The sequence below is a fragment of the Tinamus guttatus genome, unplaced genomic scaffold (assembly GCF_059628265.1).
Source record: "Tinamus guttatus ecotype Peru unplaced genomic scaffold, ASM5962826v1 Tinamus_guttatus_pri_ptg000035l, whole genome shotgun sequence".
NCBI classification, from domain to species: Eukaryota; Metazoa; Chordata; class Aves; order Tinamiformes; family Tinamidae; genus Tinamus; species Tinamus guttatus.
In genome coordinates, this window is record NW_028288569.1 from 4,698,461 (window position 1) to 4,762,218 (window position 63,758).

At 39.2% G+C, this 63,758-nt stretch overlaps 1 protein-coding gene and 1 non-coding gene across 2 annotated transcripts; one reads left to right on the top strand and one right to left on the bottom strand.

Annotated features, from left to right (window-relative positions):
- Positions 1 to 16,801: 16,801 nt before the first annotated feature.
- Positions 16,802 to 51,443, top strand: GUCA1C (guanylate cyclase activator 1C). Its single transcript, XM_010223908.2, has 4 exons — positions 16,802 to 17,057; positions 45,256 to 45,405; positions 48,174 to 48,261; positions 50,619 to 51,443. The coding sequence occupies exons 1-4, from the start codon at positions 16,854 to 16,856 to the stop codon at positions 50,747 to 50,749; spliced, it is 573 nt and encodes a 190-aa protein (XP_010222210.2). The 5' UTR covers positions 16,802 to 16,853; the 3' UTR covers positions 50,750 to 51,443.
- TRNAD-GUC (transfer RNA aspartic acid (anticodon GUC)) lies at positions 40,508 to 40,579 on the bottom strand. Its single transcript has one exon. It is a non-coding gene; the product is annotated as a tRNA-Asp (tRNA).
- Positions 51,444 to 63,758: the final 12,315 nt, after the last annotated feature.

Below are 63,758 nucleotides of genomic sequence, written 5' to 3' on the forward strand. Positions count from 1 at the left end.
CAAAGTTTCTTGCAAATCATGGTGAAACTGTTTTCATGTGGCAGGAAAAGCAGCATGGTTGGGCTTAGCTAGGGATGGGCTCTTCAGCCAGTAATACTCTTAAGTGGGTGACTGAGCTCTCTAAATCTCTGACTAGGGATATCACTCGTCTTAATTACTTGTGGATTATCTGTTTCAAAACGCTGCCTTATTCCTGAAAAGGTCGCATTGCTGATACAGCGAAAGTCAACTTGCTAGATGGGTTCAATTAATGCTTTCTTATGTTTAGTTACACAAACATAATTAACTGTGAGCAATACCAAACCCTGTAAAAAGCAGATTTATCAGCTCAGGGAATTTTTTTTTCCCCCCCATCTCTCTTCATTTCACTCCCTGAAGACAAGAGAAAAGGAAAAAAAAAAGAAGAGGAAGAAGAAGAAGAAAAAAGAAAGAAAATCCAGTCTGGTAGTATATAGAAGGTGGAGACATTTATTATTTATTAGCTTTCAGAAATGGAAATTTGATAGCTGGAAGTAATTACCAAAATTATAAGGAATTATGGGAAAAGTCATTTCCTAAAAATAGTGTGATTTCAACCCCCCAGAATCAGGAGGGTAAAGCACAAGCAGAAAATAAATCAGGAAGGGTTTAGAAGGTATTAGTACATTATTTAATATGAGTTTGTTGCCATTCTTTGCTGCAGTGCAGAATGGAATTTTAGAATACAAAGAGTACAGCACAAATTTATTAATGCTATTTGTAAATGAACAAAAGAAATCTACACCAATTTATGACACTCTTTGTGGAAAAAGAAAAGAACTTTAAGGAGTAATTTTAATAATTGTAAAAGGGATAGATTGCAGGCTTGCATTAGGAATTAGCAGTCAATCTAAGAGCAGAAAACTCCTGAATTGATTGAAAGCAAAATAATTTCCTTCCATTACACTCAATGTCAGTAAACTTTTGAGTGCTTATAGTGCATGATTGTTTCTCACAGCAGAGAGGAGGTATAACATAAAGCAAGTGATTATTATGTGTGTCATTTATCAGCAGAGGGTGAAACATATCTGTTTTGGGGTGGCACTGCAAGAAACAGTTTAGGTAGGAATCTCCTGGTCAAGATGAGCCATAGGTGTGCTGCTTTTATTGATGCTGAGTTTCATGTTTTTCCTGCAAATAAATTTCTGGCTATATGCAACTCGTGTTGTTTTTAGGCGGCAGCATATATGACAGAACTGCAATATGTTTAGGATCACCTGGTCTGACTTTCCAGGTTTCAAACGGAAGAGCTGTTTCCTAGCTGTAATAGAGAGGCCATGCTGCTATAGTGCAGAGAAAAGTTGAGCTCATATTTACTACATAATATTGTAAAGTCATGAATATATTTGGTGAGCATGCTTTCTTGTGTTACTCTGAATTTTTTCTCCTATTAACTAAGAATTCACCAGCATGCAAGTTCTCCCCACCCTTTTCGTCTGATCCCTATCTATCTTTAAGTACTGCTTAAATAGTGTTCTGATGGTCGTATAAATGAGTCTATAGTGAATGGCTATAAACTTGTTATAAATGCTGATATGATAAAGCTCACCTTTTCTGAATCTTTGGAAATTTATTGCAGCCCTGATGCCACTTTTTATGTTTGTTTGAAATATATCTACATATGTCTTTCTTTAGAAATTGCTCAAATTATGATTGAGTGATCACAGCAAGCAATCTAGTCAGGATTTAGGTGCAAATAAGGTCAGGTGATCACTACCTTGTGTACCTACAGCTGCTTCTCTATGAAACTGTTCTGCACTAGAAAATTAGAGGAAGATTTAATTGCTTTGTGTGGCCTTAGGGTACCTTTTGCTTCCCTAAAGCTGACACTTCTCAAACTGCCCTTATCATATCCTTCCTTTCTTTACTTACATATCTGCATACAGTCTTTGTCACATTTTTGTTTTAAGCAATGCAACTTGGGTATTTTGGCAAAATAGGTGTTAGTAATTCTCATTAATACTATGCTCGGGCTCTTTGTTTGTGAAAACTGGCCTGGTTCCTTACAAGTTGCTGGGTATGTGGCAGTTTTATATGCCACTTCAGTCTGATCCATGTGTCCAGGACACTAACATCACTCAGCACTTTGGGAGATTTCTGCTCTCATTCTTTCCAGCTTTTTTTTTTTTTTTTTGATATCTCCTTTAACCCAGAAGCCCCCCTGTCTCCCTTTGTTGTCTAGTTAATCTTTGGCTTTCCATGAAGTACATCTGAACTAGACCTCTAGACCTGGGAATTTTCGTGGCCAGTCTAACTTGGTGACTGTTGCTAACCAATTTGCTTCTACTGCAAACTAAGTTATAGTATGGTACAAGGACACTTCATAAAATCCACCTTCAGAGTGCACCTGTACTGACAAGTCTGGCTGTGCCCATGGATGGGCGAGGATCAGTGTCATTTATTCTGCAAAGGAGCTTCTGCTGTTTTCAGGTGGTACCCCCTATCCCCTCTGTAATAACGGTGTGCTACCAGCTCTGCTATATTATAACTTCTTCTGGAAGTTGTAATAGCTCTAAAAGCATACTTAAGCTAAAGCTTGCATAATAAACCTCATATCTAAGAGCAGGTGTGAAATTATCTAGTCATTTTTAGTGAGTAATAGAAGAGGGCTGTTGAAGCAGTTACGTGAGAGAGATGACAGGAAATTGCAGGACAGTATGAATTGATGTGTCTGGTCAAACATCAGCTTCCATTTCTCTCTCTGATAGACTGCTTGCATCTAACCGAGTGCTTTTGCTGCCAGGCCATCCTTCTCTCTGCTCTCCTTCTCATCCTTCTCTCTCATCCTTTTCCTTCAGGAATTTGCAGTCAGAGAGGCAAAATGTGTGGGGGAGACCGGGGAGTTGCTGCTCTGGAGCTTGGACAGGAGGTCAGGGCCCTTTGGTTCTTTCAGTTCTGCCAGCAGTGTCAACAGGGTCCCCAGGCTAGCATAATTTAGTAATTATTAGGAATTCTCATTGGTAAGCGGGGACCATTCTCCGTGTGGCGTTTAAGCTACAAAATATAAAATGAGAGTATTAGCATTATAGGGCCATGAATACCCTTCCAAGTCACAGCTTCCCACCTCCTCACCCCAGAGATAAATGTGTCATAAACTGCTAAAGTTCCAAATCAGCTGCCTTTCCTTGTTCTGAAACAAACAGAAACGCTTCTGTTTGCTTGCAGTCTTTTTCAAAATTTCAGTATGAAGTTAATAAGTCTATTTTATGGAAATGCATGCATTTGTTCTGTAAATAAATGTCACTTGATAACGATAGGATTCTTTTTTACCTTTCGCTTCATTTTCTGGTACTTTAATTGATAAACATACACTAATGAAATAAATCTAGCATTCTTATTGCCCACACTCTGAAATTATTTCCAGAAAAGAAGATTTTGAAAGTTGTAATTAAGCATCTATTCCCTAAATTGCCATAAAATAGCGAGGATTCTTTTTAGGACCCTGGTAGGAACTGTCCACCCAATATGTTAAAGGCAAGGACTTACACAAGATCTCAGCTCTCTTAATCATTCTAACGTAGCTTCAGCTGTGCATTTTTAGCATATATTTAGACCAGTAAAATTATCACCTTGAGCAGCTGTGAGAAAATATATGTAGTACTGCAGTTGCTTAACTACTACGCGCCAAGCACAACACGCAAAATCTTGCAAAGTGCAGGGTCATGTTTATTTGCTATAATAAGGCTGGTGCTAGGATGGCCAAGTGCACTGGCTCAACTTTCTTCACTTTGTTGGATGAAGGAATTTAAAAAGGTGCAAAGTGCAGCCCAGAGGTAAGATAAATGGAAAGGTCGTATCAGTAACACTAATGTGAGCCTTCAAATAATGCTATATTGGAAGGAGGTGTTTACTGGTAAAGATTTTTTTCCGCAGTAGTGCAACTATTTGTCCTTGTGTGGTATCTAGGCCTCCAGTGTTAATTTCTGCACTTTACAGTGTCCATAAAAGATATGAGAATTGCTTTGAACTGTCTTGTGTGCTTCTTTTAAACCTCAGTGAGAAGATGTGCATTGAATTATTTTAGCAGATTTTGAAATGTGATATAACTCTTAACAGTTGGACTACGGGTCTGTCAGTATTAAAATACTAGATTTTTTTTTTTTTGGCATAAAGATCCAAAATAGATCATACTAGCTATTTATTAAATGATTTAGTTTGTTTCCCACCTACATTCTTTTTATTGTAGATATTTGTATTCACCTGTTATTCGTTTGATTCTTGAGCTTGTAAAGCTGGTTGAGTTCTAGGTTTAAAATCATTAGAATCATTATCGTTATAGTTGGAAAAGACCTTCAAGATCATGGAGTCCAATGGTAAACCCTTCAACACCCTGCCTGCTAAATCATGTTCCTAAGTGCCTCCTCTACACATATCTTGAACAGTGCCCAACACTGGGGGCTCCAACACTTCCCTGGGCAGTCTGTTCCAATGTTTGCCTACTTTTTCCATGTAGAAATTCTACCTAATATCCAACCTGAATCTCCTCTGGTGCATTGAGGCCATTTCCCCTGGTCCTAATGGTAATTATTTTGGAGAAGAGATTGTCCCTGGCCTCACTACAACCTCCTTTCAGGTAGTTGTAGAGAGCGATAAGGTCTCCCCTGAGCTTCCTTCTCCAGACTAAATAACTGAAGCTCCCTCAGTTGCTCCTTGTGATGTCTGTGCTCCAGGTCCCTCACCAGCTTCATTGCCCTTCTTTGGACACCGTCCAGCACCTCCGTGTCCTTCTTGCAGTGAGGGGCTCAAAACTGAACACAGGATTCAAGGTGCAGCCTCACTACGGCCAAGTACAGGGGGATGATCACTTCCCTGGTCCTGCTGGCTACACTTTTCCTGGTGCAGGCCAGGAGGTCTTCATGGTCACCTGGGCTCACTGCTGGCTCATGTTCAGCTGGCTGTCGAGAAGCACCCCCAGCACCTTTTCTGCCACACAGCTCTCCAGCCACTCTGCCCCAGCCTGTAGCGCTGCATGGGGTTGTTGTGACCAAAGTGCAGGACCCAGAACTTGGACTTGTTGCACCTCATATGGTTGGCCTCAGCCCATCGATCCAGCCTCTCCAGATCCCTCTGCAGAGCCTTCCTACCCTCAAGCAGATCTACTCTTCCTCCCAGCTTGGTGTCATCTGCAAATTTGCTGACGACAAATTGTTTCACATGCCTAAGCACAGTTTGAAGATCTGGTCCTTCTGTTTCATGCCGCAGGGCTGACTGTTAATACTTGGAAATGCTGCTCAGCTGCATTAGTGGTGACTCTAATGCAGAGGGGAGCTGTCAGCTTCCTCTCTTCTCAAGTTTCATTTAGTGATGTAACATAACTGATCCTGGTCTCAGCTCTTCAGCAGGATAAAACCAGCAGGTATTTGGCTCTTTTGCTGTCACATAACCATAGTGTAATGCTGGATTTAGCAGGGTGAAATGAGGATTTTCATCTCTTACTTCCTCCTGTGTCTCTCTCTGAAGCCAGTAATAGCAGTACCCCCTGCAGGTGTTCAGGGTTGTTATTCAGGGAGTGAGAGGCTGCTCCTCTTTCTGAACAGAAAATTGAATTAAGAGTGAAGCTGCAAGTACTTTAACCTTGGATGAGGGAGGAAGTCTTTGGTTTAGTGCTGAACTCGGTGCTCAGGAAATTGCATAATTTGAATACTTAAGTTTTTGGCAGGTGCAGTGTTTCTGCCAGATTTGGGGGAGCAAGGTGGGGGGGGGGCACAAGAATAACTCTGAAACAGTGCATTTGGAATGAAAACTAGACACATTGTAATGGTAGTGCTGTCTCAACTTCTTTTGCAAGTGTCCTTTCACTTTTTTCTTCATTTTATTTTTGGCTGGTCATGCACTACGTGTTTTGCTTAAAAACCAAGCTGCTTCACTTGCAGATTTGGCTTCTAAACTTGGCTTCTCTGCAGTAAAAATAAATAAATAAGTAAAAATCCATGTCATGTCAGCTTCTGAAGATAGAAGTAAAGAGTTTCAGATATCTTCAGACAACTTCTCTCCTGGAACAGAAATGAATAATGACCTAAGCAGCTGTAGAACTAAACTAATCTGAACAGCTGTAGAGCATAGATAGAAAGTGGACTTGGTCCTATAGTAGATTTCTGCTCCCTGGGAGTCTTTTATATTTAAATACCACTGGATAAATCACATTTTAACAGTTTTGTTTCCTTTCTTTTTTTTTCTTTCTTTCTTTTAAAAGAAAGACATCAAAATATAGGCAGCGACTAAGATTAAACAGGCAAAACTTTATCAGGCTTCAGAATTAAGGATTATCAACTTGTGAAATGATGGAGATAAGAAGAACCTTTAAAGAGAGGCATTTTTTAGTAAAAATGCTGAAATTTCTGCATGAGTGAGTACCTTTGCTGTGGTCAGCACAGATTTGTTAATATAAAAAGATTAGGTCAGTTTCCAAGAGGAAAAAAAAAATCCTAAATTAGAAGAAATGTTGAAGTTTCTCAAAAATATTTGAATAATTTTGTCAGAGAAAAAAACTGCTAATGTATACGGTTTTGTTACTCTTTGATGCAGCAGATGCAGTTCATAAAAGTGTGTGTGTGTAGCTAAACTTGTCACAATACACCCCCTCAGTAAGAGTTCTTTAATCTCTTGCTTTGTTTGTGACTACTTCGTAAGTTAGATATTCAGAGGAGTATAACTGCTGAAGCACAATTGCGTCAGGCTTTAGTTCATGCCTTAAGTAATCTATTCAAGATGTGTGCTGCAAGATTGCTATAGTAGCTTTCTTGTTGTCACATGCCTGAAACTGAGCAGATGTCCAACCAAATTGTGAAAAGTGCCAGTGGTTTCCTAAGGCGATGTTTCTGCCAATTGTGGGAACTGCATTAAACCCATCCTTTCAGCGAGGTTCTCCTGGAAAGCACAACTGCCTTAATATCAGAAGTGATTATCTGTATGGACGTTTGACGTGCCAGCAGTGTCAGCTTTTAAAGTCAGGCTTCTTACAGATGAAATGAAGCTCGTAAGACGCCTGCTTCCCTTACTCCATAAGCACCAGTGTGCTGTGCCTTGGTCCCTGGAAGCTGCCGTGTCTCCTCAGGAAGGCAGCTCTTACTTACCATTTCCTAGGGCTGAGAGAACCAAGCAGGAGGGAACTTCATCCCTGCAACACCAAGTGACTAAATCAGGTGCATGATTTTGTTGCAGCTCTGAGCAAACCATCCTCTCTTGCTCCTGCATTCTTCCAGCTTTTCATCTGAAATACAAGGAAGCATTTTTGTTAAATGTGCTTAATGTGCTTTTTTCCTTTTTTCTTTTACACCAAGGATGAGAGGAAAAGAAATTAAAATGCCTTCTGTCCTTCTGTTGGTGCTGTGCAGAAGACTCTCCCGAAAACAGAATTCAGCTTTCGTGATGGCAATAGATAAGCAAAAATAGTTGGCCTCCAGTCCAGTTCTTTAATTTTAGACCCAGTAAATTACAGCACGGCTGCCAGATGGTTTAGTATCATCTTATACAGCTGGTTGAAAAACAGGATCAATTTTCATAAAATTGAGACATTTCTGCTACTAAAAACTGTACTAAATTGAAAACTGCACACTAAGTAAATTTTCTGCTAGCTCTTCTAATGCAATGATGTGCACTGAAGTCTTGTAAGTGCAGTTTGTATGTGTGGCTTTAATCTTTCTTTGTAAAATCTTCTTTTACTATGCTACAAAAAGTTTAAATCCTGCTGTGCTTAAAAGCATAGTTTCATTTCATACACCTTGTATCACTCCACCATACTAAGGGAAAGCTCCACTGCAAGCAATGGGCCTTGCTAAAGGTGTTGGAGTTATCAGGACATGACTTTCCTGTCTGTGTTATTTTATGCCTCTTCATCAGCGGTCAGTGTTGTGTTGTCTTCGTGTAAAGTGTTTTATTGTTACTGAAGTTTTTAGAGTTCTGCTGTACCTCCTGCAAGCCTGTATGCAATCAAGAGAGCTGCTTACCTGCCTGTCTCTGGAGGATCCTATATCTGTGCTTGAGGCAGGCAGACTTGTAGTTGTCTGATTGTGTTATTTTAGAATTAGAATGTCTTCCATGACAAAAAATCCACACTGGACTAACAACTTATAGTTCCTTACTCTAAACAGAAGGAATTTCCTGCTCCCTCAGTAGTTCAGGTTTATAGGTATAGCTCCTACTTCTTTGGAAACTCCAGCAATGTTTTACCTCGCTTAACACATAGACATGCAAAGACTTTATATACCTGGTATCAATGCATATATCGATATTTTTTTTTTCCAGTAAGTTTTGTAAGTGATTTGCCTCTCCTGTTTTTAGGCTGGGACAATGTCTGTTTTTGTCCCCACGCTTCGTTGCACTGAAATTATGCTTGAAGTAAATGCATGCTGTGGGAGTAACTCTTGGTTGCTGGTGTTGAACTTGATTATTTCTGGCCATGAGTTGAGCTGCTGGGTTCCTTCTGCAGACAAATTATCGCCCACCTGTTCTTAAAGCACGCAGACCTTTGATGAACTCAAAAGGCGGAACTAGTCCCATGCTGACAAGATGTAGCTCCAACCACCCCTTTTAATAAGCTACTTTCCTCTTGCTTCTAAATTTAGCTAATTAGCTTTAAAAGGGACCAGCTTGCAGGCAGCCATAAGGTGAAAGGCAGAAATCAGATATTTTCATGCAAAGTGGGAATTGCTTTCCCATGGAGGACCCAAAAAACATATAATCGTGTTTTGTTGTCTTCCAGCATCAGGAATGTTAACTCCTGCACGGCTGCTGGGGGGTTGTGTTACTGAAAGGTGCCAATGACAAGTTGTAGGACGTGCCCTAAGATTTGCCACAGCATGATTTTGCCTTCAGCATCACCAGAGTTCCCCAGCATGGGCCCACACAGATCAACAGTTTTGCTGAGCTTGATTTAGATCAAACTATTTAGGTTTTCTGCTAGTATCAGAGGGCAGATTTCTTAGTTCTCCTGACACTAACTCCTCAGTACTTGAGAACTCTTATTTTTAAATGCCCAGTGTCACTTTTAAGGCACGGGAGGATGACTCTGCGGTGAAAATGTTGTTATTCTCCAGCTGATGGTAAAAATCTTGTCTTGCTCCTCCAGAGCCTCCATATCCTCCTGAACTTAAATGGTGTTGGATGACCCTCTTTTTTTTTTTTTTTTCCTTCTCTCCTTTCCCTATTTGATTTGTTCAACTGTTTGTTCCTTTACAGATTTTTTTGGTTCCTTTTATACTTTCGCATAATACTGATGTCCTGAATGTAAATACTTATTTTTTTCCTTAGTTATAAATATAGCCAGAGAGTTGTTCTGAACAATTAACTAAGTCAGAATTGTGCTGTAGCCAAGTAAAACCTATTATATAAAAAATCATTTATATTCTAAGCTGATATGTGGTAAGATAGGGGTAATTATTCATTGTATATGCTACTTTCCAAGGAAAAGAGAATTCTTTGATTTATATTCTTGAATTTATTAACTGAAGTACATTTAATCCTCCAGAGAGCCTTTTCAAATTATGCAGTGTGGACACAAAGGTTAAACATAAGGCAGAAAACTTGAGTTCAGCTTCAGCTTTCAGTTATCCTCTTAAAATATTGTGACAGTCAAGACCATCAAAAGCATTAATACAGGAAGAATTTTGGTCGCTTAATGCAAGAGCTGTTTTTGTTGTTGTTTTTTGTGTAATTGCTTCGGTTTCTTTGAAGACCATCTGGAAGATTTGACCTCAGATTTACTAGTGCAGAACAGGAGTGTCTGATCTTTGAGTAAATGTTGAGCTTTGTGGGCACTATGCCAGAAGGTGCATACTGTGTCATCCGCAAATGGGATCAGTGTGGTGATCGTCCAGACCTGTGAGAGAGGCAAACTTGAGTCCATTCCAGCTCAGCTTTCCAGGCTCATGCAGACAGCTCTTGCTGTCAAAAATAGTTCACAAATTTCACTGTAATATTTTTTTTTTTTTTTTTTTTTTTTTTTATAGGATGAGGCTTGGTCTTGCAAGTAAATGAACCTGCAGTGTCTCCCCCTATTGTATCTGCTCAGGAAAAGAATTTGGTAAAATTTTCATGCTCACTGTTGCCACTGTAAATATTGAATATGCAATTTGTAGAATGACAGTTTTTTTCCTTCATTCCCTGTCTTCCTGGGGCTCTTTCCACTTCAGTGGGTATCGGTATTCTCTAAGAAGATGAAAATTTGGGGTAGATCAGAGCCTTTCTTAAACTGAAGGTAGTGAAACTAGTCCATCTACTGAAGTCTCTGTCTGCACCTGAGTACAGTGACTGAGGAACTAACTTGGTGTCATCGGCTGCACATGTAACTTCTTAATTCATAAAAAGACAAGTGTTCTCCAGTTTAAACAGTTTTGAAACCCACATCGCTTTTTTTTTCTCCTCTTTGAGTCTTTTCAAATGTTTCCTGCAAGACTGAATAGAATTTATGAGAGATTTGAGATTAGAGTTCAAGTGGTTTACTCTTTAACGGTGTAGGTTGATATCATAGAATCATAGAATGCTTAAGGTTGGAAGGGACCTCTAGAGATCATCTACTCCAACCCCCCTGCACACGTAGCATCACATGGTGATGAAAGTGGCTTAAAAATACAAAAAAAAAAAGTCTGTAATACATTAACATTTTTCTGGAAACACTAATCTCTATTTTCTAAACTCTACCAGATTTCCTATGCCTTCATTTTAATTGCATGTGCTGATTAAGCAACTTGTAGTCCATATGTTCTTTTTTTAAAAAAGGAGAGATCTTGTATCTTTCCACTCCTATAGTGCCTAACTTCTTAGTGCAGAGTAGGTTCTCTAAAACATATTTTCTTCCAATTTTTCAGACTGAAACACAGAGGATTTCTTTATATTAACAGCCAGTCAAACAGCACTAAAAAATGTTGTACCTGCTGATATTTTGTCATGTCTTAAAATTTGTTCAGAGTTACAGCAATTGGGGACAGCAACCTCAAAGAGTACTGAGATAACTTTGCAGTATAGTTAATGCTGCATAACATACTGGTGATGAAATATCTCTTAAGGAATATGAAGTGTAGTGGGTTTTTCCCCACAGGTTTTTCCACATCTTTCTTTTACAGTAAATCTATGCTGGTTTAATTTTTATATATTTCCTCTCAGGGTGCAACATGGAAAGCCGATAGTGAGACAAAATCCCAAGTTGCTTTTTGCTATCTTTTTTCCTGCTGTTAGTAGATATTACTGTCAACTATTCAGGGTCATTGTCTGATTAAAAAAAGGGAAGGTTTTTGTTAAAAAAACAATGCTTCCCAGTTTTTTCTATTGTAAATGGCTAGCATTTGCTTGACACCTTCACAGGTTCAGATAAAACTTTTAGGGTTGACTATAAAGGAAGTTACTGTGGTCACCTGAATTCTTTCTGATTTGGTTACTGTTGACGGTGTGTTAAATGTGTGTATCTCATAGGCCCTTGTCCTCTGTTAAGTATGATGAGCTACTAGCTTGGAATTCTCCAAGTATAAATGTATATGTATAGTAGGTCTCATCAGAAATATAGTTTCAAGGCGGTGCAGCAATGTCTTGGGTGTGACAAAACAAAGCAAACTCTTTAGGTTAGGAAAGAGTACTTCATTTTCTAGAAAAATCCAGGCCCTTGGTGGGCACCCATTTAGGCATGCAGACAGACAGGGGTTATGTGGGGCCCAGGAGATGAGGTCCGGGGAGCTGGAGCTGGACCGGCTCCCTCAGCACCCAGTGGCTCATTGGTGACAAGGGCATCAGGGTGACCCCCTCCAGTCCCCGACTGTGAGCGCTAATCTCTGCCCAGCTAGGGCAGACAGATCAGACAAGATCACAGCTGTCACACTGCATTACAGCCCATTTATTAAATATAAAGTGGCTCTTCAGACCTAACTAAGCATGCTGTGCGTACTCTTCAATTTTAGTTTGTGTAATCACTTGTCAATGTTGATTGCAAAATTAAGCAAAAGACATTAATGAAAATAATGATATTTGCTATCTTTCTGAAAGAGGGGATAGTTTTATTTTTCTTCTTTTTCCTTAGTGTAGGAGAAGGGGAATGATTTGGGCTGTTTTTTTTTTTTTATGATAAAATGCTTTTGCATTTGTGTTGCATAAGTAACTTGCAAGAAAACAACAGTGGCACTTTAACACTTCTTATAAATGGCTTTAGTAGAATAAGGATATTACCTGTGTAACCTTACCAATGACTTCAAGCTTACAGAAGGAACTTCTAGAGGCATGTAATAAAGTTTGAGAACCATTGCAATTAATTAATAAGAACTTAAAAAGCAATTAATATAAGTAGAAGAATTACAGGTTAATTACCATCTAGTCATCTCTTTGGTGTAGGCTATCAAAACTCTCTCGATTTTTTTTTTTTTTTTTAATTACCTGATATCAGTGGCACCAGATTTCGCCCCTGGTTCTGGTAGCAGGCAGATTTCTGCATAATTATAACTTTTGCCATTTAGAGAGCAGAGGTAGTACATAATACAAGAAGTCGCTAATTTACAGGTTTATTCCTATTCAGAGTTACATATTTTCACATATGATAGCACTGAAAAGTTTATAGGCATATTACAACAGAAAGCATTGGATCAAGGAAGCTGTAAGCCTGTGTGAAAAAATGATGGGAAGATGCAAATAAAACCTTAAGGAAAAAAAAATAGTTTTCAAGGCATTTCTAATAAATGTGCAAATTAAAAATAAACTTGTTTTGTCTTGCATTGTCTCTAGACATCAATCTAAGACAGAGCTGCCTTCAGAAATAGCTTCATATTTCCAAAATCATTGCTCTTTGCTCAGTCTGGCAACCAGGTATATAAAGATAAGGCAATTAAATGTTCTCATGCCTGGACTATAATCGCTATACTTCACTACTCAAACCAAAAGTACTTCTAGTCCACCATCCTATTGCTGCCAAGAGCTAGTAGGATATAGCTAAGGAGAGAGTGGCCCAGTCACCCACTCTACTTCGAGCAGCCGGTGCCTTCTCAACCAGAGAACACGTTTGATACAGGCGTTCAATGGGCTTTTCCTCTGTGAAATCATCTAATTGCCTTTCGAACCCACATACCACCTTGTGATGGTAAGTTCAACACTATAATGATGCAAACACTTGCTCTTTAAAACACCCAAGCAAAGCTGTTGCACAACATTTTGGCAGGAATAGTTCAAAGAATCCCAGAAAGCCTCTCCTAAGGCTGCCTTTCCTTTTCAAAGGAAAACAAGACTTTTAGGATCAGTGATCTGTTATTTTTATGGTCACAGTTAAGATTGTTGCCTGTCACCTTAGCAAGGGGATCAGATAAAAATTCTTAAGGGTGCAGGCTTTCTTTTGCCTTAAAGTCTGAGCATCTTATTCCCTTGAATTGCAGAGACTGATGGTGCTAATATATAACACTTAGAGACAGGGTGAAAATTTTGCTGTGGGAAAAAAGGCTTAGTCCCTTGAAGCCTGCCCATAAAAACAGCTGTTAATGTCTCTGCCTCGATATCATGGGCTTCGCTGTCTGCAACATTTAGGTTAGAAATCCTTCATTATATTTAATCACATATTTCATAGCACTGCAAAAAGAGGACTCAAAGCCCCTGAGACACAATTCGGAAAAGCCTCAAGGACCTTTATTTTATAACCTCTGCTAGTAATCTTGAGTCACTTCCAATACATCACGCAGGTCTAAGTGAAGGTGCCATTCGGTACCGTGCTGAGAGGCATCAGGTGACCTGGCTTTTTTCTCACCACATTGAGGAATCTAAGCATGTGGTTCATAGCCACTAAACAGGGGATGGGTTTCTATGCAAGGCTACTGACGCTGGGCAAGAGAAAGTCTCTGGAATTACTTTATTTTCCACCCCAATGCATATATCAAGCTTCTTGTTTCCAGGCTGTGTACTTCTTTTTTTGACCTTTTTTTTTTTTTCTTGTAAAGTCATGTTCTCAAACTACTAACATGCTCTCAAGTCCCTGTTTCTCCCATTTACTACAATACTTGCAGACCCAGCATTCAAGTTTGTCACTACTTCTGCTTTCTTCTGCCTTCTCCCTTCCATTTCTGTTTACTAGACTTTGCTTGTAGTCATACATGGGAAGAAATCTAACCCCTCACTCGCCCAATATGCAGATACAATTCTAAGAAAACTGTGTTTTAACTAAAGAATTCAGTTTTCCTAAGAGTGGTAGTGTTAAACTGATTATTAAGAAAAAGTAGTTTTTCCAGCACAGCCTTTCTAATTTGTGTGTACATCATCATTATAAGCTACCTCTACACACTCCTAATAGAAACATGGCCCATAAAAATGCATTTGGAAACAATTTCTTCTTCTACTTGCTCTTAATTCTGTTTCCCTGCTGCTGTTTATTCTGGATTGTTGCACTGCTTTTTCTAATTTTCTGAGTCTTCTGTCTTATTTCTTTTCCAATTCTGACTTGTTGCCAGCAAGCATGTCTTGTTTGTTCATATGTTTGCTCATTCTGTCAAATGTTGCACAGTAAAATTTAATCTTTTTCAGATTACTCAAGTAGATGATTTGGAACAGCTTGATGATAATTTTGGAGTGTTTCTTAAACAAAATGCAGATTTCTTTGGCATGTTCATCTTTTCTTCTGAAAGGACAAACACAACAGAGGTAGGAGATCCTTTCATGTTATATGAAGGAAGTATGTTTTCAAGGACTGTGATGGCTTATTCTTTGGTATTCACAAGATAAAAATTAGTCTTTGGTATTCTCAATATACAAAAATTACTGTGAAATCTTGTATTCATGCCTTATATTTAATTTAAATTTGAATTTATAAACGTTCTTGGCTTCTGAAATTGATTTTTTTTTAATGCATAATTGTTTCTGGTGAAATAAAAGTCTAAGTTACATCTGAGTTTTAAAACATTCTGTTTGCCTGAAGCACAAATTTGGTAGGTATGTACTTGAAAAATTCTATATTGGTATTTCAAAATAACACCTATTGAAATTTTTCTTTTGGTCAGCAAAGATAAAAGATGGAAGATTGCTTCTGCAAGCTACTCTTCCTCTATTAGCTGCTCTTGCTTATTACAAATACAGTTTCTTTCCAGGGAGCCCGCAAATCTCTGCCTGTCATTGATATTTTGGAGTAGAGCATTTCCAAACAGCAGTTCACACATTCAGGGATTTATTCTGTTGTTATTCAGTTTGTTGCACAGGTAAACCCCACCGCCTCTCGCTGTTGAAGGCTGTGATCTTGTATCACGTAGCACGTTAGCAGACAGCTACTGCTGCCCTATGGAGACTCTTCAAAGGGATGGAAGGAAAGGCTGGAGCTTAGAAAAATCCTCTCTTAATGACAGCTATAGTCTATGTTGCTACTGAAGCCCTCCAGACAGCCAGGTATGCTCACCTTTCCCCTTTGGAAACCCCAATAGGATCTCGTAGATGATACTGCTTCTTCATGGTAGGTCATCCTTGAAGGTAACAACCATATTTTTACATTCCAGCAGCTTGTGCATGCCATAGTTTATACCATAAGGCTTAAATCTACTATAAGGTTGCAAGCTATTATGTGCTGCTGCGCAGTATAGGCATAATGTTGCACTGTATGTTTCCACAGTTTCAACCACCAAAAGAAGATGTCCTGCACTCACTCTGCTGCTCATCACTCTTTCCCATGCCTAATATCTGCTCTCTTGTACAACTCAGTTTTGCAAGGCTGGGCAATGCAAAGTGTAAATATTTCTGTCTAAAGCTAATCATTTTTATTAGTATTTTATCTTACTGCAAGCTTTTATCTGGGCCAGTCTTGCAGTTGTTCCTGAGTGCATCCATGCAAACATTCCTGCTGGTCTAAGGGCAGGAAAGGCATGGGATTGAATAAACAGTGCCAGTGGTGGGGGCAGCTTTGAGGACAATATCGGCCTATGCTGGACTCAAGTGCTTGTGTGACTGCTGTCTAAGGACAACAGAGTATTCTGGGGCCTTAGTGGATATCTGCTTTGAGTTCTCTCCAGTTCTCCAAGACAAATCATATTTCAGGTTTGGCCTATAATGTCTCCAGGCAAAGATCTGGACCATGGTATATAAAGAAGTAATAAAAATGAAAAGTTAGAAGACACATTTGTGCTGCAAGGCAGCTGTCCAAAAGCAAACATTAAAATGAGGAGAGAGTGCATGTTCTGAGGGGCTTCCTTTGAGGGTGGTACTTGAATACCACTTACATGTATGCCTTGTGCTGTTTAAAGCTTTCGCAGCTCTTACAGCTGCATCTTCAGGTTTCAGAATGGGACTTTGCTTAGCTTTTCTTGTCCTTTAACATATTCAGCAGTCTATCTTTTTCTCTATGGCTCTTGTCCCAGGAAAGATCGGGTGGGAAGGGGAAGCCATTGCCACTCAGTCCGCTCTTAAGAAGCTCAAGTTACTGTGAAGAGTGTGCATACTTTGTGCACAGTATTTAGAAATATAACAGTTTCACCTGCAATGGTGAAAGGACACTTGGGCTGGAGGTTTAGTTAGATCTGTGTGAATTAGGATTAGCAGATGTCCTCAGAGGCTGTCTGTGTTGCTTATTTAGTAGGCAGACAATTTACATAACTTGAGCACCATAGACACCAGGGCAAACTGGGCCACCATCTGCAGCAGTGTAATTTTTCCTCGCACCGAGGCTCTGGGAACCAACTGTGTGTAAACACCGTGATCCACTTATAAAACCTTGCTGCTCTAAAACTGGGCACTGGTAATCTTGCCAGGGTGCTATATTTACTGAGTCAATGTCTGTAGTGATCTGTAGGAGGTTTAATGTAGCTCTTGAAAGCAGAGTTGATGTCCGAATGGTTGCTGGGAAGCAATTACAGCAAAGGAGAATAAACTTTTGGATGAATACATACTGAAAACGGGATTTGGGAATGTTTGACACTATGGGTGCGGCTGGATCAGCAGATGATATTAATGCCATGGAAATTCATCACTGGTACACAAAATTTATGAAGGAGTGCCCATCTGGACAGCTTTGTCTGCATGAATTTAAACATGTCCTGGATCTGCATGGACTTACTCCAGAAGCTAATGGTTATGTTGAACAAGTATTTCACACGTTTGACATGAATAAGGTAAGAATTCATTCTTCACGGCATGGCTTTCTTATGGTTGTACTGTTTGATCCATTGGATATAACATCTCAAAGCTGTGATAATACTGAGGTGATGGAGACAATTCAGAGGGGATGCTGCTAGGAAAAAAAAAAATTAAGTGAATGGCCAAAAAACAGTGTGAATTTGTTCATTTTCTTTCAGTAAATTTTGCCCTTCTGAACATTATATACTGTCATTCTAATACATGTTGAATAGTTTCTCATCTTCAAAGCCTGAATTTTTAATATTTTCTGTGTGTGCTTGTAATTGGAAGCTTTATTTACATAACCCTGATTGCATTTATTTATTTATTTATTTTTAAGCAGTAAGTGCTTTCCTGGCTCCACAGGTATTAAAATGTAAGAAACATGCAACACAGAAACAATATGGTGCCTTCTCTCACAAAATGAAGTATTTCTGGGTTTGTTCTGAACACCTTGTATGACTCCAATCTGGTATCAGTCAATCTCTGTTTTCCAAAGATAAAAAACAAGTCTTGTTTTCATCTCTCATCCCAGTTTTACAATCCAGGTGAACCAGAAGTGTCCAATGTCTGTCACTGACATCACCGTGTCTCGTTCTCCCAGCTCAGTGTTGAAGTTTCTTTCAGTCACTAAACCTGTCCAGAGGCCATGCCTCAATATTTCCCCTGTGGGCCAAAGCCTCACTTGCTAGCAAATATTACAAAAGAAATTGAGAGTCATATGCAATTTTAACAGCAGTGTTTGCCCTTGACGAAATTAAGGTTTAGACTGAATTGGTAATTCAACACCAACATTCAGTCAGCCTTCAACTGAAGGAACATGTGGGCCCATTCTGGTATAAAAATCTATTAAAAAAGAAAGCATTAGTGTTCTCTACCCGTGCCATTGACCTCAATGAATTCAGAGAGTAATGAAAAATGTGTTATTAAATTACATGCATGGCTTTAGCAGGAGGTTAAAACTGATGATTCAAACTGTAGCCAGAACTACTGCAGAGAGTTTCAATCTCTAGGAATGACCTTTCTATCCTTTATTATGAAAATTAATTATATTTGTTTCACTGCTTTTCGTTTTTAATTTGCTGAAAGCAAATGTTACCATGTGTACATCCTTTGTACATCCAACATTTAATTCCCTGCAGGATGCCCAGTAGCCTGAGAATTCCCAGAGCCAGTACTTTTGTTATATTAAGTATTCTTGTTATGCTAATTTTCCCCTAATATATAGCACTTTTTTCATATTACATGATTCTCTTTTTAAAACAATTTTCAAGTGCTGCTCATGTAAAATCCTATTCCACATGGGGTGTTTTCTTTTCAGACAGTTATTAGATGATTAAGTATGCTGGAATGTGATTAAGTAGAATCATGTAACTCGGTAAGTGTGCTAATTACTGCTGGCTAAGCTGGTCAGCAAATCTCAAGTCCATTAAAATGAAATCTGACTGGGTCAAAGTTGTCACTCTATAGTGTTCTGTAAAACTTTATAGTGTGTTACGGTGCTCTGTTTAATTAACAAATAAGGCTGATGCATTGTGCTCCCCAGTAAAACTTTATCAGTGTTTGTGTCCTTAAGTGTTGTACAGGGACACTGACCTCCCCGAGAGCTCTTTCAGTTTAGCTCTACTGTGTGTGCCAAAGGGCCCTTGACATCTTAATGCTCCTGAAAATCAATTTCCCAAATTTATTTTAGACTATTATTTTCAAGGCAACTACTGACCTGAGGGTATTTCAGAAAAATGAGCCCTCGGTTTGTCTTAGCTTCTTTTCAGAAAATTGGAAAGGAACTGAACATTTCTTGAAAGTCAGACCTCTGCCCGGGTGCCTCTGTGCACAACCAGGCACAGGCAAACTCGGTATTTGCCATGGCATAACTGCGGAGGGAGAAGGAAGCAGCAGGACCTTCGAAGTAGCTTTGAGCCAACAGAAATGCCCAGGAGAACTTGTTGCTCCTCTTAATGTTGGTCTCTGAATTTTCAGAATGTCTTTTCTGCTTGATAAATAGAGCATCAAGTACAGGGAAGCTAGAGCTCAATCACAGACTTGGCAGGGTACAGTTAGTCTTTCCCATCTTACCCTGCTCACCTTTCTTTACCATTTGTAGTATTGTACTAGTACTAACGTAATTAAATCTGTAAGAGTTTTCTTCATTCTTTCAATTATTTTTTTAATACTGAGAATATGTGTACAGGTGTTGATGTCTGCTTTTTTTTTATAAGTTTTGAGCATTATGATACAACAGGTTAAAGTTGTGAAGAGTTCTTATCCATTTCTAGATTAATTAGAGTACCATTCTGTAAGAAAAATAATTATTTTACCAGGGCCAGTTTGTGTGAAGACAAACTCTGTGTAAACCTGGGGCTGGAAATCAACCCCAAACTAAAAGTGAAGTAACCTTCTTTATTACTGTCTCTGCTTTTCTTATAAGTTACTAATCATAGGTTCTACCTCCCAGGGTTTTAGCATCCAGTGAGCGGCTTACTCAGGTTATCAGATAAGAGGTATGTCTTAAACTTAACAAGCTATACACAGATCAGATACACAGGTCAGATCACAGGCTGTTATGTGCTCCCATGTATCAGTCTCTGATCCCCCTCCCTTGCCACCCCATAACTTTTTAATAAGTTGGCCCATTCAACCGAATTTGAAGGCAAAGGAATTTCAGATAATTAGTTCCTAAAGTTTTCATGAAAATAAGCAGCTGGATAGTGGGGATACACCCAAGACAACTACTCTGCTGCAGCAGAATTCAGCTTTTATTCATTGTTTAAGGCAGCAGCTGGCTGGCGAATAATCAGGCATTTGTTTCCTTTTTGCCTGGTGAGGATACAGGGTGGAGCTGAGGTACCAGAGCGAAGAAATTTAGGAGACAAAAGACAAAGAGGGTACAAATGGCTCAAATCTAGTCTGCTCTTGTTTTGCTGTTCCCAGAAGAGCTTATTTAATAATGCTCCATGTTAGACAGAAAGAAAAAAAAAAAAAAAAAAAAAAAGATGTTTCAATGTTTTATCTGCTTGGAAGTCTTCCCTCATTTTAAAGAAATTAAACAACAATTTGGCCTTTAGGGCTTCATAAAATCGACTATAAAACTGCTATGCCAGGCTTATAACTTCATTATTTAATAATGAGTTTCTAGCTAAAGATCTGATGCTTCTTTCCTGTTCTGCAAGATGTTTTAACATTCCTCCATTAAGCTAGTGTAATCTAAGGCACAGATTTTACTGTATATTTTCTTAATTGAGCTGCTGCAGCAGAAAGTCCAGAAAAAACATTTATAGGGCAGGACTGGAATGGTATATTTATAATAGCCATAAATAGTTGTATAGTCAGTATCCTTTTGCAGAGAGTGATCATATGAAAAATGTTGCAGATAAAATGCTGTCAGATTTTCCCCCTTCTCCAATCTGTTTGTATAATTTAGAGGCTGGAAAAGATGTAACACTTAGAGAAATGAATTTATTGAACTAGAATATTTTACCTAAATGTTTTACTTTTTGCTTCTTTTTTTAAAAAAAAAAAAAACTCTAAAATATTTTTGATGAAATGACAATGATATAACTACGTGATTCAGATATAATGCACAGCACCTGGGTGAGCTGCAGCTCAGTTTTGTTTCTCTCTTGCCTTGTGAGAACCTCACTGTAAAGCCTGTGGCAAATGAGAGCCAGGATTTGTTAAACCACATGCCAGGGATTTTATAAGCTTTTGCTCTGGGATTCAACCTGAGACTGTTTCGTTTGACATGATATGTGTATTTTTCTGTTGTGAAGTGGGTTTTCTGTGAAACTGTTTGATGGGAGTGCAGTCAAGCTTAGGAAGCTGATTTAAGTGAGGGGAAAAAAGTGATCTATTGGCATTCTAGACACCTGAAACTGAACTGTATTGGATTTTTATGGTTTGGTATCGGCTTTCTCAGTAATCTTATCCTCACATTTGTACTTGATGATTCTGACTATGCTGAGACTTTTCTAACGCAAAGTTAGTCGCAGTCAGAGCAGACAGCTCTAAGTGCCAAAGGTGGATATAGCATATCTGAAGCCTTAGGTTGGGCAAGTGCATGGTTGACATACAATCTGCAGGCAGCTGAAGCAAAAAAAATAGTTCATTTGTCTTAGTATAGGGCAAACTTTGTCAGATATGTTCCCAGGCAATGTTACCTTAAAGAAACTTTGGAATTTTGTCCTGAAATATTGGCAAATCAATGCAATTTCTTAAAATTCAGTGCTACTAAACCTCTTTTTGTGACCAAACCCGAGAAAGGTTTTGGCCCTGACATTCATGGAATCACAGAGTGGAGGTCACCTAGTCCAACCTTTCGCTCAAAATAGGTCCAGTTAGACCAGTCTGCTCAGGGCCTTGTCTGGTTAAGTTTTGACCATCTCCCAGTGATGGGGGTTCCTCAACGTCTTTCAGCGCCTACTCCAGTACCAACCTTCCTCGTGGAGGGATTTTTTTTTTTTCCTTATATTGAGTTGGAATTTCCTGTGTTCCAGCTTGCCCTGGAAATGGTCTGACTCCCTTTTTCCTCCATCCATCCAGAGACAGCTCCTTGGCCTTCCCTCTTCCCAGGCGAAGGAGTCCGGCTCTTGCACCCTCTCCTCCCATGCCCTGGGCTCCAGCCCCTGAGCAGTGTGGTGGCCTGGCCTCTTGCATCGGGGCTCAGTCCAATACAGCAGGTCTGCCCTGGGCTGGGGAGCCCCAAACTGGACATGGTGCCACAGGGGCACTCTCACCAGTGCCAGATAGAGGGAAAAGGAGCAGATCTGTTGGCTGGCTAGCGGCACTAGTGGTAGCTGATTAGCACTGAAGAACCAGATTTTATCTAATGCATACAGATGCCTACACTGTAGGTATGTGATACATTTAAGCTTGTCTCCCAGGTAGAAGCCAGCAGAAAGAAATAGGTGCTTCCATGTTGTAATTCAACTCATTGCAACACACCTTTCTGAATAGGCCAGATGAGTCACTGAACACCTGTATTTCTTTCTGTTAAAGGAGCTCTGCATGACTTAGAGATGCTGTAGTGATGTGAATCTTGATGGAGGAGAGCAGACAGTGGTATGCTTTTAAAACTTTTTTTTTTTTTAATTTAACATTGCTGACTGTAAGAGATCTACTGAGTGAAATTAAAAATCCATCTAGTCTCGTATCATGGCCAATAGCAGAGTCCATATGAAAAAAGAAGGACAGGGCAATTACACACTAATGCTTGCCCAGAATATTCTCCCAATTTCCATGAATTTGTGGCTTACATTTCCAGAGCTAATGGTAGTGGTTTTTTTGAATAACTTCCACTGAATTTTTGTTCTGTGGATTTGTCCAATCTGTTTGAACACATGCAAGTTATTTAGAATCCATAGCACTGTGGGGCAAGAAGCTGTGTTGTGGGAACACCATGAGATTGCATGGAATAATGTTAGAAAAAGGATCTGCTCATGTGTTAAAATGTCTCTCACACTTTAAAATTTGAGTGCCAGTACACTGCGCACGGTTCAGATGCAATTCTATTTTGAGAGTTTTTTTCTAAAGAGATTTTTCATGATGCCTTTAAGCCAAATAACTATGTCTGATGGCTTTGTAACTGGTAAACGATGTTAGTATGTTTTGCTATTAGTACGTTTTGCAGCTACGAATTATAAAAAAATAACCTTAGCTTTTCACCAAGTAGCTTCCAGATTTATGAAGGCAGTCTAAATTCAGTGGTTTGCCTATTCTTAAAAGTTTTCTTTATGAGCAAACTTGCTTCTAAAACCTGACCTGTGTGTAGTACAATCACAGCACATTTGTCTTCCTGTCTTGCCATAGAAGTCCAACTCGAGCGTCTTTCTGTGCTCAATGGAGCCAGAGGATCTAATTTCAAGACGACTCAGCTCTTCACAGGATTAGATGGACCACATTAGCTTTCTCTTCCCTTATGCTTTTGTGCAATAACCTATGAATACAAACTTTGATCAGTGGAAATTACATATCTCTTAGTAGAATAAAGAAATATAATTTTTAATCTGTTCATGAAAGAAACGTTGCATCAGTCAAGGCTCTTACGCACTGCGAAGTGTCATAAGACTTAGGGATGCAAGAAGTCGTTATTGTTCATGCTGTATTGTCCCCTATAGCACAATTTTACTTCTAGGTTTGTCAGAGGCTGAGAATTGCAGGGTTAGGTTCGTTTTATGTAAAGTCTTTATGTTATTTTTCCTCTGTTGGAAGATGAATATTTTTCAGCTGCTGTGATGGTGCCTAATCTTTGACATTGCTGTACAAGGAAAGAACTTGGGATGTAACCTCTCGTAACATACCTCTGGTATTGGGGATAGGAGATTGCAAGCAACTAACAGACAGAAGTCACTGAATGAGCCATTATAAGCCCAAGTACACATCCCTGAGATTTTGTACAGCCCTCACTGAGACTGTGTGAACAGAATGTGCATAAAGTGGATTATGCATATGAAGTTATATAATTACATTTTTTCGGTGCCCCCCCACCCATGCTTTTGCTATTGCAGGATCAAAGAAGAACGAAAATATTCCTGGTTCTTTTTGCCTTAAAACCATATGGAAAGCAGTTACCTCAGACGTGGTTTTAGATAGCATAGATAAGTCAAATACAAAGCATGCATTTTTAATGGCATAAAGAGTTATGAATGCCTTCAGCAGAAAAGCCTCCTTCCTAAATTTCCTTAGCTCTGTTTCATACATTTTCTAAACATTTTTCAGGTTCTTGTGTGTGAATTTCACCACTTCCTGACTTTAATCTGACAGTTTCTGTGACAGGTTATGAGAACATTTGTTTTCAAAACTAATGTTATGCCCATACAGCCCATTTGACTACTGTTTGTGGTGGTTATGCAGTTCCTAGGCCGTGGCTAAGCTGGAGGTAAGCCTGGGAAAAGAGCAGTGTGTGGGCCAGCCAATAGTGCAGGTTGGGCAGCCGGTGTCATAGGTGCTTGGGAATAGGTTGGAGATTTTGCTGCTATAGGAAACTGCCAAAAAAGCTTTGGGACTATTTTTGTTTTAAAATGTACACATTAGCATGAACAGTAGAAGACTTTGTAGTGGTATCTAATAAAGGGAGGTAGGGGGAAAATAGATAACCAGGATTTATTTTTCCTCATTGATTCTAGCATCTGTGCAATATTACTTAAATTCAAAAATGGGATTTGTTGGCCTCTCTTCAATGTTGTTTGGGTTGTTGAAGAGAATAACTCTTCAAAAATCTACTAAGACCAAGTTAGATTTCTTGGAGTTTCTTGAAGGAGTGGTCTATAATCTTAAAATACTTAGTTTCCTCCCTTTCACTACTGGAATGTTATGCGAATCTTTTCTGCCTCTACTTCTTTTCCATGCTCTTGAAAGCAAAATCTCTTCAGAGCTATATGCTTTGGGCAGCTGCAAAGATTCCAAATGTTCTTTTTTTTCTTCTTTTTATTACCATTATTTTTACTCTTACTTGAAAAGTTTGTGTAACAATAATACACCTGTCTGCCCTCTAAAAGAAAGCAACCTTTGAAGCAGAGTTGGGGGAAGAAGGTAGACTTGAGGTAGTGTGCAGATCAGAAATCTGTAGAAAAACAGTGCTTCTTTCCCTTTATCTTTTACTTAACAAGAACTAGCAATAAGTGCAATGAAAAAAAGTAGAGTCCAAAAGTAGGCATAGACAGGTACTGGCCTCCAAAAGGGAGAAGAAATATTACCTCCAAAAAAAAATAAAAATAAAGTGCCATCCTGCAGAGAGAGCCAACTCTACATTTCCCACAGACAGAGAAAAGCACTGAACCAAGAACCATTCAACAGAAATGTGTTATTTAACAATTGCAACAAATAATTGTAATTCTGACTGCAGCCACTAGGAGATGCAAGTTGCTCAGCGTCTGTTCGCGTTGGGAAAGGCGGAACATCGATGCAAGGCAACTTAGCCAGGGATAGTCTCTCCTTTTAATTAAATGATTACTTACGTGTTTTGCATTGGCTCTGTTTTCCCCTCTTCCAAAATGCTTAAGTCTGTGGGGTTGCTTGCTGGGGAGAAATAGGGGGAGAAATAGGGTATTTTAATATTCCAAGTTCTTCCGAATAGCTGTGCTGTGTAGATAGATAAAGACAAAAAAAAAAGCTAAGATTTAGAGTTGTTTAGGAATCTATAATGCTGTTAACTGGAAAAAAAACAATTTGTCTAAGCTGAAATCCTTTATGAAAACAGCCAGCAGCATCAAAATCTTGTTGTGGTGGAGGTTGTATCAAATATATGACCCATAATACATTGATTTTTGGCACTCTAGAAATAAGAATTTAAATTGAAAATGGCACTTTATAAAAATAAATTTAAACTAATGATAACTACAGAGGGATGAAAATCAAGTGTTTAATATTTGTTTCACAACTGAGTATTTGTTTGTTTTGATTTTTTTCCTCCCCAGATCATCATGCAAGAGGGGTTGCTTTTTATTTTTTCTAAGCAGAATGAGGGCACCTTATGGGGCTTCTCAGATTTTCACAGGATGACAAAACCATTTATTTTTGTTTCTAACTGGACGACTTGAAAGTAACATCTTAGCAGCCTTTAGACCACCTTTCTGTCCTTAATCAAAGGTTGTTTGTCCGCTTGCTGTTTTCTGATGCCCACAAGGCAATCCAGAGGAAAAAAAAAAAAAAAAAAAGAGTATTCCTGACCTATAGGCATAAGTATCTTTGGAGGATATAACTAGAATGACTAGAAACCTTGATGCAAACAACAGTTTCTGGAGAATTCTTAGTTCTATGTACTCAACTACAAATGGAAAGCAGAAAGTCAGGATCTAAGAGCACTTCCTATAATCATTAAAATGAGAGAGGAAAAAAAAAACAACTATAAAAGTGTTTTGTGGGGAGCATAAAACTTGTTATTTCATTATGCTCAGTCTCCTGGGTATTTATAGATACTGGTGTGCTGTACTATCTGTGGCTAACAAGATCAAGAGAGTCATATCAGAAAGTGGTTAGTTTAATGACAAAAAAGCCTAGGATAATCTACTCACAACTAAGATAAGCATAATTTCCTATCCCATTATCAGGACATGTATCACTGTATTTAAAATCTCTGAGTCACAAATGATGGAATGATACCACAAAAAGGAGTCAGACATAACAGGCTTCTATAGATATCTTTTCATATGGTCACTGCCTTCTTTCTGTGTTTAAAAACTTTCCACAGACCCAAGGAGTTGATGATTGCTGGTAGAAATATATAGAAGGTGTATAAGGAATTGGATTGTCAGCTACTAAAATTGTTGTCAGTACTTGACCAGTGTTTTCAGTGAGAGAATAATCAAGCGATTGCACACACATTTCTGCCTGCTTTTCTGTGTACTCCATGGTTAAAATGCCACAGAAGTTATGAACTCTCTTCTTCCTCATGCTTGTGTTGGAAGGAAATTGGTGGATCCTCTCTTCTGGGGCAGAAAGGTTGGAGATCGTGTCCTACAAGAAACTTGCCCCATCAGGGTTTATTCTGGTTTGCTTCTGGTTTATAGAGGAGAAGGAATCAAACCTGAAAAGCAAGCTGCTATTCTGATGAAGGTATGGGAGAAGAAAAGGCTGCCTTAGTCCTCCACCTTGTAGCTTATATATAGGAGGAGGAAAGTACGATTTAGAAATTAAACATATTCAAATTAGTAGAAAAGGGGATAGTAGCCTAAAGGGAAAAGATGGTGTTAATGATTTCTGAAAAGTGACAAAACTTTTAGAGGAAAATTATCTTCAGATGCTTTAGATAAGCTTTTTCTTTGAATGCACTTAAAACTCAGCATTCATCACTTCAAGGTCCAGCAGTTGTCTCTTTTTGTCTTACACTTCAAGTAGGTGGCATTCAGCTGAATCTATCCTGGTCAAAGATATGTGACCCCCTTGTTTTACAACACAGGGATTTAGTATCTGCCGTTTACAGTTTAGTTACTGCTGCTTTCATAATACCCCAGGGAATGAGAATATTCTCTCTTTCACTTACCTGCCATTTCTGATATTGAAACAGTCTCTGAGCACCCTGCTGTGGAGTTACATAAAAAGCAACCTCTATTTTCCAACTCTATCATAAGACTACTCTTTTTTTAACTTGTAAATAAATTCAGGTGATATTATCCCTTCCGAAATGAAATTTTATACTATTTTCAAAGCAAGATCAATGAATCTGATTTTTCTTCTTGTGTGTGTGTGTTTCCCTGCATATATATTTTTTGCATTACCCACAGTGTACATTTTCTGTGCACTATCTTCCCACAGTTCTGCAATAGTCTGTTCTTGAACCACCAATATTTTGTCTTATAGAGATGTCATCTTCAGTGCATCTACAGTTTAACCTTTGCCTGCTTGAAACTACTGCTTAATTCCCAGTAAATTATGCAGACTCCGGAAAGCTACTGCAGCTTCTTAGTGTAGCTAATGTAGAGCTCAGTAGCTTCTGTCATTTCATCTTCATCTTTTAGCATCAATTTGCTATGGATAGTTCCTTTGCACATGCTTTACCATGCTTCCTCTACAAAATCTGGTCTCTATACGCTTCACCTGAGTTTTCTTCAAAAACCTTTGCTATATGAATTTCTTCTATTCAGCTTCACAGTGTTATGAATTGTTCTCTATGAAAGTAGAAAGGTGCCATTGCCATTGTCTTAGGACCCTGTGATTTCTGTAGAATTACTACTCCCGCAGCTTGCTTTGTGTTATAAACAGCTGTCAAACTATGCAGCAGGTTATACATGTAATCTTTTTGTATTCCATATAATTCACCTACTTCTTTTTTTTGTTTTGTTTTTAGCATTTCTTAGGTTTTAGATTTTGGGTTTTTTTGTCAGGTGTGATAACAGCTCTTATATCCATTTCCAGTTTCTCACTAGGGGCAGGATATTATTAGAACAAACAATGAAGGCATGTTTTCCCTGTGCATTCTAGTTATTGTTAAATAAAACTAAAGAGATTCTGAGAACAGATATTAAATTAAAGTTGGAATGATCTTAAATTTACACATGCACACATGTGTATATACATATATGTGTATATATATTTTCTACCATACAGTGCAGTACTTGACAAAGTCTGACTGGTGAAATATAGGAACACAATTTCATTTCCAAGACCTCATTTTGAAGACCATGCAGCAGTCCCTCTAATGTGCCTCAGTTGCTAAGGGTACATTTTCCCAAGACTTTTTACTTGGAAGCTAGTGGGTGCTGCCCACTCCTTTCCCGTCAGCATCCTTGCCCATGCTTCCTTTTCCTGTGCCCCCCACGCTACCCCAGCTGATAGTCACCTGCAGAAGAGCAGTGGACTTGAGTGAAAGTGCTCCCCACTCAGCAGAGAAGAGCTCTTCACAGCATGGCGGCACACTGTGTCCCTCCCACTCCCTTTTCACCTCATCTCGGAGGCTCCCTCAGCTCCCATAAATAGTCCAAGCCATGCAAGGACTCTTCTGCCCTCGCAGAGAAGAGTTTCCCCTGTTCCCTCAGACACTGCAGAAACTCAATGCTGGGGATCAGGCAGCTGCTGTAGGGCTCAGAGGTGGTCCCTAGGTGAAAGAGAGCACCATAAAAGTCACCCAGTTTGCTCAGTGTGCTCTGCCTACTCAGCTAGGTTTGGCTGAACCCATGATAATGTTAATGTCTTTGTTCCATGTGATTCTCAAAAGCTCATGGGCACTCGAGGAGCTCTCAGACCTTCTCCCTCATGTACTTCATCAGGAAATATATGTTATGAAAACTTAATGGTGTCCTAGTGGAGAGAGCGTGTAGCACAACCCACTTCTGGTATGCGAAGTCCTCTGTGAAAATTGACCTGATCCTGTAATATATTGATTGTTCTCTGTCTTCAGTTGGGCCTCAGGGAGACTGCTGTTTTTCACGAGGCTCTCAGCACCTCCCAGGACTGTGCTCTTCAATTCCACCACGTGATTGCAAGTGAAAGGGATTAGTGGGTGGGACTTTCTTCTCCCTACATCTCTAACAGCATATGATTTTTACACTAGTATTTTTAGCTCCAGATTTGCCTTTGCTATAGTAATACTCCTGAGCCGTTCATCTCCCTGTATAACAACTAATCAGTGCAAAAGTGTTTCTGGCATCTTACCCCTTCCTTGACCTAATAAAGAAAGGAAAAAGTTCAGTTCCTGAAAGCCAAGGAACAAAAAGCAGAATGCAGCTTTGACCAACAGAAAAGAAACTTTAATTCAATCACTTAACAGATTAAGCTGATTCTTGTTAAAGAATTTGCTGTAAAAGATTCCTGTTCTGCTGAGGTTCTGGTACCAGGCTCATCACCAGTTCACAGCTGACAGGGGCAAAACAGTATGTAATTGCACACACATGTAAGAGCACAGCATATTCAAGGTAGGAGGAATATCAAGGAGTCCAAAATGCTCTGCATTAAGAAAGGCTTAACCACCTGCATAGGAGAGGATGTTACAACAGGCATGTCTGTTTACACTCTTGACCTTTCCCATCCTTATTTATAGCCTAGATTGTAACTATTATTTACAGTCAAACCAGGATTACACTTTTATGTGTTGCTAAGCGTTTGCAAATAGTTTAAAGTCAACTAGTTTGAGGGTCTATTTTTTTCTTTTTCTAAGATGCATGTTCCTAGTCAATGGGAGAAATTGTATTTTCATTAATTATAATTTCAGCATGGCTGTGTTTACTTGAACTTTAGCCACCTTACAAATCCCCAGTTGGTTTAAAACTAGGCATTAAAGGTAATCTCACATGCACACAGATAGTCACTAAACAAAAATAGAAGCTTACGCTGTAAGAGGTTTAACGTAGCCATTTAAGTGCAGTATTTGCATGAATCCTGGTCATGAGCAAGCCTCTGAACCTGAGAGATACAAACTCAGAAAGGAAAGGGGATATTTGCTGTGTAATAATATGGGTGCCACTGAATCATTACCAGGTGATGGCCCTGTCCCAGAGATGCACCATTACTACAGCAAATTCATGAGAGAGTGCCCATCTGGGCAGCTCAGTCTGCATGAATTCAAGAAACTTCTGGGTCTGCAAGGGCTGGATCCACAGGGAGATCTATACATTAAACGAGTGTTTGATATCTTTGATCTGAACCAGGTAAGCCTTCTTTTCTTTCTTTCTTTAATCTCATGCTATGGTTTTGTTGGCGAGCTGCAGCCTGCAGGCTCTTCTTCGCACCAATCTGCTTGCCAATCTGCTGCTGGGGAGATATTTGCAATTACAGTGCCCTGGAGGTAAATATGTGGGGCTGGGCTTTGAGGGATTTGAGTAGGACTCTTGCAAGTACTTTCATTTATAAAATAAATAATTGTGGAAATGAGATGTAGTTTGCTGTTTATTCTTCTATCCTTTTCTATCTCCATTCTGTGTGAGTGTATCAGAATATCAGTATGCTCAAGTGCAAATTAGTAAGTTTTCACAAGAGTGTTAGAGGGAAATATGGTCTCCCTTCAGCCAATAAGGAAGCACAGTGCAGAGAAATAGATTTGCCCAAAATACTTTACTGAACCTGTAGCACAGAGGAAGTGTGATTAGGATGCAGAGACAACATCCAGTGCCCAAATTACAAAACCAAAGAGACTACTTGAATGAAAAGGTAAAGCAGCTTCTCTGGGCTACATTTCTAATTTAGTCTTGCAGATCCTGCAGTAGCTATTTGTGATTGCAGTCAGATGTCCCTGCTCTAGCTGATTCCCAAGCAGATAAGATATTTTCCGTATTTGCATAGAGAAAGGTCGAAGTCATCTTCTACTTGTGTGTAACACTGGGTGACTTTTGACCACGGGGTTGTGGAGGGAGAGAGGAAAGATGTCTGCAGGTCTGACAGTCCTTAGATAAGTGAGGTGTCTTCTAGGTTTATTTTGAGGACTGCCTTAAAATTTTAGGCCCCAGAGACAGGGAAGATGGACCCTCCTCTCACTGCAACACCCTGGGGTTGGACTGACAGCTGCAGGACAGGCCGACTTTTCAGAAGGGATTGCCATCCCAATAAGCTCAGCCACTTCACCTGTGAGACCGAACTTCTATCTTTTACAGTACAGAGCACTCTTGCTGCCTTTTCCTGAACTTTTCCTGAACTGAAATTCAGCTTTCTTTGCCTTCGTCCCCATCTTCTTCAGATGAGCCAAGATCAAGGGTGAAGGATGGAAAAAATGGTGTAATGCTCAGGAATTCAGTATCACAGAAAAAAAAAATGCTTTTCTACTAATTTTATTGCTAAACATCACACTTTCCAGGAACGTACTTGTGGGCCAGCAGGGCTGAACAGCCAATATGAGAGAAAGCTTTTACCTCTACTGTCATCTTCCATGTTCCCAGTCAACAAAGTCTGGGAATCATAAGATGCTAGGCCAAAGAGGGATGGCCAGATGTATTACCGTAAGCTGAAGGGTTTGGTATGGCCATCTCTCCATCAGCATCAGCTGGCTATGTTCCACAACAGGACTTTGCCACCCTCCAAATAGGGACAGGGCCACTCACCTCCACCAATGTGTTCTGTAAACTATTAAGCACTTGGCCATTGAGCAGAGACTGTGATCCTTGAACAACTCCTGGAGGGCCTTAACACAGCCTCTCTTATATATAAGAAGACCTATATATCCTCTTTTCTGATGTTTCTTACTTGATTCCGCTGAAAGTTTCAGCAGAGAAGGGCAGTGTTGGGGCCCTCCAAGAGACATTCAAAGATCACGGTCTTTCCTCAGTGGCTCTTTGCCTGTAACCTGAAGCTGACCTGTGGTTACAGCAGGAAACACTGAACCTCCTGCAGTAGAATGGAATATTCAGTTTTGATCATAAGCAGAATTCAAGCAAAGTCAGGATCTGCAGATGATCTTCCAAGCAAAAAAAATAAAATAAAAATAGAGACACCTAAGTTCAGAAATATATGCTAATCACCAGTCTCTGAGCATTCGCAAAGGTATGGCAGATATTGAGAGGATCAACCATACTAAGGAAAGACAATAGACAAACGGAATCAAACCTGGCATGCTTGAGACCAGCATAGATTTTTACTCAAAATCAAAATGTAAAGGAATACTTTAACGGTGCAGGCTTTGCACCAGCTGAATTTGCACCAGCTTTTTATAGAGACGTATAGATATGTTGTGTTTGAGTTTCTCTTAAGTGTAATGATTTCATTTCTTCTACCAAACAGACTGGGTTATTTTGTTTCTTTTTCCAACACTGTTAACAGCACTCTTTTTAAAATTTTATTATACTGTTTTTCCTTTATTCCTCAAGGTAACAACTGCTTTTTTTTTTAAAGATATACTTTTAGAAAAAAAAGAAAGAAAAAAACCCACCAATCAAATACTTTTCAACGTGCTTCTAATCTATGGTTAAAGTGGGAATAAAGTGGTAACAGACTAGCTTCTCAGTGTAGGAAAAAATGAATGCTGTATGTTACCAATGAGGTAAATAAGGTGATCTGCTCTTTCCTTACATTCACTTCTTGTCCCGTACCCTTTTTTAGCTTTTTCTTCTTGGTGGGGATTTTGACTGAAATACCGGCTGTAGTCCTGAAAAGTGCTATTAATTAAGTACTTTTACTCAAATACATATGTGATGAATAGTCAGTGGATGGTTGACTGGGAGTATCACACTGTGTGATCTTAAATAGCAGCTATGACTGTACAAATAAAGGGTCATTTTTCTTTTGTGACATTATGCAGAGCATGCAGGCACTCTACATTGGTAAATAGATGATAACCTTTCAGCTGTAAGCCACAAATGTTAATGGAAGTACACAATTGCCTGTATACCCCATGTGAATTTGGGAATAACTTGGTCATCTAGACTTTTGCTTGCATTTGGCTTCCCCCAATATTATAGAGATTTCTCAGATTTGTAGGCCAAAGTCTGATTTCCTTTCCTTTTGTGCTCTTTGCTGGTTGTTGCTTTCTTGTAGGGGTCATTATCATGGAGAGCAGTGGAGTATATAAAACTTTTCAGTAGAAATATTTCCCTTTTTCATAATAGTACCTTTGAATGGAAATGCTGTTTGGCTAGATGGCTGGCAAACTTCAACCTTCTTCCATCTTTCCCCTAACTGACTGTTTTATAGATATATAATATGATTTTTTCCTTTTGGTGGATAGAAAGTATGAGGGTTTAAGTGTGTGGTTTTTTTCCTGTTTATTAATTAATTCCTGTTTTTCTTTATAACTTGTATTGCTGACACTTATATTTAAAAGTGAGGGGAATGGTTGGCAGTCAATCTAAATCTAAAGAAGCTAATTTGGGAAAACGTTATTTAACCAGGCCCTCTACTCTCAGCACAACATGTTTTGTTCTCGTGTAGGCTTCTGTTTTCTCATGAATAGGCATCTGCTCAGAAAGCTATGTTAAAATGTTAGGCCTCAGATTAATCTACAGCACTAATTATAGCAGCTTAATGCTTTTTGAGTTAGGCCAAGTCAGAGACAATGATGATAATCATTGAATCAGAGAACAATATGATAAGACACTCAAAGCAACAGAGGCTTTCCGCTCTATATTCTAAAACAGGTCAGTTTAAAAACCTATCACAGGTAAAGTGAAGAATCTTAACCTCACTGGAAGCCAATAGGACTTATGTAAAAACAAGGCACAGTAGCAGATTGTATTTCACTGCCTTGTTAACCTTGTTGCTTGCTGTTTAGGTCTGTTTCAGATATCTTTCCCCTACCTTTAAAAAGTACTAAATGGATTTCCATTGGAAAAAAAAAAAAGAAAAAGCTCAATCAGCTGGTAGCGGTGAAGAATTGTATTAGTGCAACAGTTTTTTCCCTATCTGTGATCGCCTGAAAGCCTCAGCAAAGCTTGTTTTGCTCAAGTCATCCATGCAAGTAGCAACAGGAATGCAACAGACAGCCAACTTTTAGAGTTTTTTGGATCTTTCCAGGTTGCAGATAGTAAAGGAGCTCAGCTTCCCACTCGTGGCAATGGCTCTGCTCGGTGGGCATATGACAAGGAGGGCAACATCCCCATAGCGCGATTCACATGGAGGCCAAACCAGAATAGCTCTGGGCATTGCTTTAACTCATCGTACTGTAAGGACAGTGCCACCGTGGCTATGTGGCTTAGGGACCTCAGTCACCTTGTGTGTTTGTGTTTGTGTTTGGAAAATCACTGCCCTGCATACGTACTCAAGCTCAGGGCACCTGCTTGAGGGACAAAAGCTATTTTCATTCAGTACCCTTTTGCTTGGGCGTTGGTGATACAGCCTCCAAATGTCCTAATTCTCTTTTAGGAAAGCTTTCTTCTTAGGACAGTGCTTCCTAAAAACTAGCCATTACTTGTGTGTACGTGTGTGGAGACTGAATGTTATTCCTTTGTGCAGACTGACTGTTATTTCAAAGGTAAATCAAAGGCAGGAAGTATGCAGGAGGTCTTTAGTTTTTCCAAGTTTCTTAAAAACAAAGATGCTAAGTCAAAGCTTTTCATCCCTTCCTTGATATCTGTGGAAAGCTTTGCTAATAATAAATAAATAAATAATTGTGCTATTGAGTTTTAAAGTTGCTCTTCATCATTATTAGCTCTGAAAAAGAAAAATGCTGAACATTCAGAACTGTAATTACAGAGTAAACTTTTCTTGAGTTATCACTAGGAGTGCAGGAGTTAGCATTTAAGCGACCATTTTATTCATGACTTGTTCATTAATACTAGCAAGCATTATTTATACAAGGGCAATGGCAATGTAATAAATGGCGGGTTTATCTTTTGTCACAGCTTTCCAAGGAAAGCTTTCAAAAATAATGTTCTCATTAAAATACATATGCAGTAGAGGTCATTTTTAACAGACTCCTTTTATTAGGTTGTTTTAGGGGAAAGTGATTGTAGTCTTCTCCACTCTCAAGCTATTAGCTATTAGCAGTAGGAAAGCTCCAACCAAACACAACGGTTCAGCAAATAAAGCACAGTGACCTCCTCCTGCTTTTTTATTCCTCTGCATCTCAGTCCATGCGTTACTGTCATGCACTCCTTGTTCAGGCAGCCTGCGGATGTATTTCAGAGATGAGAAAGCTATGTTTATCTAATATGTGATGATGTATACCTGCTTTTCTGTCTGAATATGTAATATGTAATTTTGGCGGATTTTTTATATCATTCAAGACTGAGGTTTCACCAGTGCTAAAGGAAAGAACATTTCTAGAAAAAGAATGCCTGGTACACCAATAATACACTGGTCGCTGTCCTTAAATGGAACTAAGGAAAATGACACAGTTAAGTAGAAAACATACACTAAAATCTTCTTAAAGTTTGCACTTTTTTTGGCTTTCAATTGATGAGATTATCTAAAGTTATCTGAAAGGCTTGGGTCACTTAATCAATGTATTATTGTCCACCTCCAGTAGCGTGCAGTTAGATTTGCCACTGCTAAATGTAATAATTGCATAATGCAAGGATTCATTGCTGGGGTTCTTGTGACCTATGAAGAAGAATTCACATGTTATTTAATATGTGAAACAGTGTACTGGCAATGGGGTGCGGCCATTGTAGTTTGCTTATTGCTTATTTTGGCATCAGTTGAAACTAGCCACAGGAATAAGTGTCTGTCACTTTGTAAGAAAATTGGATTTGAAAAGGTAGGATAAACTGTGAAAAGTAAAGAAGATTAATAGGATTTTGGTATGTAGCACTGGAGGAAAATTATGCAAGTCCAAGGGATTTTCTGCTAGTTCTTTTCTAAAGCACTGGCTAGTCTCAGTAGAGAACAGAATTTTTTTTGCTGACTTCTTGAGAAAGTTGGTAGTTGCAGAAAAAAATGGGCACTCCGCAGTGAGGAGTTTAAGAAATCTTTACATGAGTAACCACCTATTGATGTCAATCTTGGCTCATCTTACTAGTTTGTGCTTTTTCATTTAGTATTTAAAGTAGCTCTATCAACTTGAGATGCAGAGTAGACTATAAATAAAGAAAATTTCAAAGAGAATCCACTTACAAATCTTAGAGGTCTAACAGACTGTAGAATAGATAATAAAGCAAGCAAAAATGGGTTACTTAAATAGAACTTAATTTTGTGAAGAAATGATTATGTAGTAATGTAATTGAAATCTCAAATTATGTTTTTTTATCCTCTGAAGAGTAAGAGTTTCTCTTCACTTCTTGTACTTTGCATGATGCTGACAGGTGAAGTATTGGAAGGCAGATCACCATTCCTTTTTCTCCTTAACCCTTTTCCTGCTCTTCTCCCTCTCTCCTTCCCTTCCTACCCTATCTTTCTGTGTCTTTATAATTTTGGTTTTCAGGTAGAGTTATCTGATTTTGTATTCTGAATATAGACGTTACTCTGTCTCGTCATAGCAATATGAGAAGGATTAGCCATGTATCTCTTTGAGGGTGTTGTAGTAGAAGGGTGTACTCATCATTTCACAACAAAATTCTCTGTAAAATCACTGACTGTGCATAAGCAAAGCAACAGGCTAGTGCCTTGCCCAGAGAAGTTAGCACTCTTTCCTTTTCTGGTTTTGAACCCCTCTACACTCTCACGGTCACCCATAATTAACTCTGCACACTGTGGGTGTTCATAAAACATCTTTTCTTTTCCCGACAGTCACAACTAATGCATTGCAGAGCCAGAAATAAAAGCCTACAGATTAAGAAATTAAACAGCTTCTAAACTGCAAACCAGAGAAAATAAGAATAGAGATGTGTCTTAGCCAGAAATAACCTTCCTGTCACAGGTCAGAAGCACTTATTTCTTGAAACACTGTATTTATTTTTTTAATTGGCATGTGTATGTACAAGTTCTTTCCCCATTACTTTTGGATACAATCCAACAAAAGCAACAAATTCAGACCATTTGCTTTGCGTTAATCTGGAGTAATGTTGCATAAAATTATCTGAAATATAAAGTAAGCAGTCTGATTGCTGTAAATAAAGAAGACAGTAAATTATGATTTGCTGTACTTGAGGTGGTATAGCTATATCATTTTTGGCAGCATGTATAAGTACCTTTGAATGGACTGTACCTTTATAAAAATATTCCATAGAAGTAAGATAAATTAACTTTTATTCTATGATTATTTAGATGGGCTCCAAATAACAGTAACTATTAATTTATAGAATGTTTTAAAGAATGTCTTTGTTCTACTTCTTAGCTACCCCCACAATGTTCCTTTTTCTTTTCCTTTTCTTCTCTTTGCTTTTCTTTGCTCTTTTCTTTTCTTTTCTTCTGTTTTCTCCCCTCCCCTCCCCTCCTGCTCTCCTCTCTCCTCTCCTCTCCTCTCCTCTCCTCCCTTCTCCTCTCCTCTCCTCTCCTCTCCTCTCCTCTCCTCTCCTCTCCTCTCCCTTTTCTCTTTCCTTCAATTTTATGAATTCGTTCAAGAAAAGGTTATAGGAATCTATTTCCCATAATGGTGGGTGCAATTTCACAGCTAATTTTGTTTTCCAGTGGTATGGAATAGGACTTGCTACAGTGACAGGACTAACTTATGCTGTAATATCATGTCATTACTAAAAGCCTATTTCAACTGTATCATAAAATCGTCATTCTGTATGCCCCTGTCCCCTTGTGTCTCCTGTGCACAGCACAGTCATGGTGGGCGATCATCAAATTGAAGCAAGGGCATTTTTTTCAGCAACAGGCACAAGATGTGTTTGTTTGTTTGTTTTTAATTTCATCTAAGTGAAAACAAATCAGCAGGTTTCAACTATGCAGCTTTCACTGAGCTTACTACTACTAGGTAATGCTGTATTTTTTCCACATTATGTGAACTGGCAAGGAAGATTAACATTGTGCAATTAAGCCTAATTAACTTTAAATATTATATTTTGATAAATTATGATGCAGATAAAGTGAAAAGTAATTTCAGTTGGAAATATCTAAAGGAATGTGTTTCTTTATTTACAGAAAATGTATGTATTTTTAAAAAGTGCATCTGTCACCTTGAGAATGTTTTCTTCCATTTATTGGTAAAGCTGCTAAAGGCTATGCCTGACTTACATTTTCTTCTGTATCCTCATTATCACTCAAGTGCTGCTTTGATATGTGCAAATAACACCCCTGTTGGTGATAACAGAAAATGAACCAAATTTCAGAAATGCAACAGAACTTTTAATTTATTCCCAAAGTTATGTAGTGACACTAAATTGATAAGTGCTTTCCTGTGACAAGACTTGATCTATCATCTTCTATTTTTTATGGAAATAAAGATGTCATTGTCTATTAGGCGAAGAAATGAGTTTAGTAACTTCTTCCTTTCTTGAGGTCTTTTATACGGCAAGGTCTAGTGAAAAGCTAATAGAGTGGTGGAGAAAATGATAGCAAATACATTTTAATTTTGTGAGGATTCTTTCTTGCGTACATCCTTTGAGTCATTGATTTATAAACACATGATCTAGGAACACTTGAGAAAATCTCCCAAATAGACCATCTTTGCCACTAGAGGATGTGCAGATCTTTAAAGCAGTTTTAAGCTTTAAAGCATCATTCTCTACTGCCCTCCTGGGAACAGCTCGATGTCTTCTTACTTTTTTTCATAATCTCGAAAGAAGGTTGTGAGTAATGGCCACACGGTGGTGGAAAGGGAACTGTTAATTTAAAAATTAAAATAAACTGCTTGTTGTCTTAGCATTTAGAATTTCAACAGGTCTCATCAGGTAGCCTATGAACCCATCAGCTAGGGAACATAGCTGGTTCTACATTTCCAGTTTCCCTAACACCAAATTCCTGATGCTTTCTAAATTCCAAATACTCGCAGGTCCTCTTCAAGGGGTCAAGCAGAACTTTGCATAACAGGCTGCTTAGTGTAGCCCTGTCTCTTTATGTAATGGCACATATGCAACTTTCATGTAACTGCTTAAAGATTTGCGTCTCCTGATTTTCTGCTTCTTTCTTCATCCTTATCCGATAAGCATTGCTTTCCAACAGTTTCCCACCAATACGCAAATGTCAGCTTTTTTGTTGTTGTTTAACTTGGGACATTGGTGTTTCTGGCCACACTCTTTGCGAGTGCTGGAGTTCTCTTTAAAGCCCACATCTGAGGGATGTGTCATAGAGTCACACGTAGCTCTGTATTCAAGAATTTGGATACAGTCTTTGTGGAATAGCTAAAAATATTCAGAAGTCAGCAGAAATCAAAGTGAAGGGAGTGAAATGCATCCTCCATTAGTTTGTCCAAGGCCAAGAAAGCAATGCTATATTCAAAGTAAGGAGCTGGATAGAAAGAGAGAAGCATGTAGGATCAGCTATAAATTGCACACAGTTTTTCTGAGCTGTTGTAATCTGCTATTTGACCTGAGCCAATATTATAACCTCTTTCTTCTGCTTTGTTAGGCTTAAGTAGCATTTAAAAAGACTAGGGGTAGGGAGAGATGGTGGCTTAATGTTCCAAGGCTCAGGTGTGAAATACTTAGACTGCCTATATTTGCACACTTGCTAATCCTGATAAGGTTTGCTGAGCTATTTATTCTTCTGGTGTCAGGTTGAGGTCTGTGCAGCTTGGAGACCTTTCAGGAGCAAATGTAACATCCATAGTCCACAGTACTCTTCGTAAGACCATGAGTTCACTACAGGGTTTTGTGGAGACAGAAACTGCACCTTTCCATAGGCATAGCCATTGCAGGATCCATTGTGGCTCTCTCAGTCAGTCGTGCTGCATTGACACTCGTACGAAGTTTTGTTCGGGTCAGGCCTGTGCAGCTATAATGTGGCTCCATGATCCTTCTGCCTGAGCCTTGACTTACAGAACTGTTTAAGGTCAGTTCTGCATTTGCCGCTTTTCATTCAACCATTTTTTTTTAATCTGCGTTGAAATAATTTGAAGTTGCTAAGAATTTTCTAAGAGTCTGTGAAGATTAGCAATACTATTCTAGCTACTGAAGGTTAATGTTCTTACGCTTCCAAGGCTGGATTATTAATTATTGTTGCATAATGTTACAGCTCCTTCACCTACTTTTCCTTCACGGGTCACAGATCTCTGTTCCGACTACGTAACAGTGAGCAGCCTCCAGCAATTTCGTCTGACACTGGAGCAATAACATCTCATAAAAGCATAAAATTAAATTGTCCTGTTCTCAGGAGATCCTATAACTAGTGAGCAGACCCCTTTTTATGCACTGCTTTGCCCTTGCCCAGCTGCATGGACATCTCAATATATCTGACACAAAAGCAGATGGATGACCCTTGGAAATCTATTTCTTTCAAGGTAGGTTTTCTAGCTAGCTACATTCACACATGTAGAGATGCTTCAAATAATTCAGTTTTCAAGAGATAAATCCTCAAGCCTCAAAAAGTCGTTTTTCAGCACCATTTGCAGTAGCACTTTGTAGGTGGAATAGTCTTCCCAATCACTGAATGGTTGAGGTTGGAAGGGACCTTTGTAGACCATCTAGACCAAATCTCCTGCCCAAGCAGGGTTCACCCAGAGCAACCCTGCTGCAGGGCTCTGTCACCCTCACAGTAAAGAGATTTTCCAGTTTGTGCCTCTTTGTCATGTTGATAGTCACCATTGAAAATAGTGTGGTCCCAAGGGGGCTGCCACCTCCCCGTCGGGGAATCGAACCCCGGTCTCCCGCGTGACAGGCGGGGATACTCACCACTATACTAACGAGGAGTTGGGTGGTTGTTTAAATGTTGTTTAAAACCAATTTTACTGTAAATTCTCTAATCTCTTCCTTTCAAAGCAGCGTTTCAGAGCTCCAGCTCAGTTTTGCTGCAGCCTATCAAATAGCAGGAAGCTGAGCTCAGAGTGTCAGCCCTTCGGCTTTAATATTTCTTTGACTAGTCCTAGGGTCACTGAGCTTCTTTTGCTTGTCTGAAAGTTGAGCAGTGGTAAACGTCTCTCAATTTCCAGAGCTTTTGCTAGCAGACATCAGGGCTGCTAACAGAATGAGACTATTGACCAGGTCCTTTGCTTTCTTTAAAACTTGTTGAATTTGAAAGTATGAAATTGAAAATGAATTTGAATTCATTTGAATTGAAAATGAAATTGAAGTATGATGCTTACAGGTCATCATGTGCTAAAAAGAAAAGGGAAAAATTATGCTCAGTGTAATCAGTGAGATGTTTACTGAATGGAAGAGCTTATTTAATAAACATACACTTGACATAACTTTATGGCTGTAGTTAGCTTAGCAAGTTCAAATGTATCATTTCCAAAGCTATTCACTCCAGAGTGAGAGTCTGGCTGGAGACAGAGATCTGCATCATAGAATCATAGAATCACAGAATGCTTAAGGTTGGAAGGGACCTCTAGAGATCATCTAGTCCAACCCCCTGCACACGCAGGGTCACCTAGAGCACGTAGCACAGGGCAGCATCCAAGTGGGTTTTGAAAATCTCCAGAGAAGGAGACTCCACAACCTCTCTGGGCAACCTGTTCCAGTGCTCTGTCACCCTCACTGTTAAATTTTTCCTTAAGTTCATGTCATTGTCATCATTGCTCCACTTGTGATAGACAACACAAAAACCTGGAGAAGCACATCTCCCTCCATGAAAATCAGGCACTGGTTTCAGAGCAGGAGGTTTGTGTTGGTTGTTACAGTGACCCAGGTGTGTTTATCTGAACTCCCAATGCTTGTTCTGGGAGGGTTGATTTAAGAAAAAATGAATCTCTCTGTCACTATTTATAAAAAGAGCTAGTGACTAGAGTGGCATAAGAAACACCAAGTACAGCAGATGCTGAACATGGTGCAAGCTCCAGGAAGGGCAGAGAGGGAAAAGCTTATCCTTTCTTCAGGAGCATAAAGAGATGGGGCCAGAGGAAACCAGAGACAAGGCTACAAAGTACATCCATGCCAGAGCAGAGCCCCAGGAATGTGTGAGGGGTTCATCCAGGAGACAAACTAGCTACAGCACAGGCCTGAGGTCTTTCTGGGAGAAGGGTCGGCGACAGAGCTACTTCCAACAAAGCTCGGGCAAGAACTGCAGGCCTCGTCCTGAGCTTAAATGGGCTACTGGGCCCATGGCAGGGTATGGGTAGAGGCCCCTGGTGAGGCTGGGCAGGGCCTTGAGGGCCTATGAGTGCTCTCAAGGCCCTGGCAATTAGTTTTATATGATCAGTGAGTTCTCTCCCCAGTTTTGGAGTCTCCTTTTGTATTTGTCATGTTAATCAAACCGTCAGTTTCAAGGGAATTAAAATATAGTCCTGTCAGTTAAAACAAAAACAGTTTCAAACACAGTACAGTATCAAATGTGCACAACTATAATGCAGTCTGATATGTCCTTATGCTTGTCATCTGTCTGATCAAGATCTTAGAGACCAAAAGAAACTTTTTTTTTTTTTTTTTTTTTGGCATTAACATAAGCTGTGAGCTGTGAGCTGTGAGGAGTGCCAAAATTTTATGTCTGGCCTTCGAGAGCTTTGAGTATTTTTTGGTGGCTCTCAGGGCCAGTTCCTCACATCCTTCTGATCGCAGGCACTGCTGTTTGCCAGAGGGGCTACCAACCCCAGCAGATGCAGAAAAGCAACCATCTCTGCTTCCCTAAATAGCAGCCCCTTGGGCCCATTTGAAGAGATTTTCCTCCTCTTTCTCATTATACCTTGAGAGTGTGTCTTGTAACCTTTTCCCAGTGGTACAGGGAGAGGAAGAGCACACAGATGCATTTTCCTTGGGGCTTCTGTGGGATTCACCACACTGTGCTACAGCTGAGAAAGGGAAAGGCAAGCTTCATATAGGCATGGGAAGTCAGCCTAAATAAACATTGGCTATACATAAATCTGTCCTGTGTTCTAAGCTGTCAAATGAAGAAGTTTCACCACCATAAACTCGATTTAACAAAAATATTACAAACAAACCATTTGAAATAATGGTGTAAAACACCTCAAGTGAATTCTTTGCATCTTCCATCACTGGTGATCAACTCTGCATATTACTTTTTATGGTAGCCCTTTGGTTGTGGCTGACTGACTTCCTAATGAGCAAGACATACTTTTTTTTGTCCACTGTACAGTATGAAGTTTTACAGAGTATGGAGACATACAAGGACCAGACCCACAAAGAGACTCCTCTGGTGAAGTAATGGGTAAATCAGCACAGTAGGGCTTTCTTGATAATATTATAATGCAATAACTCTTCAGTATCACAAAACCACAGGATGAGCATCATATGTTACCGTTATTGTTTTCATCATTTAATGCACTCTCCTGGGGCTCTTCGATGCTACCATAGCAAACAGTATTTCTCTTTATCGGAGAAAGCTTTTGATATGCGTAACAAGATTACTATGGCCTTCTACATTAAATAAAAGTATTCTATTTATAATGTATGGTTTTGCTTAGTGATAGGAAAAAGGAAACAGCATTAGTTCCTATCAGTCCTCTGTGCAATACTTTTGGTTCCATATCACATAAAAATAGTGAAAAGAGACATGATTGCTTAATTCTAGCACACAGACTGCTGAGGTTAACATGTGGTTGATGGTCTTTACATGTCTGAAGACTGTGGTTGAGACTTTATTAGCAACTGCACTTTTTCTCACATGTGTTTCAGATGTGTTTTTCTACGTTGGCCTGCCCCTCTTCCTGCTTGGCACAGGCGAAAAGATCTATCAGAGCAGCCTTCCATATATCCAGCAGGTTAGGCTGATGGTTACATTTTCAAAAGAGCAACAAAAGTGACACCAAAACACAGGAAGAAAGCAAACAATACTATCACTCCAAAATCCCAGGTGAAACATATTGGGAGAAAGGAGAAAATGAGTCTGGTCATAAACCTCTAGTAAGGCTCAATTGCTGGTTTCAGTAAAGAAGCAACAATGTCAACTGAATCTGACCATGTTACTTATGGATATATAAAATGAGAGGATGGCAATACAACCCGGACTTTCTATTAAATATCTGATATTTCTTGAAATTCAAGAGAACTGAAATTTCAAAAAAATGGAAATTCAATCTGCTGTGTTAAAAGAAGCAAAGCTTAATCGTGACAGAAAGCTCTACAAACTTACTATCAAATTTCATTTCATTCCAAAGAGTAGCTGAGTGGTATCTTTTTCTTGGCTGGATTTGCAGTTAGAGGAGATCCAAGGATCACAGAACTTGTGCAGAACGTCTGTGAAACAAGGGTCATCCTGCACATGTTCTTCATGTACAATTTCTGCATGCATATTGAATCTGGTGTGTTTGAAACACTGGGTTTACCTCTTATCTGCCAAACAGCATTGCAGTGTAGGGCTTCTGTGTTCCAGTCAAGAACATGGCAAACCTAGCTAAACACCGCTATAGAGAAAACAAAACGAACACTGCAAATATGGCAATGAGTAGCACTGTAGGACTTATTTTCCTTTAGTACAGCAGAGTCTAGAGAGTAGAGTAAAATCTGATCACAAAACCTCAAAAAGGCAGTCTTGTCTTGTAATCAGAGGCCATGTGAAACTGATGACAGTCTTTCCAAGGTTTTTGAAGGGCCTGGATTCTGGCCAATGTAAAAATCACAAAATTAAATTTACCAGCTGTGGATTCTTTTTATATGTGAATGAGAAACATTTGGAGCAAGTATTGTCCAAATACAGCAACTGTTTCTTCCATCTTCAACACATTTTTTATAGAAACAGAGGATTTGTCACACTGGCTTAGACCTCTGGACAACTAACTCTTATCCTTGACAGGTTTTCATCAGATACTTCAGGGAAAGAGGCAAGAAAACATGAGATCAAATCAATCTGAAATGCTCTCTCTATAAATATCCTCCAATCTTCAGTATTTAGAGACTGATTTATGATTTGAAGGTTTTATATCTCTTCTTAAGTGTGTTAGTCAAAGAGACCTAACATTGATATGGAAAACCACGATATCTGGAGATCTTTCCAAGTTGTTGGTTACCATTTAGAATACTTGCTGCATGATCTCTCAGATGAGCAACACCTGGAGCAGCCCTACTGCACTGCAAAAATGTTTCACATTTTTACACAGTACCTACCCATACGAACATAAGCAGCATTTCTGTAGAAATTTCATTACTAACAAATTCAGAATACCACAGAACTCTCTCTTTTGCATTTCAAAGTATACCAAAATTTGTTTTTCTTCCCAGAACTATGTCAACCTCAGTTGCTCAGAAGAGATTCACTCGCCAAGTTCTTGGGAGAGAACAAAATTGTCTGTGCTAACACTGTTTCTATAACGCTTTCATTTGAACTCATCCTTTTTAAACACCACAGGAGACTTCTATATTAAGTTACTTTACAAATCCCTGTTTTACAGAGAATTTGATGACCTATTTCTCAGAAATTGCCAGAATGAAAAGAAAGCCAATGTCATTAAACAATTTCTCTCTCTCTCTCTCTTAGGATGGATTTATAGACTTCTTGGAGTTCATAGCTGCAATAAATTTGGTTATACGAGGCAAAATTGACCAAAAATTGAAATGGTACTTTAAGCTGTATGATGCTGATGGAAATGGATGCATTGACAAAAAAGAACTATTAAGCATATTCACGGTAAGCAAGTTATGACCAACAGCAAATGCATTTGATGTATCATATTGCCTTTGACGCAGTGGCATGTCATCTGTTGTAATGGAGTGTCTGCATTTTCCCAAACATTTCACAGCTGTAAAACCAAAATTATTATCACTAGTGACATTCTTGCCATTTCTTGCTTGTTGAAGTAAACATATTTAAGCAGTATTTTACTTAAACCATAGTTCTACAGATATAATGCTTTATTGAAAGTGAGGAACTGTAGGAATAGCAGAGACATTATTTTGATAAAGTATGCTATAAAGTCGGAGAGAACTGAAGTAACATAACGAATAAAACAGCTGGTCACAAGTGTTTGTGCCAGTGGTGTTGTGGAAAAGTGGCTTCTCAAACTGAGCTTTTGAACAAAAATAAATTAAATTTTGGACTGTTTTTATGACATTTATATTGTAATATTTTAATTATTATTGAAAGGCTTTTGGATTTGTTTACTATAAATCTCATTATCAAGTTTTCAACAATTAAATTGAGGAAATTAGTTTTATCATCAAATCATGCAGTGTCATTTTGACACAAATATTGCAGAAAATTCTGCAGAAAATGGATCTATTCCAAGCCCATAAAAGTAAAGCAGTATAATTCTTCCTTGCAAAATGACTTCCCTATTTTTCAGCTTGCCCCAGTGAAATGATGTTTTGCACATCAGCAGTTGATTTCATTGAAAAGGTAACATAGGGTGGTTTGCAAATATGAGTGACTTTTAATACAGCTCCCTAAATGGGCAGAACTTGTGACAGGTTTTGCTGCAGGTAGTGTAAAATCTAAATACGGATTCCATGTTATAATAAACAAGGAGGGCATTTTCCTGGATTGTGCATCTGGCTAGTCACTGTTAGAGACTTTCAAGAACTGCTGCCCAAATGAAAGGAACGGGAGCCAGATCAGCCATGGGGCCATACAAAGCTGATGCATCGTTTTCTAAAGAATAGCTTTCTAAAGGCATAAGGAGATGAGGCATGTCTTAGATTTCTCCTCATATGAGACTAACTCTATATGTGCCTAATGTAGATATTTTCCATCATATTCTAGCCGAAGACACTGAGACAACTGTTTTTACCCAAAAAGAGTAAGAATCATTTTGATATAAAGAAGATATGTTTTCTTTTTAACTTACTGGTTTTAAACGCTGCTCGTTTTCTCCTGTTTTGGAACAACAGCACCTTACCCTAAACCTACCTAAGTGAGTTAAGGCTGGATCAAAATAGGTAGGCTCAAAATAAAAACATGGGCTGCAGACAGTTAGGGTCCTGCTTATACTGAGCAACAGTAAACAAAGCAATCTCTAAAAAGATCTATCAAATCTGAAACATTAATTTAAATCTAAGAAGTCTTGTTACAGCTTCATTTGTCCCTACAGCTATGCAAACTCTGGATCAGCAGATCATTATCAGCCACGAAAACTCTTGGCACATAACCATGCACTGTCAGTGCCTTTTAACTGCCTAGTTAATGTGTTTTATTACTTAAGGTGAAGCTGTAGCAGCTAGTGATTAAGTACTTCAGGAATCACTGCTTTACTCTCAGCACTACAACAAAATTAACTGTGACAGAGATACAGCTTTCTTCTGAAAGCTACATTGCGATTGGCCATATAGGATACCCAAGTATCTGAAATGAAACTGAATAACAACAAAAGATTGAGTATCTGTGTATGTAAATTTTTTGCTGCCTTTCAGAAATCTGTGTAAATAAGATAAAGCCAGTGATGGTCAAGATTTAAACACTAGCAGAAATATGCTTATCTTATATTATACTTAAATATAATTAGTTCTAAATAACATCAGGAGCATTCCAATAAGTGACAGATGTAGATATTAGAATAAGTGTAGCTTATAAATTTGCAAGTTTTACTTATCTTACATAACATATTTCATCTAAACATAAATCATATGTAGAAAAACAAAATCTACACTACGTACATTGTACAGCATCTATGCTGTACGTATATTAGGCAGAGGTATATAATTTGCATGCACTTTCCTAGTCGCTTAGTAACTGTGATACTGATTCTGAGGACAACTCTGTAACACCTACTTAAGCTTCTGTTTTAATGCTTGCTGCATCCAGACTGTTAGTTATACAAGTTCCTAATTCATTAACCATAATGATCACCACAATGCAAAAATTGTGATGCCAGTGACTAGGATAAAATTTGCAAATATATGAATTTGCCCCTTTACTCCAAGTGTTGGATGTTTTTACAACAGAAAAGATAGAGAGGAGACTTTTAAAAAAATTCTTTGGGGGTAAGTAAATTCTTCCAACTTCTAGAGCTGCCAGTCTGACTTTATTTGTGATCACTAAGTTAAACATCTTTTAATAGAAAAATGACTTAGGCTTCTTCATCATGTGCTTCAGCTGTGAGGAATAACACTATATATAAATCACATAGACTATGGGGCACTCTCCAAAGGCACAGAACTCTCCCGGGCAAGACAGAGATGCTGGTGTGCAATCTAAAGTGTATTGCAGACCAGAGGTGCCACATGGCTTCAAAAGACCTTCAGAGATATGTAAATCAGTGCTGTAATCTTCAGGCTGTGTTATGTTAATTAAATTTTGAATCCTCATTACTGAATATTTACTTGAAATAGCTATTTATTTAGTGATTTTGAAAGGCTTGGTGAACTAAAGGTTTGCATCCCAATTACCGCAGCTACCAGTGTTCTGTTTTCACTACTTGATGGAGAAAAGTCTGAAAGAATTTTCTGCATTTATGTTTTCAGGCTATCCAAGCTATTAATGGCCACACTGACATGACTGCTGAGGAATTCACAGACATGGTATTTCAGAAGATAGATGTGAACAACGACGGTAAGAATTTAGGGTTTTTTGGCATTGAGAGTTTCTATTTTTTTTTTCTCCAAAAGAAATTGTGCCATCAGGAGGGAAGCTGAATACACTATGGAGAACTGACTGCTTAAGGTGAACCGAAGGCCTGAATCTGTTCTTCTTTACCCATATGTCAACAGCATTACTTCAGATTTTCAATGAAATATAAGCCAACTGACACTGTCAACCTGGCATGGGAATTGCAGTGCAGTAGTGGCTAAAACATGGAGCTTTTGCACTGTTCACCCAAATTGCCAGTGCTCTGCATGCACAGCAAAACGAAGGTGTGATCAAGGTATTTTTAGCCTATCTGTGATGGCTTAATGTATCTCAAATGGATAAGAAAAGCAATGGAGATGCATGGCTGCACACCCTCTGCCATCTTCTAAGGATTGGACAGCATATCTGATGGCCCTTGAAGTCTGATTGTTAACACGTGCTGTTAACAACATGGTGCTGTTGTTTGTCATGACAGATAAATTAAGCTAACTGGACTTGCAATTGGAATTCAAAACTTTAATTCACTGCTTTGGAATTGTCTCTAATGGAAAACATGTCACACGTGAACCTCTTCATTCCTATTTGTAATCATGAAGATCCTCCTCTGACTTGCAATTATGTTTTACATCAACTACGGCAAGTGACAACAAATTAGGAATATTAAGAAAATAATGCAAAGCAAGATAAAGTCCCAGCTGGGGATTCAGGGTGCTTTAATGTCCGTTTTTCTGGTCTCATTTGGTGCATCAAGGCTACTTATCAAAAAAAAAAAAAAAGCTGTTTGCAGTATATAATCATAATACGGTCATCTTGTGATGTATATGATTATCCTGTAGAGGATTCCCTGCATTTGGGGGTTGAATGCAATTACAGGCTCCAAATAAATATTTATATTCTACAACCTAAAACCAATTCTATGATTATTTCTACTTTGGCCTCTGCTTTGCCTATATATTTACTGCAAGTAATAGCTGCATCTGAGCTGGACCATGAGCTTGAAAAGATAGCTTGTGTGCCTTTCATTTTAGCAATGAGGTGCCAAGACATGAATTATTCAGCATGCTCCTCATAACACTTCAATTTCAAAGCGCCTTCAATATTTAGCTGTTTTTTTCAAATAGCTGCAAAACGGTAAGGCAGCCGGATCGACTCAAACTGCCTTTGAAAGGGGCAGATTTCCCCACATGGAGCTCCAGCTCTGCTGTTCTCTTTAGTCCTTGTCCTTGCTTAGTGAAGCAGGAGAGAACCCGTGGCACTGGAGAGGAAGCAGCCTTTGCTGCAGATGTGCTTTTCACATATTTTAAATGCTGATCATTTCCCTGTTCTACAGCAGAGGAAACTTCCAAAGCTGCAACGAAGCAAATGCAAAACTCAGACAATAAAATTCCAGGGTGTGCTGAAATCTCCAAACAGCCAGAGGCCATCTAGTTTAAGCATTCACCAGAAGTGCATGTGATTTAAGTTGCTGCTTGCCTTTGCCCTGTGGCATACAGCTGTTTTGCTGTTTGCCTTGCCTCTTTTCATTTCTTATTTCAGTGAGAAAACATTCATTTTAATGATTTTAATAAGAAACTTTAAATTGTTCTCAGAGAGAAAAAAAACCTAACTTGAAACCAAACTCTTCTTTTAAACCTCTTAGAGAAAAACACTGTCACTGGAATGATTTTAATGAACACTCCCATGTAGCTTGCCAGCAGAAATACACCTAAGACTGACCTAGGACTTTGCTGAAGAACAGGAGAAGGAGCAGAGAAAGAGGAAGATTGCTAAAGAATATTCCAGCTCCTCAAAAAAGAGATTTTATACTTGTCTTGAAACTTCCATACCCTATTTGGAGGTGGGTCCATCAAAACAAGGTCTAAATCTCCATTTCAGTTGGCTGGAAGAATTTCTCTAATCAAGTCACTTAACTGATTTTTACTACATCCTACGATGGCTCTAAATAATCCTGCTAGTCAATACAGGGGGGGATGCCTGGTAATCCCCATAAATCGCATTCTAATCTCGGCTAAGGCCAGGACTGCCAGCTATAGGCTTAGCTCCAGTTAACTGTTTTTCACACACTTGTGCCACCACAGATGCCAAACACTCATAGCTGGCTTTGACTTCTGTGAAAGCTGTGCTTGGTATCTTTGAACATGGAAAATGAGTCACAGTTTTTAGATTGGATGCAAAGTAGGGAAACAGCAGAAAACATTCTCCCTGCATTTGTGTATCAATGCAAAAGCGAGGAAGCAAGTTCTTCTTGGGGCACAGAGTCCGGTGTGGATGGTTTTGTGTTGGGCCGAGGGTGATTGCTAGCTCCCATGATTTCTAAGAAGTATTTGATTTCCTTTCAGGGGAACTGACTTTGGAGGAATTTATCAGCGGCGTGGAAAGAGACAGGAATCTATTGGAATTGATTACAAAAAGTTTTGACCTTTCCAACGTACTCAAAGCCATACAAAACGGCAGGAGGCACAGCATCTGAAGGCTTCAGTGATGGATGTAGCATCTGTGTCACCGTTTGCAAGGAAGATAATGTTTGATACACTCAGGGAGCTTCAGCTGGTCAAAGCCTGCCTGGACCGTTCCGGGCACCCCGCTCCAGGGATAACTCTCCCTCTGAACTTTCAGTGTTGACCGCACATCTCCCTCTCCTTTTCTTTGTTCTTTCATTCACGCCTGCGGCAGCTACAGGGCGCAAACTTTTGCCCACACGTAACTGAAAAACTATTTGATGCAGGACAGATAACTTACTTGGTCTCTATAAACACTGTTTAGAGTAATTGAAGGAACAATGGCAATATCACAAAATACAACTTTTCTAGAAGATACAGAGTTAATCCATTTCTCCTTTTGCATGCAGGTTTCTAACCTACTATTTAAGATGTGGTAAGAAACTTCTAGATGGGATTAGTTTCTATCTGGATATATTAAGAATGAAGCCTTGTTTGCATTAACTTAACATTTGCTCTAATCAGTGCTCAGAATAGGACTGGATTAACTGGGAAACACCTCAATCAGCTTAACATTCCAGAGACGTGTATCCTCTTTAAAAGGCTGTTTACTCCTCTTGACATCTGTAAATTAAAAAAACGGGATGTTTTCCAGTTGGGAGAAGTGTCTGCTACTCTTCTTTCAAATTAACCTTTGTAGAAATGAAAAATTTTATATTCATCTTTGTAGACGAGTAGAATCAGAAGTTCAATGTATAGCTAAAACCAAATTCTCTTAGGCACCAGGATGAATGTTGTTTGGTTTCCCAGAGATTTGTGTCCTTTGACACAAATGCTTCTCATGGAGCTCTCTGTCACAGCTGCAAGGGACAAAAGGTACGAGGTGTCACGACTGGTACATGCTGATGGGATTGCCAGCCCCTGCCAAAGAGACTGCTGAACAGCCAAATTCTTCCTGCCTTTTCTTCACAGGGAATACTAATTTGGGTATTTTTGTTCTGCTCAGGTACCTCGGCAAAAGCTTTTACCACTTCAGTCTGAGACTTCTACCTTCTTCCAAATTGGCTTGCAATCACCTCTAAATCTGGTGGATGTTAGGAGCAAAGGGAAGGGATTCATGGGCTGCATGATCACATAGGCCTCATTTATCTTGGGGTGCCAAGCTAAAAACAACTCAATCTTACCAAATAAGTAACGAGATTAGTTCTACAAACTGAATTCCCTGGCTGCAAAGGGAAAATTTCTGTTCTCTCTGGTTCTGTTGGCATTAATTCCCTCTCAAGGCCGCAACAGATTTTACTGAATTACAAAATCATAAGAGTAAGTTCTCCTTGGCTGACGGTGTCCTGCAGGCATCACTATAATACTAGTTGCTGTCAGAAGCATCAGCTTTACACAGAATAATTTGTGCATAAATTGTGCAGGATGAAGGAAACAGATATCAAGATTTCAATATGAAAATGTTTTTCTTCCAAACGCACTTCAAATCCATGTCCATCTGCACAAGATAAAATGTCTTCTATCGCTGTGATTATTATTCTAGTTTCTGGTTTGATGAATAGGATATATTATAAGCATGCAACAAGATCACTTGACATTATAAACAGTTCTGACATTACAGCTCTGACATTTGCATTTTTTATATCCTTTCCGAAAAAAAGAATGATGCATGAGATTGCTGTTGGGGTAGGGCTTTAAATCTGTCTATTTACTTATAATTGACACATTAATATGTAACTGTCAGTATCAGTTTTCTCAACCTAGACTTCAAAAATATCACTTTTTAATGTAATGCTTTTGCATTTAAATTCTATGAAGGTGGTGTTCTTCAGAACTGGCCCTATAATATTTACAATAAAATGGTCCAGTCTAATCTGTTTTGGGGTATGGGAGCAGCTGTGCTTTGGATTCTTGCACATTAACTAATGAAGTTGCTGGTTTAAAATTGTCTATTTATGTACACTATTTTTTATAAAGGGATTTTTAAAAGAGAGTATTTTCATTTAAATTTGCATACTTTTTCTGTGTAGCTTTAGTTATATGGTGTGAATTACCAGCTCAGAAAGCGCATTGTGTTTGAAAAAATAATGAATGTAAGGAAATCATTAGACATCTTTTGTGAAACTATTTTGAAGGAGTGTCTGGCATGCTTATTTTCCACCCTTTCATATGAAATAATTTAGTAAAAGCCCATGTAATTAAGATGCAAGTATCTTTTCTCTCTGATATAAACACTTTGACATATCATTTCCAAGGTACTTTTTTTTCAAGAATTCACCTACAGCAACTCCACATGTGTTTGGGAATACTCCTAAGATTATATTTACGATGCTAGATTACTTCTACAAGTTGATTAGCCTAACTTTCCTTTGAGTACTTAAGCATCCCTTGATGCACAGGTGCTTGAAACAAATGCATTATGGCCACATTTGAATACTGATTGCATTCTTCTGTATCTGAGAGCTGCTTATCAGGTGTAGCAGTGAAATCAGGTGGCATGTGGAAGAACCATCTAACTTGATTCCCCAAAGTCTTGTTCAGAAGAAGCTGCAATTTGTAGTGGGGTTGAGCTGCTTTGTGGTAATGAAGGAGTGTTGCAAACTAGCCCTTGGGTTGCTTATTACTATTTTATTAGACAACAGAAAAGGAAAAGTGGCCAAGTGTTAGCTCACTTTACATCTACCCTTAGCAAATACATAGGTGGTTAGTGCTGAGCTACAGATTCAGAAGGCTCCTGAGCCTACACAAATGTGTTTGTGCTGAAGCGCCAGCATGGGAGAACAAAACAACTACAGAACATGGTCTGAAGAAGCATCATGGTCAACAAGACTGATGTCCATGCCCACGATGAGTGTCTGGAGGAGCTGGGCTGCCTACAGCACGATGGCAGAGAGATACGAGGTCAGACAATCGTGTCCTGTGAGCACCTACTTACTCTGTCTTACTTCTGTTACCACAGTCACCTCAGTAGAAAACACAAGCATGAACCAAGGTCTGCTAGTTAGGGGTGCTTAGCAAACCAAAAAGGTAATTGGTAGTTCCTCCTCTCATTGAAGCTCTTTCACCACTAAGAGATCCTGGTGACTCTATGCTCATTTCATTGCATCTGAACAGCTAAGGGTAATTACTGTGACAGCTTGTAATCCAAACAACTTGTAATTATCCTAACATTATTCATTTTATTTATTTATTTTTCCAGTTGCTCAATATACTAAAAAAATACATAGGTAATTTTTTCTTCTGAGAATCTGGAATTCAAGGCCATAAGAAAATTACCTTTTCTTGTAGATATGAAATTGCTTAAGCATTAGTAGGCATGACTAAACCTTATGCCACAGTTACATATCCCTGAAAAAGTGGGAGGAAAGCTCGCTATGGTGTGCGATAGATATATCAAGCTGCATTTAATTTCTGACCTTATGTAAGATCAGCTGCACCATACAGACCATAACAGCTAACTATTCGAAGTTCAGGTTCCTGATGTGTCTGTAACAGGTAGATATTTGCCCATTTTCTTGAGGAAATGGGCTCAATATCTACCACATGGAAAGATTTCCAGAAGACTTGCAGAATTATAGAAATGACTGAAGGATTCAAGGAGGGATTTTTAAGTACCACCTTAATAACTTCTGCTAAATACAGCTTCTGTCAATACAGAACACTGTTAAATGAACCCAGAGCGACAGATAACCATTTAAAGCTACACTAAATCTGAGGTCCTTTGATACTGCCAGCGGAGTGTCTTCCATTTTGCCTTCTCACTTAAAGGGCCTATTTTAGGAGATCCTCTCCATTTATTACAAGTGTTGAAGAAACTGCAAGAAACAGAACAAGATATCCTCTTTGTTATCTGGCATAGCTCTGACACAGGTGTATCAGGGCCAGAAGGGTTTATATATACACAGTGTATGCAAACCATATGTACCACCATGCACTCAGCAAGCCCACGTTCCTGCTAAATCCCCCAAATATTAATTGCAAAATGTAGTTGAGTTTAACAAAGTGATTGTAGATATTTCAAAGCATTTCAAAAATAGGAAATATACATAGCTTTTCATTGGATTTTTGATATGTTTTTCAGTAGAAAGCTGAGTGATGAAACAGCTTAAGTATATTATTTTATCACAGTTAAAATGGTAGCTTCTCTGCCTGAAGGATAGTGCTGGGCCACTGCTAATTGTTCTCGATTTTTTCAAACGCCAAAGGAATTTACCTCTCAAAATGTCTTCTGTTTCTTCACAGAAGCATTCAACAGCACAGCAAAATAAATGTAGCTTTTCTTGTTATTCTTTAGAGTATTGGATAGCTGTCCAGGTTACCAAGGTGTGCTTTACGCACCACAGAAGTTTGTGTGATGTGGAGAACAGTTCACTTAGGAAAAAAAAGCGACTACTTCTTGCCTAGGTCACTAAAAATTCTCTGAATGGCAATGAGACTCCAACATTTCTTTTTGCAGCTGGGTATGAGTATTTGATCTAAGCAGAAATGTTTGGTATTCCTTCTTCCTATCCCTTGAGCCAGGCAGTCTTCTGGCTTTTTGAATATACATAGCAATTACAGATTTCCTCTCTACCTTCCCTGGAAAATGCCACAGTATGCTCAGAATGAAAAATGATTGCAGACTTAGGGACCCTTCATGGTTCCATATGAGTCTACGATTCCACTGATTGCAAACTGGAACAAATTTTCTTCATGCTAACATCTAACGAATACATCAAAATCTGGATTTATTCAGAATCTTATTAAGCTTTTATGATGCAGTATTTCTGTGGGCCACTGCAGAAAGGTGGAGGGAAGGAATGAAAGTTTTTGAGAACACTTTTAAAAAAAGTAATGTATTAGCACCACTATCATCTTCCTTTAAAAAAACAAATGAAATATTCATGGAAAGGATTGACATAGCTTTGAGTGAAACGAAACTCCTGTCAAGCTTTGAGCAGGGGTTTTCATTCTTAGTATCCATTCACATACTCCATCTCCTCTCCCCAAAGCAATAAAAATGATGGTGTTTTATATTGACGGTGTACCTTGAGCCTATAGCTTTAACGGACTGGATGCCAAGAGTTTGCACATTTCCTCCTCTTTTTATTTAAATTATAAATATTTGACAAACTGCTTCTATCCTGGAGGAATTCAAATCCCTTCAGGTTTAAAATGCAGATAGATCACTTTAAAAGAGCTGCTAACATTTGCTGAACATTTGTAAATAGGCAAGTCTTTACTGTTCTTCCATTTTTCCTTTATTGTATTAAAGGTGCCTATATGAAAAGAGCATCTTTATTCTATTTTTCTGATCTACGTTTTAACTAGGTCAGCCTTCCCTTTAGTATCCTGCTCATAAACAGAGTCTCTAATAAAAATGCCAGCTAGTGATCAACTTATGGTGAACACCATAATAATTTAGTCATCTTCTAAGTCATGAGACATCTTTCAACAACATTCCATTAACAGTGAACATCAAGCAGCTTATAAAACACAAACTATAACTAACCAGGACTACTTCTAAGCAAATATCTTTTTCAAGTTTCCAAGAAACTTTGGGTTCTTCCTTAGATCTCTGAATTGCACAACACACACATAAAAAATCCAAGCAATGAATTTTATATATATATATTTTTTTCAAAATATTTAAACTGGTGCAATTCCAGATCGTCTAAGTTAGGAACTGATTCCCTAGGTAGCAAGTAGAAAGAGAAAAGCATCTGTTGGAGTAGGTGAATATGCTGAAACTATTGTCTGAATAATCCAGCAAAACAAAGGTCCAGTGCTGGTACCAAAAAGCTTCAAAAATGATGAGTTCTGCCTGAAAGGGTTAGTAAAATGCCTCTTGAGAATACAGTTATAAATCTAAATCTGTTATTTCCTGGTGTTTTTTAATTATTCCTGAAAAAAAATAAAATCCCATCCAGGTAAGGATGTGTTTTGCTGTCACCTTCTCTCTTCCTGCACCAAAAATTGCCAGGGCTCTGAATAAAAACCGTATGTGCAAAATAGTCAAGAAGCCAGGCCCACAAGCAAGACCTTGAGACAGCCCAGAGGGGGTGTGGATGTGTAAGAAATGACTGTAACACAAGTTAAGGGCGGATAGTTCAAGAAACAAACTGCATCATTGATTCAGATGGCAGACAAATCTTTGAAGCAAAATCCTCCCTTCAGACTCCAAAGTTTTTCTTGAGAGTGATGATGCCAAGATGTGGAGGCTTGTTTAAAGACAATAGTACCTTGTTAGCAGATAGTTAACCACAAGGATGTCAGTCTTTGCAGCAGATGGGGGACAGAGCCGAGGAAGAGGATGATGGCAGAACACCTCCCCCTGCCCCCTGTGAGGAGGGTCTTGTCAGAAGAAAAGAAACAAAGCCAGACAGGCGAGCAGGTGGCAAGCTTTGGTTTGGTTGTAAGCTTTGCAACACTTGTGTTAAGAAAGTATAAAAAGAAGTTGGTTTGGAAATAAAGTTGTCTCACTCTGCACCCCAGACTGAGTCCGTTTCTTCACAAGGTGCAACACCAATACATGTTTGTGACAAGATAGTCTGCTGCTGGCAGGAGGAAATATTTTCTGTGACATGAGATATGAATAGAGCATGACAGGTTACTACTACGTGTCTTTTTGCTATTCCCCCTGTTTCAGTCAACTTGTGGCTGAAATCTTTTTCTCCTCCAAATCCTACTTGTGCTCCAACCCTGAGCACAAGTAGGAAGGGGTAGATAAAATCGGCTGGCCAAGATCTGGGCATTTGCCTTATGCTGAAGAAATCTGTGTACTCAGTGATGTGGTACTCCTGCTGCTTGTTTTGCTTTCTTTGATTTCTACTTTGCATTGACATTCCAGGCACAGAGAAAGAAAGAATAAAGCATCTTTTCACATACCTCTGCTTTTGTATCTAAGCCAGAGACATCTGGAAATGAGAGCCATGGTGCAAGGAGGCCTTGGGACACCATTCCCATGGCTAGGCTTCACTTATCAGGCTGACAGAAGGACTTTACATGTTGCGACAATTTGCAGTAGAAATTGCCACAGATGGTGTTAGCATTTGTGGAGTTTATGAGATTAGTATTTGGCCACAGATCTTTCTCCAGATGTTTCTGTGATACTGAATAAAGAATGCAAAGTTACAGAAGCCTGAATGAGCATAAATGTTGCTTTAGGCCCCCTTATTTAGATTCAATTTCACTGTAGTCTATTAAGTCATATGGTCACTAGCTACAGGGAGCTATATAAATACAGCTCTAATTTCTGCTCCAAAAATAATCCTAACCTGTATCAGGAAATGATTCATCATCTTTTTTTCTCCCGCATGCTGCTAATCAATGTATGATACCAAAAGAGGCTTTCAAAACATGTAAGCAAGGGTTGTGCTGCCTGAAATAAGAGCTCCTTTTATACTCCCTAGTGTCCATCTCATCGTCCTGTTCTTCCCCGCTCTCACGGTGGGGGTCTGGGTTTCCAAGTATCCCTCACTTTGTGCGGCATTTGACTGTACAAGGAAGTTTTCCAGGTTTTCCCTATTCCTCTGGACCATGCTCCTACTTTTACATAGGCTGCTCCTACCATGCTGTCTCACAGTTTTTTATTTTCTACCTAGCACTTGGCTAGCAAGTCTTTATCTAGACTCTTTATTTCCTCTGCAGCCTAGTCCTCCAGTCAGCTTCAGGGAGGCCTTATCTAATTGCAGTTTTTCCCCTCCCTTCCTTGAAGAAATCCCAAGGAAAGCAGAGGGAGGGTAGAGGGCAAGAAAGGTGACGGACAAAACCAGAATCCACCCACCGATGGGAGCAGACCTAGCTCTGTTTCCTTTTTGTTCTCCACAGCAGGGAGCCTGGCTTGGAAAGCTGTCAATCTTCTGAACAGCAGCCCCTAGAAAACATTACCTGCTTTCTCCTGGCAAGCACTTTGTGTGTGTGTTTTTAAATCACAAAATGCTTCTACTTCCAGCCACTACAAGAGTTCTTGTGCCGAAATACACCATTCTGAAATGTCCTTTCATTCCCTGAACAGAGTAGGTCTCGGGCAATTGCAAATGTTTGTTGGCAATTTTCTAGTAACCCAGTCTTTTAATGAAACTCATGTTTTCTAGGTGAGGAATAGTTGTAATTTCAACTGGGCCAAGTGACCAGGCATATGCTGGTGAATCATGCAGACCAAATATTTACTTTAAGCACTTCAAAAATTGTCGGCTAACAGTGGTTTGCCCAACTCTTTGTTAAACAACTGCACATGAGAAATAAATTCAAAAACAAAAAAACAAAGCCACTGAGCTTATTTATGCATAATTTGTAAGCACACAGTATAAAGAGCTACGTATCTCAGCTAAATCATTTGCAATGAATAATTCTGCCATTTTGTACAGATGCAGAGCTCTGGAACTTACAGAACATTATGGAAATGTATCTTCAGTCCTCAGGAGATGTGAGAATTTTAATTCCTGGCACTGAAGGCAGGCTTGAATGAGAATATGATTAAACTTTTATAACTGCTTGATGTTTTCTTGGCTCAATCAATATTCTTTTCAATAAGCCCTTGGCCTGTTTCAGAAGCACTGCCAATATTTGTTGTTCACTAAATGTGGTTTTATTTTTCATTCCAGCTGATCTGATCCACAGAGTGACACTGATCATAACGAGTCAAACATTTTAAAACAACAGAATCTCCTCAAGCAGGACAGAGGCTGGCTAGCCCTGCTGATAGCAGCACATCTTTAAGTGGCCGCTGTTGCACATGAAGATGCACTGATACCACCTCCAGCGTATCTTACTGCAACCATTCATCTGCACAAGCCAGCAGGAGTGGCTGGGACCCTGCTGAAAGGTTGTTTCTTCTCCTTCGAGGGAAGCCCTAGAGGAACATGACAGATGATGGCAGGTTCTTAGGAGCACTGGCATCCCAGGGATAGATAGATCCAGGGCCTCCATCCTGATGTGTGTGAAAGCGCCCAGGGGAACAGGCTAAGATTATTTGGATGTTAATACTGTCAAGATGTAGGATACTAGACAAGAATTTAGGATGGGCCTGAGCACTGCTTTGCCAATGGTCTGTGCTTAACCTTGGGCAAATCCCCACCTCAGGTTTTCTATCTATCAAAGATGGCAACAATTCCTAACAGGGTTTGTGGCACAGTTTGAGATCTGTTCAAGAGGGGCATGATTGATGGCTGAGTGGTGGCACTCACTCAGCACACGGGCAACATTCAGTCATTTGACAGCCCAAGAAGTAGCTCCCTCTACAACATTCCACGAGCGAAGCGTTTGGTGCAAAGGTCAATCCAGACAGCGTTCACTGATGCTGAGAAATTAGGGAAAGTGGATACTGAAAGGGGCAAGAATCACCCACTCCTTTTCCAGGAAATTCTCATTCAGTGCTTTAATGGTAGTACAGTCTTACTAGATCTGATTTGCAGGCTTTGTGCCCAGATTCCTCAATGGTAGTAAGTGATTTTTGTTCTCCATTCTCCATTTCCATATGTGGAGGAAAAGAAGCCTGGTCGTTTCAGGGTAATGGTTGCTCTCCTGGTAACTGCTTGTCTCTCCTGTTCTCAGACATGGTACCTTCAAAAATAAAAATATTCCAGTCTTCCCATGGTTTTAGATGTAACCAGGCAAGAACTGAAAATAGCAAGAAGCCACTAATGCCCAGGGCCCCAACCTGGCAGAGGACTAATTAGACTGGAACTGATTAAATTGCTCCCTCACCAAATGAAATACGTTCTTCAACAACAGAAGGCAGGGAACAGCCTTCGCAGAAGGTGGGAGCCAGGATTTGCAGCCTTTGAGCCTATCATGTGTTTGGGAGCTCAGCAAGGAATTGGGCTTGATGGGCAAGAAGCTCCTTGAGTTTTGTTTCTTATAAGCCCATAGCCAACTTATTTCCCCCTTTTATCTTTTATGCCAGCAGGGTTATGGGGTGTTTGGGTGTGTTTAATTATGATGAACATTGAAAACAGTTGTGTTTTAAGAGAGATGCTCATGGGGGACTGCCTTCTGCGAAGGAAATAATTTGATTCTGGATAGAGTTGTGTGAGTAAGGGAGTAAAATACCATATCTATCCTACTTCAAGGACAGCAGGGAAGGCCCTGCTCCTTGCAGAGGCCCAGGAACACAATGATGCTAAGGCATCTGTCCTGAGCAGACTAATTTACTGTGTTTTTTCCTGGGGTGTTCATACCGCTTTCCACGGGCAGCCAATGCCTCTCCATGCCTATACCTAATCCCGGCTCCACAGTTCTGGGATAAGGAGTTCATTTTACAATATCTGAAATGTCTAATTATACTCACTGATCGTATTATGTCTTGGCACAAGCTGAGTTGTGCAAGAGTTTCTGGGAAAGGACAGACATTTTACACGTTTATACTCCTCTGTACAAAGAGTGAGATTAGTATGTCTAAAGAAATACACTTAAGAGATATGAGTTTCCCTTAAATAGTCAATATGGTGTTTTGCCTGCATCTGAAAATCAACATTTACAGACAATAGCTGTATAAATCCTGTTCCTCAGAGGATGTGTTCAGAAATGATTTGCTATTTCAGATACTTAAATACTAAAATATATTGACTGACTGGAGAGGGTTCAGAGCAGAATATTAAAAAAAAAGAAAGGCTTCTTAGTGTGGATGTTTTGATTTATAAAAAGAAAAGATAAAAAGATTAACGGGATAAAATACAGCTTGAGGCCAGGCTAACTGATGAGCTAAAGAGAATATGGAAAGTGCTGGAAGCATCATGAGTAAAAGAGTTACATATGGCAGTGTACCACAGGATGAGCAATGGCACGTACAACCCAATCCTGCAAATTATTCTTCTATAAGCCAAATTAATTACAGGGAAGTTGAAGTTAAATCTTTTGTCAAACATTTCTGTAAAAATTTACTCAGTGGAATTGCAGAAGAGGTGAAGCTTGCACACAAGAGCTGAAGAGCTTTTAAGGGACATTTTTTTTTTCTTGAAATGTCTGTGTATCTGCATCATAGCAAATAGCAATATATTTTTTTACAGCAAAAAGGACACAGTATAATCATAAGATTAAAAAGTTGCCAGTCATCTTCATACTATAGGAAAACTCCATCTGACATGAACTATGCGCTTTCCCTGTGGCAAAGCCGAAGTGAGAGCCTATTTAAGTGCAAAGCTTCAGAGGTTGGGACATTTTCACCTCTCCACTGATACTGCCCAAGAGCCATGATTTTCATGGGACAATTTGATGTTTCCAATCCAGCTCAACTCAAATGAGGATTGCATCTGCCCCTTCTTGCAAACCACTTTTGCCAATCCTCAGTTTACTCATGGGTTTAGAAACAGTTTTCATGATTTATTAAGAATCATTATTGACGCAGAGCCTAAGAAGAGCACTCTGTTTCCCTTGTGCTGCATATACCTAGGGCAAGTGGACAGCCCCCATGTATTTGCAGTCTCAGTAAATAAGAAGGGGAGGCAAGCAGCGGACACATAGGAAAGCACCAAGGAACACAAATACAAGCCTGGACACACAAGTGTCTGCTCTATTTCTTTACAAAGAAAGTTTTAACTTATTGCTCTTGCTTCCTATTTCTTGCCTGTTTACAGTTTTGATACATTCCTTTCCTTGGCAGCCTGCACAAGCATGCTCTCCAGGCAATAGCTTTACCTATTATTCCTTGACTTTATGATCCCTAAGGTCATGGAGGCTGAAATTTCTGGTTACATCTTATTAAGCATAGCAGTTACTACCAGCCTGGGAAAAAAAAATTGTATGCACCTGCTCAATTCCACTCTCATTTTCTCATATGGTGTGTAGGAAGAAATTCTTTGCAACTGAATGCTCCTGTCACTCTTCTGAAGTGCATCGGGAATTGAGAGCAGCCAAAATTAACCACTGAATAGACTGCGCTTACTGACTGATCTTCCATCAACAACATACCCTTATTTTCGTAGGTAAGCAATTACCTCAGATATAAAATAAGTCTGGGACTATTCTTTCCATTATTTCTAGTATAAAATTATATTCTAGCAAAATTAGAAGACATCAACGAATAACCTCAAGGTTAGGGAATGTCAAAGGAAAGAAATTAATCTCATCCCAAGTGTGCACAGTATTTCAGTCTTTTAATTATCAGATCAGTGCAGCAAGAGCTCAAAATCCCACAACAAAGGCCACAAAGCACCCAAACACACACGTGGGATCAGGTAACAGACAGAGGCTCAACCCAAGCAGAGCCCTGAAACCTGAGATTTATAGAAAATGAATTTTGCAAAGTAGCTAGTTAGCTTTTTTTTTTAAAAAAAATCTTAATAGGTGTATATAAGCCTTTAGATTTTCAAAACATAGCTCCCATCCAAGTGAATAACAACAGAAAGTGCTGAGAGCTTCTGCAAATCCATTCAAAGAAAAGAAATCTAGAAAAGAAAGAATAAGCAGCTAGATGATCATCAGCGAAATTCTGAGTTTTAGATGATTTGTCTCAGATTCATCCATCTAGGAATGCAGGGACAAAGGCAGGGATGAAATTGAATTTGTACATTTGCTATTAAAAGGAAGGAAAAATCATGTGCTGGGTTTCACTGGAAGGAGGCTGGGCAAGAAGGCAATGTTGGGCAGACAAAACATTGCGGCTGAGAGAGCAATGGATGAAAGGCAGAACTCTGGCCCAAGAAGAAGGGTAAACATGCTGTGCAGAGAAACTGCAGGAGATCTTGAAGAGTGGGAATCATCAAAACCAGCTGTCCTGCAAACGCAAGGATTTTCTGTGAACAGCTTTGACTTCAGATACATTGCTGTTAAGTCACTGTATGAAGGCGTCTGGAGCAGGAGTTGTTCTAGTGACCCCCACATAATAAAATAGCGTCGTACACGTTTCAAATAAACTTTGCAATATTACGCAAATTAACTTTGCTGGGCCCAAAAGCCGTAACCGCGCTGCGGTAAATGCCGTCCGTGACCAATAGCCGCTCGCGCTAATCTCGCGTCCAATAGGAACTCTCGATGGGTCACTGTTGCTAGGTAGAAAAGCGAGTTTGCATATTGCCCTGCACCCATTCGTGCTGCGCTCAGGAGCCAATGGGGGGATTCGGA

Coding starts and splice junctions, on each gene's coding strand:
- GUCA1C (XM_010223908.2), top strand. CDS start 16,854: ATGTTTGACACTATGGGTGCGGCTGGATCAGCAGATGATATTAATGCC. Junction 45,406..48,173: donor AACTATTAAGCATATTCACG/GTAAGCAAGTTA, acceptor TTATGTTTTCAG/GCTATCCAAGCTATTAATGG. Junction 48,262..50,618: donor GATAGATGTGAACAACGACG/GTAAGAATTTAG, acceptor ATTTCCTTTCAG/GGGAACTGACTTTGGAGGAA.